The sequence below is a fragment of the Rutidosis leptorrhynchoides genome, chromosome 8 (genome assembly GCF_046630445.1).
Source record: "Rutidosis leptorrhynchoides isolate AG116_Rl617_1_P2 chromosome 8, CSIRO_AGI_Rlap_v1, whole genome shotgun sequence".
NCBI classification, from domain to species: domain Eukaryota; kingdom Viridiplantae; phylum Streptophyta; class Magnoliopsida; order Asterales; family Asteraceae; genus Rutidosis; species Rutidosis leptorrhynchoides.
The window spans coordinates 366,945,462-367,017,550 of record NC_092340.1 but is presented as its reverse complement, the minus strand read 5'-3'; the positions used below and the strand labels follow the sequence as shown (position 1 = coordinate 367,017,550).

Sequence of the window (72,089 nt, the reverse complement as noted above, 5' to 3'; positions counted from 1 at the left end):
TTGTATTTATTTTTAATATTTTACATTTGGTTTTAACTGCGACTAAAGTTTTAAAATCGACAAACCGGTCATTAAACGGTAAAAACCCCCCTTTTTATAATAATAATATTACTTATATATATATATTTGTATTTTTATAAAAGTAAACTAATATAGCGTTAAGCTTTGTTTAAAAAGATTCCCTGTGGAACGAACTGGACTTACTAAAAACTACATTACTGTACGATTAGGTACACTGCCTATAAGTGTTGTAGCAAGGTTTAAGTATATCCATTCTATAAATAAATAAATATCTTGTGTAAAATTGTATCGTATTTAATAGTATTTTCCTGCTAAAATTTAATAGTATTTTATATACACCTCGCACGACATCATAGAGGGACGCTGAAAGCCAAAAAAAAACTTGAGGGACGCTGTTAGCTTTTTGGGGTAAAATGGAGGGACCAACGGCACAATTATTTCTTTGAATAATGATTAAAAATATAATATTATATACAAGTAAAAATTACTTTTCACGTCATTATACATATAGCTTGTACATATGGTTTTATAATTAATATAATTATTTGGATTTTCTAATAAAAAGTTGTATATTATTATTACCCGCGGGTCACGAGTATCCGTGGATCACGGGCATGGGCGAAAAGTTTTTACCCGTGGGCAAATCCTAGTATCCTATGAACTGTTAGCTCTGATACCAACTGTAACACCCCACCAAATTCTCATCCGACGGTGTGTTATCTATAGGTCCCACAGTTAACAATTACGCCCTCTATATGAGACGTTTCAAAAACATTTTGCATTAAATTTTATTTAAAAACAGTTGACCATAAAATGTAAGTCAACAACCCAAAAGAAATACCATTGTGATTGTAACCACAAGCCAATAGTATTTAGTATTTAAATAAAATAAACAAAGACCATTGCGAAATGTCATAATATAACTCTTTAACAAAAATATGTTGACTCTAGTGCACAACCATGCATCATCTAACCTGTGGAAGCATTACCTCTAAGAACCTGAGAATCAAACACGCAAAACGGGTCAACAAATATGTTGAGTGAATCTACAAGTTTAAGTAGTATCAAGAAAAGTAATGTCTGAAAGAAAATAGTATTCAGAAAGTAAGTTATTTGTTTTAGATCACGAGTGGTGTGCAAATTCATGCAACGTATATACAATCCAGAGCACTTGAGATACTCACTAACACTTCGAATAGTTTAGAACTACTCTATCCATTACCCCATAAAATAGTATACACCTGTTCAAGTCTACATGGCGAACTAAATCACACCCTAGAAAATGTCGGGTGAGTTTTGTCAGATTTAACGGATCCGTCCATCTAATTCACATTTACCAAAAGGTAATTAAAGTATTCAAGCAAAGGGATTTTTGAACATAACTCCTATGTATACATTATCTCATGATTTAAAAGTAAAATCATTTGTAAATGGCGTTTATTCTCATCTCAAAGTAAGTAAAACGGGACTGTAGACTCATCTTGAGTGCACTGTAAAAGTTAGTCAAAAGCAGTATGTAGACCGGATGTTTTACAACCGTAAAACACAACCTAATTAATTTATATAGTACAAGTTATAATATACCACACTATGTGATCCCATAGTGTACAAATTATCCTATTGCTCAGACCGACACATTGTATAGTAAAAGTCAACACAAAGTCAATCAATTCATACAAGTCAATAAAAGTCAAACTTGGTCAAGTTAGTCAACTTAAGTCAACTACCTCAGTAGGTAATGTTAATAATATGTTAATACTGTTATAAGGTCAAACCAAAGTGTGACGATCGCTCCAAATCCATATAGACGAACACGTCATTCATCGATTTCATTGCTAGGTATTTGACCTCTATATGATACGTTTTGTAAACATTGCATTCTTTTGAAAAGGCACACCATAAATGAATATTTAAATCAAAGGTTTTCGACATCTGATGATTTCTACTTATAGACAATCATCATAAATAATAGTTTACAATAATACTTCCGTTGACAATGCAGTCAAAATAAGATACATGGTGATGATTTGGTAAATGCAACGTTTCCTTGAAAAATATGTCATGTAAGACTCCATGCACATAGCTTGTCCAACATATAAGCAAACAGCGGAAGACTTCTAGGAAACCTGAGAATAAACATGCTAACAAGTGTCAACACAAAGGTTGGTGAGTTCATAGTTTTATTGTTTCATATAATCTGTATATAAAGGTGGATCACAAGTTTTCAGTTGTTTCATCCAGAAACGTTTATCAAAATATTCTACGAAATTGAGCACCATGGTAACTAAACTTAACGTATATATAATTTGTACCCTTTGTATAATCATCTTAATAATACACGCAAACCAACGTGTACGCTTCTCAAATAGCATACGTCCGTTAAAAGGCTAGTGCTCTAGCTCGGACGGGGATATCAAGCCCTATGGATCCATATACTACTACTCGCGCCCACCAGTTCTTATAACTGGCAGTTACTAGTTACCAAAGCTAAGGGATTTTCAGTTCAAACTCGGTGTAGAATTTAGTATGTACTTGTATCCATTGCGTTTAAAATAAAGTGCATGTATTCTCAGCCCAAAAATATAGATTGCAAAATCAATTAAAAAGGTAGCAAATGAAACTCACGCATATAAATATTGTAAATCAGTTAATAAAGCATTTGCATGTATTCTCAACCCAAAAATGTAGAGAGTAAAAGGGATAATATGAAACTCACGCATATAAATATTGTAAATCAGTTAATAAAGCATTTGCATGTATTCTCAGCCCAAAAATGTAGAGAGTAAAAGGGATCATATGAAAGTCACCTTAGCAGCACATAAAGTTGTTCATCGTAATGTGAGTGAAACTCGGATTATCAAATAATCGTAGATCTCAACATATTAATATTGAGATTCAATATTGTAGGAAAGTACGTAGACACAACGGAGATGATAAACACTAGATTTGACTCACAAGCATACCCCCGATCCATACCCATAACCTCCAAAGCAATAACCCATAATTTCCTTAGCCCTATCCTACTCGGTAACCAGTTTTAAAAACATTTGGGTAGAATCTCGTCGTAGTATTTTATGTATAATACTAAAAATAATAATACTCATGAGATTAATAATAATATTAATCTTAATAATAATAATAATAATAATAATAATAATAATAATAATAATAATAATAATAATAATAATAATAATAATAATAATAATAATAATAATATATCTATATTTATGTGCGTATGAAGATAAATGAATCAGAAAACTGGTACGCTCGCTTTATATACAACTTTGCTGTCCTAAGTCACCATCACCTTTTTATGTCGATAAACATTACGCGTTTCGTGTAGATAGGTATGTGATCCGCGTATGGTGTCTTCTTGAAAGTTGTAGATTTTTGAGTTACGGTCGTCTGGACACCAGAATCACCCTTTTTCGAGTCAGTATGAATTAGTTATGATTTTTCTCGTGCAAGTGCGCAGGTTTAGTGATTTCCATCATTTTAACTTGCAATCTTGAGATGAAATGTTGTAGTCTTTTGGTGCTCATTAGAAATCTTTATTTTATTTTTATTTTTATTTTCATATCACTGAAAATCCATAAAAACACTTTATAATCAAATTCTATTATATCGAAAAACGTGTTCGCACGTTTGAAACAAAATCAATTGAATATTATGCAGTTTAGTTCTCCATTAACTTTTCTCTAACTTTCATTATCTAACACTTTACCATTTTCCAGATACCGTTAAAAATGAATGATTTCTCGAATCAACGTGGACCTCACAACAGAGACTCGTAATAATATTATAATTCTTAAGGGACTCAGTAAATATCTTTTTAATTCAATCGTTTGGCATAATCTTTTAACTCCGTATTTAAATATATCAATCAGATAATCAAACTAATAAGTTTAATGCACAGTATCATTTACATAACACTTTGTTACATTTTCAAGTTATAGTATATGTATCTATTTACATATAATTGTTCGCGAATCGTTGAGAACAACCGAAAGGTATTTGAATAGTTCAAAAATTTTGAGATTCAGTTTTACAGACTTTGCTCATCGTGTCGGAAATGTTAATCATACAAAGATTAAATTTAAATTTAGTCAGAAATTTTCGGGTCATCACAGTACCTACCCGTTAAAGAAATTTCGTCCCGAAATTTGAGTGAGGTCGTCATGACTAACAATAAAAATGTTTTCATAACATATACATGTTGATAAATAGAGTTTTATCACCGTTGAATAATATGGATAAAACAATTCGATTATTCGAAGCGTATGAGAGAAGTTATCGTAATCAAGTGAAATGGAGAATAGAGATGCGTCTTATCTCTTGATGTAGTAACGATTGATTTTCGGATTTTAAGGAATAGAAAATCTTCATAATTTAAATAAGATTTGATTTTTCGGAATTTGCGGAAATTAGGATTTTCTTTGATTAAATGCGTAATCTGCCTCTATTGCTGCGTCAGATATTTTGCTATAAATTGACCTCTTCCGTTTCATTATTTTCACTACTCCTACATCTTCTTCCTCATTTCATACTTTCAAAAGATTGTGAAAAGTTTCATCCAGTTCTGATTCTTGATATACTCCTAACTTTCATATCTGTCATTCTTCTTTTTCATCTACCACCAGAGGAAATTACTTTCTTCTACCATTACCTTGGGGTTATAGTATTTTTCATTCTCCCGTGTCTTTATATTGCTATACGCATTGATATAAACGGTTTGTAATATATGTGTTGTTGTCAGGCTTTATATTTTCCCTTATATTTAGGAGCTCCATGCTTTCGTTTTTCCTTCCCGACTTCAAGTCAAGCGAATAATGGTCTAGAATTCGTAGCTATGAAGTTTCGAATGATCATAACTAATGTTTTAAGAAATTGTAATAACACGATATTGATTGGTTAAATTACCAGAAGTTACGGGAAAAGATAGAACTATTAAGAATATATGTTCTTGATTTGTTTGGAGATTAAGTAAAATGCAAGAGTCGTGTAACATAACACATGATGACGTTATAGTCTGTGAATCATCATGTTCCATTAGAAACTCAGCATGACTTACTGTAATATAATCACGTTGATCAAGTGTCATTATATTATACTAACTCATGCTTCAATTCCCAACATTACTTCAAAACATTTATATTTTAAACTTGAAAGTTTCAGAATTTAGAAACTAAAATAGTTTCTTTTATGGTGTAACACAGATATCGTAAGGAGAAAATTGATTTCTGATAAGAATGATTATGTAATTATCTCCAGAAATATGGAGGATATTTATAGTGAAAGATACGATGATATCTTAGAATTTCTAATATCAGAGGATGATGAAGAATATTGTCCGCAAGAGTTTAGATTCGGAAGCAAGGTATTCGTTAATGGCTTCAGCAAATGCTGAATCATTTGTATTCTTTGAAGGCAGGTTTAGTCTTTGTGATTTGTCCACAGCCTCCTTCATGGTTTTCTCAATCCGTTTTCCAGTTCCAAACCTTCTATTTTTCTCAGCTTTACCACCATACTATTCTTTATCATCAAACTTTTGACTGTTAAGGTTATTTACAGTTTTTGCTGCTTCATCAACATTTTTCCAAAATTCGGAGAACTAGTTTCGTAGTTTGGGGTTTTTTTTTCTTTCCGGAAACTTCACATTCGAAGTATGTAAGTCCATGAGGTAGACGTTATATGTACACATATAACCGTTGGCGTAGACGTGCTGCAAGATTTCAAAATACCGATTGCTAATTTCTGATAGTTGGTATGGCAATTGCCGTTACAAGATGTGGATGAGTACATGATACGGTTTCAATGAGTATAAGGATTTTTCGAAAGGTCAAGGATTAATAAAGTTGTTGGTAAATTTACTGCTAATGTGGTGGAACATGAAAGGTTTCCCAGTAACAAGAACGTATATGTCAAGGTTATAATAAGGTTAATCTGAAAAGTCGAAGTTGACTGGTTGAAAGTGTGGTAAAACTGAATACTTTGAAAAGGGATTGCAATATTATTTTTAGTAATAACAATGCTAAAGGATCTTTCACATTTTTGAAGTCAAAGTATAGCTTTGAAAGATGTAGAGATCTAAGAATGATATCACTTGTTAAATCTTGACTTGGATTCTGATCCGTCAATATCAGAATATGTAATTGAATTTGTATGGAAACGATTGTATATCGATGTGAGCATAGTTAATAAATTTTTTTTTTTTTTTTTGAATCAAAGTTGAAGAATGTACAGTATAACATATTAATTGTGAACTTATATATTTCCCGGGATTTACCTACCCGTTAAAGATTTCACAAGTAATATTTCGTACAAAAGAATTTACATTACAGTCTTTATGAAAATATATATATGTATATTTCTTCAGATGTAATACGGATTTAATGAGTTAATATCATATTAAGCTCATTTGATTTTCGGCTTGACTTAGAAATGATTAATCTCTAAAACATTAAAGATCACATAATCTTTGAGGAGTTTTTCACTAATGAAATTAACACTTCATTATTTATTCTTACTGATATTCCTCGGTGAAGGATGTTGGTGCTCGTGGAATTTTTTTTTGTGAACCTTACAAGGCACAGATGATGTTTTCTGGAAAGTTCCGAGTATATCGAAATTAAAAATGTAAAATCAATTATGTAATTGATTAATATACTTGGTTTATTATGAAATGGAATTCATTGGGTTGAAATAGAGATTGTAGTTAACAATGGTTAAGTTGTTAAGGAAGGATGTGCATCATTGCATATTAATAATATGAACTAACCGAGTAGTACCTACCAGTTAAGATTCACATGTAATAGCTTAGTACGAAAAGATTTATTTTGATTTCAAAATTCATATATATTAAATATACATAAAATTTCTTCAGGGGAAATGATTTAATACTTCATCAGTTATTGTTGCTGGTATTTCTTGGTAACTACGGTGCGTATGACGTTGATGCTCGTGGAACAGATTGTGAAGTTGAGGTTTGCGATGCGGATGTTGTTGGTGGTGGTAATGGTACTGTTAGTGTTGTTGTCGGTGGTACTGTTGATGCCGGTGATGCTGCTGGTGCTTGTAACCTTTGCACCATATTTTCCAAAACCACTACCCGAGCGCGAAGCTCGTTGACTTCTTCTACTACACCGGGATGATTGGCGGTTCGGACGAGCGGATGAATAAGATCCAGAATTTGAGAGAGTATATGATCATGACGAGATATTCTGGAGATGAGAGAGAAAATGGTATTACGAACAGGTTCGCCGGTAAGTGCTTCAGGTTCTTCGTCAAGAGGGCAATGTGGTGGATGGAAGGGATCGCCTTCTTCTTGTCTCCAATAATTAAGTAGGCTACGAACCCATCCCCAATTCATCCAGAATAGATGATGGCTAATTGGTTGATCCATTCCGGTTACACTGTCTTCGGAATTCAGGTGAATATCCATATCGGAATAGCTGTCGGAGTTTAAGGAATTTGAAATAGATATGTGATCCATCTTGTATAATTAGGGAGATGATTTTTGATATAAATTAGATTATAGAATTTAGTTTGGCATTCTTCTATACATAATTTACACACACACACACACACACACACACACATATATATATATATATATATATATATATATATATATATATATATATATATATATATATATATATATATATATATATATAATACCAAATTCCATAAATCACGGAGAAAGTTTCGAAAGATATCAGGAAAAGTTTACATTAACAGATACGCTAAGATATTAATTTTGTCTATACACTATTCATGCAATCAATGCATTAAAACGTGTCTAGACTAGGAATGATAAGCAGGTAATTTCCGACAAGAAATGATAAGCAAAACTTTTGACATGCAGACACGGTCGAAGTCCAGACTTACTAATGCATCTTAACAACTATCAGTTAGACACACTCATGCAAGACCTGGTTCGCTAGAACCAACGCTCTGATACCAACTGTTACGATCGCTCCAAATCCATATGGACGAACACGTCATTCATCGATTTCATTGCGAGGTATTTGACCTCTATATGATACGTTTTGTAAACATTGCATTCTTTTGAAAAGGCACACCATAAATGAATATTTAAATCAAAGGTTTTCGACATCTGATGATTTCTACTTATAGACAATCATCATAAATAATAGTTTACAATAATACTTCCGTTGACAATGCAGTCAAAATAAGATACATGGTGATGATTTGGTAAATGCAACGTTTTCTTGAAAAATATGTCATGTAAGACTCCATGGACATAGCTTGTCCAACATATAAGCAAACAGCGGAAGACTTCTAGGAAACCTGAGAATAAACATGCTAACAAGTATCAACACAAAGGTTGGTGAGTTCATAGTTTTATTGTTTCATATAATCTGTATATAAAGGTGGATCACAAGTTTTCAGTTGTTTCATCCAGAAACGTTTATCAAAATATTCTACGAAATTGAGCACCATGGTAACTAAACTTAACGTATATATAATTTGTACCCTTTGTATAATCATCTTAATAATACACGCAAACCAACGTGTACGCTTCTCAAATAGCATACGTCCGTTAAAAGGCTAGTGCTCTAGCTCGGACGGGGATATCAAGCCCTATGGATCCATATACTACTACTCGCGCCCACCAGTTCTTATAACTGGCAGTTACTAGTTACCAAAGCTAAGGGATTTTCGGTTCAAACTCGGTGTAGAATTTAGTATGTACTTGTATCCATTGCGTTTAAAATAAAGTGCATGTATTCTCAGCCCAAAAATATAGATTGCAAAAGCAATTAAAAAGGTAGCAAATGAAACTCACGCATATAAATATTGTAAATCAGTTAATAAAGCATTTGCATGTATTCTCAACCCAAAAATGTAGAGAGTAAAAGGGATAATATGAAACTCACGCATATAAATATTGTAAATCAGTTAATAAAGCATTTGCATGTATTCTCAGTCCAAAAATGTAGAGAGTAAAAGGGATCATATGAAACTCACCTTAGCAGCACATAAAGTTGTTCATCGTAATGTGAGTGAAACTCGGATTATCAAATAATCGTAGATCTCAACATATCAATATTGAGATTCAATATTGTAGGAAAGTACGTAGACACAACGGAGATGATAAACACTAGATTTGACTTACAAGCATACCCCCGATCCATACCCATAACCTCCAAAGCAATAACCCATAATTTCCTTAGCCCTATCCTACTCGGTAACCAGTTTTAAAAACATTTGGGCAGAATCTCGTCGTAGTATTTTATGTATAATACTAAAAATAATAATACTCATGAGATTAATAATAATAATAATAATAATAATAATAATAATAATAATAATAATAATAATAATAATAATAATATATCTATATTTATGTGCGTATGAAGATAAATGAATCAGAAAACTGGTACGCTCGCTTTATATACAACTTTGCTGTCCTAAGTCACCATCACCTTTTTATGTCGACAAACATTACGCTTTTCGCGTAGATAGGTACGTGATCCGCGTATGGTGTCTTCTTGAAAGTTGTAGATTTTTGAGTTACGGTCGTCTGGACACCAGAATCACCCTTTTTTGAGTCAGTATGAATTAGTTATGATTTTTCTCGTGCAATTGCGCAGGTTTAGTGATTTCCATCATTTTAACTTGCAATCTTGAGATGAAATGTTGTAGTCTTTTGGTGCTCATTAGAAATCTTTATTTTATTTTTATTTTTATTTTCATATCACTGAAAATCCATAAAAATACTTTATAATCAAATTCTATTATATCGAAAAACGTGTTCGCACGTTTGAAACAAAATCAATTGAATATTATGCAGTTTAGTTCTCCATTAACTTTTCTCTAACTTTCATTATCTAACACTTTACCATTTTCCAGATACCGTTAAAAATGAACGATTTCTCGAATCAACGTGGACCTCACAACAGAGACTCGTAATAATATTATAATTCTTAAGGGACTCAGTAAATATCTTTTTAATTCAATCGTTTGGCATAATCTTTTAACTCCGTATTTAAATATATCAATCAGATAATCAAACCAATAAGTTTAATGCACAGTATCATATACATAACACTTTGTTACGTTTTCAAGTTATAGTATATGTATCTATTTACATATAATTGTTCGCGAATCGTTGAGAACAACCGAAAGGTATTTGAATAGTTCAAAAATTTTGAGATTCAGTTTTACAGACTTTGCTCATCGTGTCGGAAATGTTAATCATACAAAGATTAAGTTTAAATTTAGTCAGAAATTTCCAGGTCATCACACAAAGTCAATTCATGAGTTTCACACATCAATCAAACATTCTCACATTTTCAAGTTTAGTCGTCGTATACGTTCATGCATGTCGTGTAAACAAACAAGTATAATTCACAAATGACAAGTCAAGAAAATATGATAAGCTCCAGATCATATAATACATTTAATTAGATTTCTAAAAAGACCAACCACGCAATCATACGATTCCTAGAACTCACGTAGCATGCAAAACATTCCAGTTCAGTTTTCACCTGCACTACATAATTGTAAAATCCACCATTTAATATAGAAAAATGTAAATCATATAGGGCTAGTGAGAGATGGTTAAAAATATCTCATATTTCAATATATCAAATTATCAAAGCATTTGGTTTAGCCATTTGGTACAGTTTTGCAAAACAATACGGACTTCCTGATTTGGACAGAATGCAGACTTACCGTTTTGTAACGCATTAAACACATACCATTTAAGGTCTTTAGGTACAGACATCTAAATGAAACATGTTCTCCAAAAACCAAATAACAACACATCAGAAGGTCAAGTCCTCAACCAATATACATTTCATGCTAGGTCAATTATGGTGCATACGAAACAGATTTAGGTCAATACGGGTAACCAATATTTGAACAAACATAACATAAGCAATACATATACGTTTTACATGATATCTTAGCCTAAATTGAGTTTTTTTCAATTATCTTTTCAATGGTAATCATCTCATAACCTCATTCATTAAGCATCTAGCTCAGAAAATTCGGATTTACACTAAACCTTAGTTAAACTTCAAACAAGCATAACGAGAGCAATTCTTAACGAAATCAAGTGATTTTTGAGAGCAAAGTTATTATTTTTTAGAAAGGATTTCATTTAGATACATACCATTCACAGAAAAATAGTCCATCATATCAGTATCATGCAATAACAATTCGGTTTTCATATAAAACATGTCAATCGGATCAAATTAACGACCAACAACGCATACAAATGTAATAGATCGAGCAATAGACTAACATAGACTATGAAATTCATCAAAAAATGGAGATTAATATATTAGAGTTAGTGATTCATACCTCCAAATAACAAATTGCAAGTATCTAAGTGTAGAGGAGAACAAGAGGATCAACTTCTCTCAAATAAGCACTAGCAAATAATCAATTTTTGAAGGTGATTTGGGGGTGGTGGTGGCCGACGGTCAAGAGAGGAGAGGGAGGAAAAAATAATCGACTGGTTAGGGTTGTGGGGAGGGAATGATACGTACAATTAGTTTTAGGGTATTAATTAGGGCCTAATTTTAATGGGTAGTTAAACTAGAAGTCCAAACAAGTCCAATAATGGGGGGAGGGGTGGTGTTCGGCCGATTGGCCCAAGGGAGAGGTTCCCGGGCTCGTGTTGTCCAATTACGTGTACTCATGGTCTGTTTCAAGTGTCGTTTAAACGTACCAAAGCCCCGGAACGTTTAAGCGCTCACTAAAACGTAACCAAGTAGTCTAATTTATCAAAACAATTAATAAATTAAATATTTTTCAAAGGTAATAATTATTAAAATAATTATTTAAATAAACCTGAGTGTTTCGTTACTCGAAAAGCAGTTTTTGTAATAAATCAAACCGTCTCGTTTTTATCATATGTCATTATTCGAAATATGTTTATTAATTAAAGCTAACCCATAACCGTTCAAGTAACCCTCCAAGGATCAAGATGTATTTAATACATTTAAACACGTATAAAGTCAAGTAGTCACCGTTAAAATAACTAACGGACAATTAACGAAAGTGATGGAAAAAGTAGGGTTGTTACAGAAATGGAGAAGATGATGGAAATCTATCACTAATCTTCAATAATCTTGAGCTAGGACCATGAAATTGAGCTTCATCTTGATATAATCATGGATGGAACCCATTTAGGGTTCCAAAACGGACCCCAAAGTGCAGCTCCAACCAGCTCTCTTTCAAAACCCTATCTCTTTCTCATTTATACTTGAAGCAAACTTGACCCAAATAAGTGTAGGTGCGCCGCAACTACTTGCAGATGCGCCACACCGATGCACTGGAGGGAGGTCCGCCTCACCTTAACACGTGAAAGAGTGGATTCATGTTCTGACCCTTTTTTTGGACATTCTAGTTATATGGTGCGCCGCACCTTGCATTTGGTGCGCCGCACCATTGGCCTGGATGGGGTTTCTCCTTAGTTTTGCACTTACTTAACTTGCAAAATCCGTGTAAGTCATAGATTCAGTTTTACCCACGAAAATAAGTGCATTTCAGCTTTGCTCATTCTAAGGTTCAAGACTTGGTCAATTTTGCACCACATTGGACATTTAGCCTCATTTAGCCTTGAACCATCTTTTAAGCACCAAACCAACACTTCCAATCTCAAATCTCTTCAAAACTAAATGAAAGTAGGGAGATATTGTGAGGATAATAATGTATAGTTCGAGCAATATCAACCACCTTCCATTGGCGATTTTCAAAAGTAACTGCGTTACCTTCCTCATCTAATTGACCGACCGAGATAAGCCTCCTCTTTAACTTAGGAATGAACCTCACGTCTTTCAAAGTCCAGTTAGAACCAAAATTAGTCTTCAAATACAACAACTCATATGCCTTCAATTTCAAGCCTTTGTTGTTTGCCAATCTAACTTTACCTTGATACGACCGAAAATTCTTCATCACGCTTTTAGTGGGAGTAGCGTGAAAAGAAGCTCCCGAATCTAAAATCCAAGATTCCACCGAATTCTCTACACTACACAATAGTGCATCCTCCGTATCTTCCGCGGTCAGGTTAACACCTTTAACCGGAGCATTCTTGCAAGTCCTTTGAAAGTGTCCCTTTTGATTGCAACCCCAACATATAGCTTCACTTTGGTCCTTTGATGGAAATTTTTTCTTAGACTTCTTTCTACCCTTCTTGTATCCACGTTCAAACTTCCTACCACGATTGTCGGTACTCAACAAGGATCCGGATGACGATTCCCCTAAGTTTATCCTACGAATGTCTTCACCGAGTCAAATCTCTAATACCTTCAAACGCTAGCTTAGTAGTTCAGTTCCCGTAGAGCTACTAACCGCGGTCACCGTACCCGACCAACTTTTCGGTAATGATGAAAGCAATATTAGTGCTTTTAGTTCATTATCAAACTTAATCTCTACCGATTCAAGCCTTGATACGATATTAATAATTTCATTGATATGATCCGTTGCACTCGCACCTTCCTTCATCTCCGTATTGAACAATTGTCGCATAAGAAAAACCTTATTAGTGGCGTTAGGTTTTTCATACATGTTGGATAGAGACTTCAAGCAATTAAAAGTCGTCTTCTCATTCATAACGTTCCCAATAACATTTTTAGCAAGAGAAAGACGAACCACACCCAAAGCTTGGCAATGTAAAAGCATCCAGTCGGCATCTTTCGGGTTTAGTCTCCGACATGGGTTGGTGAAGTTTTTTTTTATACAAGTAGTCTTCTATTTGCATCTTCCAAAACCCAAAATCTTTCCCATCAAAATGATCGATTCTAATTTTTCCGTCTTCCGCCATTTTCCCAAACTCGTAACCTTGAGCTCTTGATACCAATTGTTAGGATTTAGGACCCAACAATAAGGGTAATTCCCAAAGATTACCCACCCACAATAGACAAACGAAGACAATAACAAGAAAAATAAGAACACGATGATTTAACGTGGTTATATGTAATCAAATGTTGATTATTTTAATCCACGGACCAAACTAGAGAGATTTTATTGATAGAATTCGTGATAATCCGTATGGGTTACAATAGGGTGTTTATATAGACATTACATAACAAGGAAACAACTTAACGAGCAAGAAAAAACGAGTTTGAAAACTTCTAGTCCCGTTAGACCATAGTCGCGATCGCGACTTCAACCTTTGTTAAATCTCGCGATCGCGAGATGTCCCCCGACAACAATCTCCAGTCGCGAACTTTGGTTTCCCTTTCTCGAACCACACGAAGTCATAATCGCAAATTATTACTCCCAAGCGTGAATTTGCTCGGTCTTATAATTTGTTTGATTGTTCTTCACTTTTATATCCAATAGTAACTTCACAACATAAAAAAGTTAAAAGAGTTGTTGATTACGGAGTAATAATTGAAAGTCAAACCATAAAATATAAAATAAAATTCTTGTGTGCTAAAAACAGAAAACTTTCAAACTTTGGTGTTTACATTGTTAATTAATACAGTAATTTGTTTACCCCAATATGCTACTACCACCAATACTAACCCTCATCTTCCGGCTGACTCATACTTCACTTTACAATCAGTAAAACACCCAATATTTTCTTTTTTGTATCGCTCTCAATCCAAAACCTAAACCCTAGTTTAGCGCCGTAAAAATGGGAGATATACCGACCGGCGCCGGAGACAATCGGAAGCCGACGAAGCTTCCGATTGCCGGCAAACGAAACATCTTAATTACTAGTGCTCTGCCTTACGTCAACAACGTGCCTCACCTCGGAAACATAATTGGATGTAAGTATACTAACTATACTTCAGTTAGATATGTAATTGAATCAATTTGGAATTTAAATTTGTGAATTGTTATTTTGCATGTAGGTGTGTTGAGTGCAGATGTGTTTGCTAGGTATTGTAGGTTGAGAGGATACAACGCTATATACGTATGCGGTACCGATGAATACGGTACGGCGACTGAAACGAAAGCTTTGGAAGAGAATTGTACTCCTAAAGAAATATGTGACAAGTAATTGAGTTTTTAATTGATTAATTTATGAATTAGTCAATTAGATTGATATTTTAGGGTTACAGTATGTGTGTAGATGATTTTAGTTAATGTCGTTTTGTTATATTAGGTATCATGCGATTCATAGAGACGTGTATAATTGGTTTAATATAAGTTTTGATGAATTTGGAAGAACTTCAGCTCCAGAGCAGACTGAAGTTTGCCAAGCGATTTTTAAGAAATTGTTGGAGAATAATTGGCTTTCTGAGAATACAATGCAGCAGGTGTGTGGATATTTTTGGTTTTATGATGAGTTGTTTTATGCTTTTTATGGTATATGGTGAATCATTAATGATTTTGTTTTACAATGCAGCTTTACTGTGATAAATGCAGTAAGTTTCTAGCTGATCGACTTGTTGAGGGCAGCTGCCCGACACCAGGTTGTAATTATGATTCTGCACGAGGTGATCAATGTGAAAAATGTGGAAAGCTGTTAAATCCAACAGAACTTATTAATCCCAGATGCAAGGTAAATATATTGTTTTCTTGTTCTGGTGATTGTAAGATATTTGGTCAGACATGATTAAACTTAGGGTTACTGCAATATATGGTTATCTTGCTTTACTTAAGGCCTAATTTTATCTTTTGACATTGATAAGGATAGGCTGTTCTAGTGAACGATTGAGGGTTCTTTGAAATTGTCTAAGTTTCTTATTCAGATTTTTTACTTAATTCTCATGCTTTTATATAACTCCATATCGTTTGCAATAGGTCTGTGCGAGCAGCCCTAGAATCCGTGATACAGATCACTTGTTTCTTGAACTCCCTTTGTTGGAAGGTAAACTTCGTGAATACATCAGCACCATGTCAGTGGCTGGCTCATGGAGTCAGAATGCAATTCATGCAACAAATGCATGGCTAAAAGAAGGATTGAGACAGCGTTGTATTACCCGAGACTTAAAGTGGGGTGTCCCTGTCCCTCTTGAAAAATTTAAAGACAAGGTAGGGACTTGTCCTACTTTATCCATATTATATTACTTGATAACTTTATTCTTAGCTATCTAATTAGCAGCCTTCAACTTTTGTTTCATAATTTTTTAGCTATCTAATGGTTTTACACATCATCACTAGGTTTTTTATGTATGGTTTGATGCACCTATTGGGTACGTCTCAATTACTAAATCCTACACACCTGAGTGGGAGAAGTGGTGGAAAAATCCTGAAAATGTGGAGCTATTTCAGTTTATGGGCAAGGATAACGTTCCATTTCACACTGTAAGTCCATTCTTTTAAGCTAGGTTCAGTTTCGTACACTATACTTGTGCTGATATTTGCACAGATTCTATGTTAATTTTCATTAACCTTGTCTATTTCACGTTTCATTGAATCATTTATGTAACTCTGAAACAATTATTCCAGGTAATGTTTCCTTCTACACTAATTGGCACTGGTGAGAACTGGACTATGATGAAGACTATTAGTGTTACAGAGTACCTAAACTATGAGGCAGGTTTGTTTGATGCTGACCTGGAACTCATTGTTGGTTATCTTATATGCCTGGAATATGTATAACCCGTTTTGTATCATTTTATGTATATTGAAATACTGTGTGTAGGCAAGTTCTCAAAAAGTAAGGGTGTAGGCGTGTTTGGGAATGATGCAAAGGATACAAACATCCCTGTAGAAGTATGGCGTTATTATTTGTTAACCAATAGACCAGAGGTAGGATATTTGTTTTAATAATGATTACTAATGTGATCCTAATTATCTGCAAATTCCAAATCGTTTGCTTTTTCTTTGTTTTAATATGTTCGAAGGGTTTGTATGTGTAGGTATCAGACACGTTATTTACATGGGCAGATTTGCAAGCGAAGCTAAACAGTGAATTGCTAAATAATTTGGGCAATTTCATCAATCGTGTTTTGAGCTTTATTGCTAAAGATCCAGGATACAATTCTATAGTTCCTGATGCACCAGGTGCAGAATCACATGCCTTAACAAAAGTATTTGGAGACAAAGTTGGTAACTTTGTTGACCAATATGTAGAGGCCATGGAGAAGGCAAGTTAATATATGCTGGAATATGAAATACTTTGGCGTACTTATTTTTTTTTGAAAAAAACTAATTCTGTTTCATATTTGGAACAGGTCAAGCTAAAACAGGGATTGAAAATTGCAATGAGTATCTCTGGTGAGGGAAATGCATACCTACAAGTAAGTCCACTATTTTAGAGCTTAGTGATAAATAAAATTAAAAATAATAAATAAAATACAATAAACAAACCTGCAACTTTTCAATCATTAGCGAACATGATTTTGTAATTTATCGTGCAGGAAAGTCAATTTTGGAAGCTTTACAAGGAAGACCTTCCTTCGTGTTCTATAGTCATGAGAACTTCAGTGGGAGTAGTTTATCTTCTTACGTGTCTATTAGAACCTTTCATGCCATCTTTTTCAGTTGAGGCAAGTAAAAATGCCTTATATTTAGGATGCTTTTGTGATTAAGACATGATGTTTTTTTGTTAAAGTAAAACATTTTTTGTAATTTGTTGTTACAGGTACTCAAGCAGCTTAATTTGCCCCTTCAACTATCACTTTCTGATGATAAAGGGGATGTTGCAAAAGCCAAAACTCCTTGGGAGTTCATTCCCGTTGGTCACAAAATTGGTACCCCTGTGCCATTGTTTAAAGAATTGGTAAATTTTATCTTCTACATTAATTTAAGTTCCAATTTGCTTCTTGTACATGAACAATCGTTTGAACATCGTGTATTCTTGTGTTATCTTTTTTTGGAATGTGCAGAAAGATGACGAAGTTGAGTTTTTTAGGAATAAGTTTGCTGGAAGTCAAGCTGACCGTGCGGACAGGGCTGTAAAGGAAGAAGCTGAAGCGAAGAAAATTACTGAAAAGTTAAAAAACACAAAAATAACTGGTAAAATGTTTTTTAGATTACCTTGAAATAAAATGTTTTTTTCTTTTTCTTGCACTAATATTGCATTTGCAGATAAAAGTGGAAAGAAAGAGAAACCGGCTAAATCCACAGGTGAAGCCAAAACTAAGGCTGCTGTTGAACAGGAACTTACAATTAGTAGACTTGATATTCGTGTTGGAATTATTACTCAAGTTGAGAAACATCCTGATGCTGATTCTTTGTACGTTGAAAAAATCGATGTTGGTGAAGAACAGCCTAGGACTGTTGTTAGTGGGCTTGTTAAATTTATTCCTCTTGAGGAGATGCAGGTTCTTCTTTTTGCCACTTTTACCCTTGCCTTCCACTTAAACATTCATATCCACAGTGTATATATTACATTTACATGTACTATATATATGAAGGAATTTAGAGGAGTTAATTTGCATGGGCTTGTTATAATTTCGTGTTGGTTTTTTATTCTCAGAACCGGAAGGTATGTGTTCTGTGCAATTTAAAGCCAGCAACCATGCGTGGAATCAAATCACAAGCTATGGTTCTTTGTGCATCTACTAGTGATCACACCAAGGTATGCAGTTTACAAACTCTTATAGCCATTTTTACTTGTAATTCTGAGTTTTTGTCTTACTCTATATGATATGATCGATCCAACAATAAGTTTAAACTATTTTAATTTCAGGTTGAATTGGTTGAACCACCTGCATCGGCTGTTATTGGAGAAAGAGTGACATTTTCTGGATTTAGTGGGGAGCCTGATGACATTCTGAACCCGAAAAAGAAGGTTTGGGAGACTCTTCAATTGGATTTACATACAGACAAGGATCTTGTAGCTTGCTTTAAAGATCTGCCATTTAATACTTCTGCTGGTGTTTGCAAGGTTTCATCCATATCTGATGGATCAATTCGATAATAACACTAGCTAGCATCATGTTTGTCACTTTTTTTTTTTTTTTTTTTTTTTTTTTTTTTTTTTTGACATTTTACACACATGATGTTTTTCAATTGAACAGCACTAGTCTGGTGTATTAGCTAATCTGTGCAACAAAATACTACTTTTGACAATTTTACTTATATGAATGTACTTTAAAAACTTATTGATGTGGAATTTAGATATATATATTTTTTCGTTTTGTTGCAATCAGTCATCAGTGCACAATATTGAATGTAGATATTTGGTTATATACAAAGTTAAACTCCATTTTCTAGCTCATTACTCAAAATATAAACAGGCAAACGACTTGATATGTCAAAATTTGTGGTTCAATTTAAAAGCCTGGTTAGGGTAAACCTAGTTTATTGTCCATTTTTTTTTTCCCGCAAATGATTGATATATACCAGCTATATTTAGAAAATTATATATTACTTCAAAACTTATTTTTATCTGTTTGAAAACAATTTGGAGGGACATGGGTTACATGATTCGACCTAAAGATCATGATTACCTTCCCTAATTTTATACTCCTCGTTTCCAAACAATTTCGAGCTAAAATCATGTCGTACATGATTCGACCTAAAGATCATGAATACGATATCCCACTATTATATGGTAAGTAATTTGTAATCAATTGTACTGACGGTAGGGATGAGCAGAAGTACCAATTTACCGATCCCGTACCGGTACCGACCCAGTACCGGTACCGTTTTACCGGACCGAATGGTAAACGGGACCGGTTCCGGTTCCAGTTTTTTTGGCTTTTCGGTTTCGGTACATAAGATGCGGTACCGGTACGGTACCGGGAAATTCCCGTATTGTCCCATATTACTACAAATGAAAATAAGTTAAGTTATTGTTGAAAGCCTAAGGTCAAATAATGTGTAGAATATAATGTATAAAATCTCATATAATATTTGGACTCAGATTTGGCACACTAGTTCACTTGTACCAACTTTAAAATTTTTGGGTAATTCACGCAAGCTCAACCAGACCTGATTTTGGCGTGTACTTGAGTTTCCATATTGACCTGCTAACCGAATCTGTCTGACCGGACCATTTTATTATCTCTCATGTCAACTTATTACATTCATTCGAGTGGTCTCCATATTGAGTTTCCATATTGACCCAGATGTATTGGCTTTATGTGGAAGAGCAATTGGAAACATGCGTTCACATGTGCAGCATCTTCTTTCTCATAAAATGATGTTGTTTTAGTATAAAATGATGCTGTTTTTTGTATGAATGATGTTGTTTGAAGTCCATATTTTTTGCAGTCCAAATTCGGTACTAACAGGTAAAATACTGAAAATTACCGGTACCGAACCGGTACCGGTTTTGTAAAAACGGTACGGTACCGGTATTCGAAATTGGGTAAATTCGGTACCGGTACTTTTCGGTTCCGGTACGGTTCGGTACCGGTTCCGTACCATGCTCATCCCTAACTGACGGTACTGTTGTTTTCAGTAAGGATTTGAATTGAATTATGAACCCTAATTTTTCTTTTTCTTTTGTACTACAGAAGAGTATGATTTGTTGTTTACATTGAAGCTGCATCATAGTGGAGAGTTTACTGAAACTCCAGGGAGGGAATATATCAATGGTAAAGTAACTTACATTGATCTTCTCGATGTAGACATGTTTTCAATCCACGAGCTGGATACACTAATTCAGGATATAGGATATGATGGTTTTCAGGTAATTGTGTATCATTTTCTAAGACCTAATTGTGACCTTGATTTTGGCTTAGAACCACTAGGCTCAGATGATGATGTTCGACACTTTGTTAAATTTGTGAGAGAGTGTAGAAAAAAGCAGAAGGTTGTGAAAATGTCTGTTTATTGTGAACATGGACTTAAACCCAAGGTGAACCCTTTTGTTAGTCCAACTGGTAGAATTAAATTTGTGTTGGATGAACATGAAGTCTTAAAAATTCTCAAGGTGAAAGTTAGTCAACCAATCTTAGAAACTCCAGAGGTAAAAGAAAATAAACCAATCTTAGAAACTCCAGAGGTGAAAGAAAATGAATCAATTTTAGAAAATCCACATATTAATGAAGGTAATGATGAGGAAGATGATGATTATCTTGTAGATGTAGATAATGACATGGAAGATGATGAGGTTGACATGAGAGATTTTTATTTCAATATTGATAAAGATTGTGAATTCATGGGTAATTCAAGTCAAAGACCCAATGAAACAACCAACACTGATGACTTTATGGAGATAGAAGATTTAGATCTTGAACAATTTGATAGTGATGTTGATGAGGATGACATAGATTATATAAGGGAAAAAAATCTTAAAGAGTTGAAAGCAAAAGAGAAGCAAAGATCAGCATGATTAAATCAAGTTAGGTTTTATGTTGACCAAGAGCTTGGTAGTTCAACAGAGGTGAAAGAACTTATTAAATTGTATGCTATTGAAACTAAAAGGAATCTTGTGATTGTAAAAAATGACAAAATAAGGGTTAGGGCAAAGTATGGGGGTTTAATTGGAAAGTTTGTCAATGGTCAATTCATGGGTGGGAAACAAGTGGTAGGTGAGAGTAGTTGTCCCAAAAGGAATCTTGTGATTGTAAAAAATGACAAAAAAAGGTGGGAAACAAAGGGAAAAAGACAAGTCAAGTTACTTCACCCAATAAAGTAAAGAAATCACATCATAGGGAAAAACATATTAAATGCCAGTGGATTTTACATGTTTCTAAAGATTCTAAATCTGAGACTTGGAGAGTTAAAACATATAATGAAGAACATGACTGTTTGGAATCAAGGGTGATTAGGCAGTGTACTTCACAATTTTTGTCAACAAAGTTGGTTGACCAGTTACAAACTAATCCACATATCCCAGTTAAAGAAGTGAAAGCTCAATTGGAGGGTTCTCTTGAAGTGAGAATACATCTACAGAAAGCATTTAGGGCACTACAGAAAGCAAAAAAAACCCTTAGAGGAGACTATATGGAGCAGTATGGGGATCTAAGAGATTATGTAGGTGAACTTAGGAGGGCTAATCCTGGTAGTACTATTAAAATTGAAGTTCAAAACTATGATCCAAAGTTAAGTACCAGGGTGTTCAAAAGATTTTATGTTTGCTTGGGGCCTTGGGGGCATTGAAGAGGGGATTTAAGGCAATTGGAATAGAACTTCTTGGTGTGGATGGAGTATTTATGAAAGTACCTGCTAATGGATTTTTGTTAACAACTGTTGATCTTGATTCTAATAATCAAATATATCCTCTAGCTTATGCAATTGTAGAATCATAATGCTTAAGATCATGGACCTGGTTTCTAGAGTTATTGTCTAGGGATTTGGAACTAGATGAGATGTGTAATTTCACATTCATCAGTGACAGGCAAAAGGTACCATCATTTATGTTTTCTAAAATTTAATTTTTATGTTCAATTATAATGTGCATTACTGTAACAGGTTTTTATATCAGCATTTTGTTAATTTTAATAATGTTTTTGTATTTTGAATGTAATAGGGACTTATAGCAGCAGTTGCTAAAGTTTTTCCTGTGACTGAGCATCGATATTGTTTAAGGCACATTCATGAGAATATGAAAAAGTCTTGGCGTGGGGCTGCTTATAAAAATCACTTATGGGCTTGTGCAACTGCCACAATAGTTCCCAAATTTGAAAAGGCAATGGCTTTGTTCAAGGATTATTCTGAACCAGCTTATGTTTATTTGTCAAAAATCTCACCTGCACAATGGGCAAGAAGTCATTTTACTGGTAAGTTTTCCTTTTGAATATCTTTTAGTTCATTTAATTGCTTTGGGCAGAAAGTCATATTAAATTGAATAAATTTTCCTTTTTAATAACTTTTAGTATGGTGTAATTCATAGGGCGTGCACATTTAGATATTTTGTTGAACAACATTTGTGAAGTTCTGAATAGATGGTTATGTGATGCAAGAGACAAACCAATCATCACTGCTCTGGAATATATTAGACATTATATGATGAAAAGAATTGCAAATGTGAAAGTCAAAATTTCAAAGTGTCAGGGTCCTCTTACACCATATGCAACAAAATTATTTGACAACATTAAGAAACAATCTATGAAATGTGATGTCACATGGAATGGGGATGATAAATATGAGGTGACTGGTTCTCATAGTGACCAAGCTGTTGTGGGTATGACTGCTAGAAATTGTTCTTGTAGGAAATGAGAGTTGACTGACATTTCATGTAAACATGCAGTAGCTGCTTTGTTGAACATGGGAGTTTATAGTCAAGAAGTTGTTCTAGAGTCATGGGTTGATCATGTGTATTTGCTATCCACTTTGGAGAGTACATATTCTCACACTATTACCCCTTTGAGAGGCAAATCAGAGTGGACCAAGTCACCAATACCAACAACTTTATTACCACCAATTAAGATTGCAACTCCAGGTCATCCTAAGAAAAACATGAACAAGTCACTTGAAGAGAAACAAGACATGGTTTCAAATGGTAAGTTAACAAGGAAAGGCAAGAGTATACATTGTTCAAAGTGTGGAGTTTATTGTCATAATATAAGGTCATGCCAAAATGAATATACAGGTTTGAAGAGAAAGGCTAAAGCAAGTGGTAGTGGGGCCAAGAAAAAAGCGAGTGGTAATGGGTCCAAGAAAGCAAGAGGTGGTCTGAGTCTGATTGATGAAGAAGATGTTTGATCAAGAAGATGTAAAATGGTCAAATGTATTTTGGTTGTAATAGATGTTTAGGTCTGTTGGTCTTTTGGTTGTAATGAATGTTTGAACTAGTCTTCAGGTTTTGATGAATGTAAACTGATGCTTTATTTTGTTTAGTTGTCTTTTGGTTAGAAGAAAATATTTGCACTAAACTCATGCTTTGTTTAGATTACATATGGTGTAAAAACTACTGCTTTGTTTCGAGTACATTTGCTCAGGTTTCTTTGTTTATGGTCAGGTTTCTTTGTTACAACATACCTCATATTGAATACAACTAAACAACAACTGAATACAACTGCAATTTTTCATATTGCATGCAAGAGTCAAATTATATTGAATGCAACAACTGCAGTTTTTCATTTAACACATCTAAATAACATTGAATACAACTACAATTTTTCATTTATCTGATTCGATTGCATAACACATTGAATTAACATTGAAAACAAAGACTTAATTTCTACTTCAAAATAAACAATGATTGCAACCCAATGTCCAATTATAATCAACTTCAATCTTCTTGGTTTAGCTTGTTCAACTTGTAGCAAAGCTTCGGGTGACTCACGAACACTTGTAGGTGGATCGATCCAACAAAAAAACCTACAATCAGCATACTATATAAAAAGATTTCGTTAATCAAAGACAAAACACCCAGCAATAATTTGAAATAAATTAGGGTTTTAACAAGAGGTTTCTCACCTTATTTGAACAAGCTAAAAATCGTCTACCTGGGTTCGCTGCTGTTGAGGACCTTCGTGTGACTGCAATTAAACCACAATTGCAATAAACCATCCTTGAAGAATTTGGAATTGAAGCAGATTGAAGATTATAGATATGGAAAAAGAAAACCAACGAAGTAGGTAGCGATAGCCAGTAAAGAAATCAACGAGTTATGGTGTTTATATCTGGAACAAAAAGAATTAAAAGACAAAAATACCCCCACATGTTATGCACGTGTTGAAAGAAAACAGAAAAAGTAAACGGCAAATAGACGGGAGGACGAGGAATGTTGTAATTGAATACCACAAGGACGAGGGTTGTATAATTTTGGCGAAAAGGACGAGGAGCGTATTTTGGGGTAAACCACAGGGACGAGGGGTGTAATTATGACATATATTCTATTGATTTGTATATATAATACTATAGGCCCATATTAATAAAAGATCTAGTTACCATATGAGCTATTACGCGGTGTTGAGGTGTTCCTATATATGTCATTTTGTTACGTAATATCAACATTCACGGTTTTCTTAGTTCTTACTTCAAGTTCCTTCATCATCATGTTTTCTCCATCATCATCATCATCAAAACCTAGTCATAACTCTAACAAAACTCAGGTAAGTGATCGACTTTAATTTAATGTATTGTATGGCTTATAAGGTTGATGATTTATTGTGGTATGGCTTATAAGTGAATAAAGTGATCTACGTAATTCGTTGTGTGGCTTATATTTATATATGTTTATTATTTGGAGGTTTTAATGACTTTGGAAAGAGTATCAAAAGTCCAAAACCTGAATTAACTAAAAGTGTAGACTTAGAGAAGTTACAGTCTAACATGTGGACTGTACCACAAAGTCACAAACATGTATCAACCACCTTTTTATCCATGTATTATGTGTACACAAACGACTCTATTGAGTCCACAATAATCGTCGACACTGACTTTTAGAGCCTAAATTTATTTTTTTATATAAAAAAAAACTTTTTTCTAGGCCGGAGGTCCTCTCGGAAGCAATCTATTTATCCGTCGAATAAAGAGAGGGATGACTTTCTCTATTTTTGAGATTGTTTCACTCTGGGTGGAGAAATGACTTGTCTTTCTTCTCGTATAGGGGAAGGATTGTCTACATCTCACCTCTCTCATACACCACTCATGTGCTATTGGGTTTTGTTATTGTTGTATTATGTGTACACAATTAATGTCTATTACTGAGTATACATCAACCACTATAACATCCCCATTACATCTCCATTAGATTTACCTTGTTTCATGTTAAAAGTTCAAACGACGATCGCCATCAAAATTCGGTAGAAACCAAGTAATTGAAACAATGCAATTTGCTTTTTTCAATATCCATACAACTTCATATAATTGTACTCGTGTTTATATATAATATAATTAATAATTAATTTGCTCTTCAAAAGAATATCAATCTGTTTGTATAATTTCTAAACTATGATCGACATAGTGTTTATAGTAATTATTTGTTTTTGTAATGGGTATTAATCTGCTCTGCAAAAAATTATCAGACTAGACTGCAGTATAACTCGTTCTGTATGTTTTAGGTGTTGTATATGTTGTTAGTTGGTCCCTGATGTACATCTAAACCGAAATCATACCTATGATTTTCCGACAACCTCACAACCTTAAAGTTGATGAGTTACCGCTAGACCAGAAGCCCTTTGGTCAATATGTGTAGATATTATAAGACGTATATTACGGAGTATTATTTTTTAATAAATTTAAATTATCCATAAATATCTTGCCATTCTAACTAATTAGGGTTTACGATTTTTTTTGCCTTAAATTTTGAGTTATTCCTATTCCATGACCTATCGACTCTTATGTCAATTTGAAGTGCATTACAGAATATTAAGAGGGTGTTTGAGACCGTGTTTTTAAAATATATGCATAAAACAATTATGTTTAATTTACTATTTAATTTAACATATGCAGAATAAAATGGTTGAAACTGAACTATTTGAAGATTTGCTTGTTGAAATCTTTGCAAGACTGCCACCCAAATTTATCCTCCGATGTAGATGTCTATCAAAATCATGATATTCTCGTATTGATAGCTCAAACTTCATGCGTAAGCAAGCTATTCAATCAGCTACAAGAGCTAGGCTAAATGTTAATGTCAAACATCAATTTCAGTTCAAGAAAGGTGTTTGTCAAGTCTTGTACAAACAACAGGAATTGGACTCGTGTTATGGCTTTTTTATTGGCGTTGTTGCATGTAATGGAATTATCTGCCTCTATGGCATAACAACAACAGCCATCTTCACGATTACCTTGTGGAACCCTTCAATTAGGCGTAAACTGAATGTTCCAGATGTTCCTTTTAATGTTTATAGGCATTTCTTTGGCGGGTTTGGGTACGACCCAATCGCAGATGATTACAACATTCTTGGGTTAGCTCCGCTAAAAAAAACTTTATATCTTTACTCCACGAAGAAAAACGCTTGGAGTGAGATTGCTTTTCCTGAAGCTCCGCCTTTTCATGTTGTTTCATTAGGCTTTTTTGTCGATGGAAAAATGCATTGGTTGGTGAGGAATAAGTCACCTGATACGAACGATTCTTATATACTCACATTTGATTTAAGTAGTCAAGTTTTTGGCACCATTCCTTGGCATGTTTTTCGCACCATTCGTTTGCAAAATACCACTTGCAGAGCTATCGACTTACGAATCTTTGTAAGTTCTTCAGATTCATATGTTGAAAAATATGACATGGATAGCTATGTGGAGACCCTTGCGCTGTTAGACAACGAGTCTTGTTGGACGAAGAAAAGGACTAATTGTAACAAGTTTAGATACCTTGTTCGTAAGATATGTAATTGGTTTTAGTTTTTATATTTTATAGTTATTTATTTATTTATTCATGGGGTATTGTTTGAAAAAAAAAAAACATTTATGATTTGTAGCTATTAATTGGTTAATTAATAGCTTCGTGTATTTCATGTACGAGCATTGCACACGTTTTTAGCAAACGTGTGCAATGCTCGTAAATGAAATACAACTCAATAGCGTGGATCTCAGACAGAATTCGTAAGCCATCCCTTAATTGGCACAGTTGGTTAGCTAATCCAATATCCTTCGATGACGGCTTGGTAAATAGGACAGGGATTGGCTAATTGGCTAACGTATCGCTTGCTTGGTGACGAACATTCTGATGGAATAAAGTGCTCAATAGCTCATCAGCTCTCGTGAACGTTTAGTGTTTTTGTACAGTGTCATTAAAGAATGTACGCTATTCAAGTGTCCTAATAGTCTTGAAGGTTAGAGGGCTAAATGGGGTGATGTTTTTTTTTTTTCTCTGTAAACAAGAATTTATTAAATGGGGTGATGTTGACAGCTTTGTCGTTGTAGTATCAACACTGTTTGTCGATGTTCTCCCAGATTGATTCTCAAGTCAATCTCCTAATGTTCGTAGGCTGTTGGATGTGTCTCGTGTGGTGATTTACTCTATACATTCTTATTCGTGAATTCTGTACATTTCGTTATTATCAATAAAATATTTTGGCCTTTAAAAAAAAAGCTATTAATTGGTTAATTTCATGATCCGTTACTTGCTGCATTTGAAGTATTTGATTACTACAATTAAAGCTGACCCATAGCAGTAAAAACATGAGATGGTTCCTTACACCAACATAACCTTAACACGTATGTTTCACATCATCATCATCACAAGTTCAAACATAGAACAGAAAATAACCTAAACAAGTTTTTATTAAGAAGAAACTGAAACCCTCAAAGTAAAAATTATGAAATTCATACACAGGGCTTGAACTTAAGTCCTCATTCATTGGGAATCAATATAGGGGAGTGCTATCAGTAATGGCATCATTTACCCTTTTCCCCAATTCATTTTCATCGATCCATATTGAACTCTGTCTACGCAGTAGCTCATTCTTCTCTTTCTTCTTCTCCATGAACTTTTGCTCTCGTTTTTTGTGGTATTCAAGCTTCTCGGCCCTTTCTTTCAACTACAGACACAAATCAAGGTTCATTTATCATATAAATAAATATCCACCAACATATTCGACCAACGATACAAGGAATTTATAACTGAATGTTATTGTAAACGAACTTTGTCTGTAAAGACAAACAAAGTAATAAAATAAAGATGTATTTCGGTCATCCCCTCGGTAAAACACTACCTCTTATTCTTTAACAAAATTAACAAAACCTGGTTTCTGGGATACAGGACTAATGCAAAACCAACTGATTCATTTATGTAATTGAACATATCGCATACAACCTAAAAGAATAGAGCTAAGACTATAATACACTGTTCTAGCATTCAAACTACGATTATATAGAAGCCAAATGACAGACAACTGACAACAACAACAACAACAACAACAAAACCCAATACCACATGAGTGGCGTATGGGGAGGTGAGATGTAGACAATCCTTCCCCTATCCGAGAATAAAAAACAAGTCATTTCTCCACCCAGAGTGAAAACACTCTCAAAAGTAGAGAAAGTCATTCCTCTCTTTATTCGACGGATAAAGAGATTGCTTCCGAGAGGACCTCCGGCCTTTAAGTAGGAAAAAGTTATAAAAAAAAAAAATACTATAATAAAAATAATAATAGATGCCATGCAAATGGTAGAATCAAATTTCCATGGGTTTTAAATTCTGCCTGGAATTTAATTTAGGCTCTAAGAGTCAGTCAAGTCGCCAATAAATCGACGCTTGCTGTTGACTCAATAAGGCCGTAAATGACAGACAACTGAATATCCAATAAAAGCATATAACAGTGAACTTTTAGGTATCTCAAAACTATTGAATCAAAAGATTCAAAAAGTTATATTGTATACAACAGCAATATAACAAACTCACATTGAACTTTAACCTAATCATAGTTTGGTATACATACATCTCTCATTAGAACTATTGCAGCATAGGGGTTACAATAAAAACCTATGTTACACATCCAATACATTACGCGTTTACATACATGTGACCGTCTGAATTGGTTGAAAATTAACACTATTATCGGATAAGTACTAAGTACCCAATTGGGGCGCATTCATTTTGATCAACCTAAGGCCACTTTTCACCAAATTCATGATAATAAATCTAATTCAAAGTAAATTTAACAAAATGGAGATGGCTAACTGTAGCGGTAACCAATGTTTTACGATATACTCAGTATAAATAGAGTAATGTACACAACAATTGTTAAATTTGAAAATTAACATATGAAAATTATACACAATTTAATTCAATTGAAACAAAATCTCCATACCAGAAGTTGCCGAAACTCTTGTTCAGCAACTTGACGTTCAGCGGCTTTAACTTTCTTCTCAGCGGTTTTCGCAGCTTTACGTTCTTCGCTTTCAATCCTCAAGGCTTCTTTTCTCAAATCATCCTTTCTTTTTTTCTCAATCCTTTGAAGTTCCATTTCATGAATGTACTCCTTACGAACAGATTTCACTTTCTTAGCGTACTCGCGACGGAGATAATGGAGCTGCGATTGAGCTTCTTTCGGATCTTTTGGGGCTTTCCAGCTGTTAAGGTAATTGTTTGGGGGAAGGTACTCTTGATTGCGTTGGTGGTCGTTGTGATGTGACGGCGTTACGGTGGTGGATAGAGATCGGGTGAATAAAGTGGTTCGAATTGACGGAGAACGGAGGAGTAGCCGTGAAGTCGTCATTGACGTCGGCGATTGTGAGGGTTTACGAGATGTTTTTAGTGAGTAGAGTTTTGTTATTTACACATAACTTTTAACCTTTTTATTTTGGGCCAACAAATTACAATTGTTAACCAAATTGACTCAAATCTGGTTAAGTGTTTAACTAAATTAAATAATTTTTTTTTTAATTATTTATATTTTGATTTTATGAATTTCAAGTGTGTTTTGAGATTTTTAATCTTGGTGTCACTTAAGTGTACACTAAATAAACATAAACAATTTGAAACATAAAAAAAGATCAATGTTTAGAATTAAGCACGTTGATACATGTTTAATGATTATGTAAATTCACCATCATTTTAAAACAAATAAAATAAATTATTTTGTGTTATTTTAACATTTTCTATAATCATCCTAACAGTGTTGTTAGTGATGTTTGAATTTGATAGTTCTTGCCGGAATATAATAACACCATTCACCGAGCATCGTGTGATACAACATTAAAATAGCAATGATCACCGATAGAGTGAATTTTCCGACTATAGTATTATGTGTTCAAGTCCAATGATAAATATATTTGTAGAAATTGTATATATTCATGGTGAGATGTATAAATTATTGCCTTAAAAAATTACTTGATATAACTTCTCAACAAGGTTGGTTCCGAGAATTTAAATATCTAGAACGATGTGAAAAAGGGTCATTAGACCCTAACGAATAATATAAACTATTTCAAAAATGGTCTTTTCGGCCTTGCTAGAATACTAGTAGACTTTGATTTCTTTTTTTATCTGGAGCATTTGATTGTTGATTTTGAACTTATTGTGCTTTGCATTTGCTTAGGGATGGCAATGGGCGAGAAAAAACCCGTGACCCGCGGGTATCCGATCCGCGATGGGTGGGTAAATTCATTAAATCTTACCCGCGGGCACGGGTACGGGTAAAAATTTATACCCGCCAACAGGTCGCTGGCGGGTCGCGGGTATATACTACCCGTCGCGGGTAAAACTCGACCCGTGAATACATGAAACATTTCTTAATTTACCCGCGAGTTTATACTTACAATTATTAATTTTGAAAGTTAATTTACTTGTAATTGAATAATGATTAATAATTTAATATTATATTCAAGTAAAAAACTTAAATTTCACGTCATTTTATATATAGCTTGTACATATATTTTTATAATTAATAAAATTATTTGGATTTTCTAATAAAAAGTTGTATATATTATTACCTGCGGGTTACTCGCGGGTCACGGACATGGGCAAAACATTTTTACCCGCGGGCGGGTAACGGATCTCAACGTGCAAAAAAGAAACCCGACGGGCGGGTCGCGGGTATATAGAGCCCGTGCCCGTTGCCCGCGGGCGCCATCCCTACATTTGCTGCTTCAGCTGTGTTTTCTTAATTCGCCTGTTTCTCAAATCTCCAATTATGTCTCTATATATAAGAAACATGGGCCCCTAAAAATGTTTGACCCTGAGTAGTCAATCATTTTGTTCTTCTCCAGACCTCTCCTGCTTCTCAAAGCATGCATTTATGGTTTTACGTAAGTGAATATGAAAGTAAAAGTTTTCAAGAGTATTAATTAAAGTATAAAATTCATAATTATTATTAGTTAATATATAATTATATAATAAATAAAATTTCATGATTTCACGATTTGTAAATTTAATTGTAATTTAAAGATTAATTATGTTAGTATATTGTCACGGACTTATCTCGATAAGCTCACGTGCGGCACTTAGTCTCTACTAAGTCAGCCTTTCTCGGACCTTATAACGATTCAAGTAACCAAAAGAGAAAATATTATAGAACAAGTGGAATTGAAGAAAATACTTATATTGCTTGAGAATGCTTTACAAGAGAGAATGTTTGAGATTTGAGGTGTGGTGTGCCAAATGAGACCACCCCTATTTATACTACTCCTAACACAAAATGGATGGCTAAGATTAATCTAAATCAATGGTTAGGATCTAAGTACTAGAAACTTCAAGTATATACATGGAGATAGATATTTCCATGAACATTCCATACCATTCCATGGAAGAACTCATGGGAAAGTTCTAGGGAGCTTCCATGATGTTCTTGGGCCTTCCATGAAATTCTTGGGTTAAAACCCTTAATTGGGTCATAATCTTAGTGGGTTGGGCCACAAACTTATTGGGTTGTGACATTCTCCCCCACCTAAGCTCGCGACGTCCTCGTCGTGTGATCCTCGGGATACTTCTTGATTTTGTCTGTGAACTGCCACAATAAGTCTTCGGCTTCCCAGCTTGCTTCACTATCGGGCAAGTTACGCCACTTAACCAGGTATTCTCTATAGCTCGGCACACCTCGTCTCCGTACCGTTCGATGCAACAAGATATCTTCCACTTCACGATCGAACGAAGTCGCAACTGCCATTGGTGCTCGTTTGGAAACTCCTCGTTCTGGGTCTTCCTCGTCCCCATGATAAGATTTTAGAAAACTTACGTGGAAGACTGGATGAATCTTTAATTTGGGCGGTAGTTGAACTCGATAAGATACGTTCCCAACACGTCCAATTACCGGGAATGGGCCTTCATATCTCCGGATCAATCCTTTGTGCACCTTCCTAAATGTTTTGAATTGTTGAGGTAAAAGCTTCACCATCACTTGGTCCCCAACTTTGAACTCAACATGTCGTCTTTTCTCATCCGCCCATTTCTTCATTTTCTTGACCGCCTTATCTAGTGATGCCCGCGCCAAGTCGGCTTGTTCATGCCACTCCTTCATCGTTCTATAAGCGGCTGGGCTGCTTCCATCATATGAAGCGGCCAAAGCATTCGGGGTCAAAGGTTGGCGTCCTGTCACCAACTCAAAAGGACTCTTCCCCGTGGACTCACTCCTTTGCATGTTATAAGAGAACTGAGCAATATCAAGAAGCTTAGCCCAATCATGTTGATTTGCACTTACATAGTGTCGAAGATAGAGCTCCAATAGTGCATTCACCCTTTCCGTCTGTCCATCCGTTTGGGGATGAAAACTCGTGGAGAAATTCAAGTCTGTCCCCATGATCTTGAACAATTCCGTCCAAAAACGCCCCGTGAACCTCGGATCTCGATCACTTACTATCACATGCGGTATCCCCCAATACTTCACCACATTCTTGAAAAATAGTTTTGCGGTTTCATCCGCGGTAACTTCGGATGATGCTGGTATGAAGGTACCATACTTAGAAAACCGGTCTACCACGACTATAATACTCCCACACCCTTCCGACTTGGGTAAGCAAGTAATGAAGTCCATGGAAACACTCTCCCATGGTCCTTTCGGTGTAGGTAGCGGCTGTAATAGTCCTCCTGGTTGGCGTTGCTCTATCTTGTCTTGTTGGCATATTAGGCATGTCCGCACGTACGTCTCTACGTCGTCTTCCATCCTTGGCCAATAATAAGTGCCTTCTACTAATGCCAGCGTCCTCTTGATACCTGGATGACCAGCCCACTTTGAATCATGACACTCCTTCAAGATTGTCCGTCTAAGATCACCCCACTTAGGCACATATAACCGGTCTCCTTTGGTGAATAATAGATCACCTTTGAGCCAAAACCTTCGCGTTTTCCCATCTCGAGCCAATCCAACAAGGTTTTTGGCTATAGGATCATGCTCTAATCCCTCCTTTATACGATCTTGAAGGAAGAATTGTGGTTTTGTGATCGCTGCAAACTCCGCCTTACGACTTAGGGCATCAGCTACCACATTGGCTTTCCCAGGCTTATACTCCAACACATAGTCAAATTCGGCTAAGAAGTCTTGCCAACGAGCTTGTTTGGGACTCAACTTCTTTTGGGTTTGAAAATAACTCGTTGCCACATTATCCGTCTTGATCACGAACCTTGATCCCAAAAGATAATGCCTCCATTTCCTCAAACAATGAATAATCGCTGTCATCTCTTTCTCTTGCACAGTGTACTTCCTTTCCGCCTCGTTAAGTTTTCGACTTTCGAACGCGATTGGGTGACCTTCTTGCATTAGAACTCCTCCAATAGCAAAGTCCGATGCGTCTGTGTGTAACTCGAACGGAATGGTCACATCCGGAAGTCTCAACACCGGTTCTTCCATGACAGCTCCTTTTAACTCCTCGAATGCTGCTTGACATTTCTCATCCCACAACCAAGCTTTATTCTTCTTTAACAATTCTGTCAATGGAGCCGCTTTCGCCGAGTATCCCTTGATAAAACGACGATAGTAGTTTACTAAACCAAGGAAAGATCGTAAATCAGTCACCTTCGTTGGTGCCTCCCACTCTTGAATTGCCTTGACCTTAGCCCCATCCATAAGTAACTTCCCATTTTTAATTCTATGTCCAAGAAAATCCACCTCCTCTAATCCGAATGAACATTTCTCTAGCTTCACATACAACTCGTTGTCCCTTAGTACTTGAAATACTTGCTTCAAGTGCCTCACATGATCTTCCATGGTGTCGCTATACACGACTATGTCATCCAAGTACACCACGACAAACTTGTCGAGGAACGGGTGGAATAATTTGTTCATCAAAGTACAAAATGTGGCAGGGGCATTGGTTAAACCAAAGGGCATGACTAGGAATTCATAAGCGCCATACCTCGTCACGCATGTGGTTTTAGCCTCATCTCCTTCGGCAATTCGGACTTGATAATATCCCGATCTCAAGTCTAACTTGGAGAAGTATCTCGCCTTCCCAAGTTGATCGAACAAATCAGCAATAAGTGGGATTGGGTATTTGTTCTTAATAGTTACCTTGTTGAGTGCCCGGTAATCTATACACATCCGCAAGGACCCATCCTTCTTTCTTTGAAATAGCACCGGAGCACCATACGGGGATTTTGACGGTCGGATGTATCCCGCATCCAGCAACTCCTTAAGTTGTCTTCGCAACTCCTCCAACTCGGGTGGTGGCATTCGGTATGGGGCTTTGGAAGGTGGTTTTGATCCCGGCTCCAACTCGATCACATGGTCAACCTCCCTCCTAGGTGGTAACTTCTTTGGTAACTCCTTGGGCATGACATCCTTGAACTCATCAAGGACTTTCTCAATTTCCTTGGGTACCTCTAGTTTTCCCTTATCTTCGACCGTCTCTTGCTTTGCTACCGCTAAATAGCATGTCTCATTCTTGTTGTACCCCTTCTTGAATTGCATGGCCGAAAGTGGCTTGGATGCACTCTTGCTTCCACGTTCGGTTGACACCATACAAGTCTTCTCACCATCCAAGATACACAGTGAATTAGCAAACGGCATAGGGAAACCGCGTACCTTATCTAGGAACTCCATCCCAAGTACTAACTTGAAGTCATCCATAGGCACGACTGAGAGATCAATCATTCCTTCCCATTCTCCAATCTTCACATATACGTCTTTAGCCACCCCACTAATCGGTCTGGCACTCGTGTTCACCGTCTTCATCATGCCACTCTCTTTTGTTTCCTTAAGTCCTAGCCTTTTGGCTTCATCGGTGGAGATAAAGTTATGAGTTGCTCCCGTATCCACCAAAGCTCGTACCCGATCTCCACAAATGTTAATATCTACGAATTGGAGTCCTTTAGCCACTACCTTGGGTATCTCCGTCTTGGCCTTGATTGCGTTGAGGATATGCATTGATCCTATGCACCGCTCCTCATCCTGACAACCCGCCTTTTGAGCTTCCATAGCATGAAGGCTAGCTTTCTTCGGACAATCTCGGGCTCTATGTGGTCCATCACATATGAAACATCCATCATTCTTGTAAGAAGTTTTTATGCTCTTGTTATTCCCGGTTGGTGGCTTACGTGTATTATCATTCCTTGATTGGGCGGGCTTATCTCCCCCACCTTTCTCATGGCTCACCTTCTTATCTTTTGACTTGAACGAATCTTTCCTATTAGCATGGTCGACTAGTGCCTCCGCTTGAGCAATTGCGGTGGCAAGGTCTTGGACTCCTCGTCTCTCCAACTCCGTTTTAGCCCAATGTTGCAAACCATCGAGAAAATAGAAGAGAAGAATATCATCGGGAATATCTGGGACCTCCAGGCTAAGGTTCGTGAATTCTTTAATATACTCCCGAATCGTCCCGGAATGATGTAATTTACGTAGACGACTCATCGCATCCTTTTGAGCATTCTTGGGGTAGAATTGATTCTTAAGTTCAGTAAGGAAATCATCCCAAGTATCAATAGTAACCGTACCTTTCTCGATATCTCCATATCGACGACGCCACCATAACGCTGCGGTATCCTTCAGGTAACGGGTTGCCGTCTTGATCTTCATTGCATCATCCACTACGTTGACTCCCTCCAAGTATTGTTCCATCTCCCATATAAAATCATCAACCGCTCGGGCTTCCCGCTTCCCCACGAACGGTGACGGCTTGGGAACGTCCACCTTCAGAGCATTGCATCCAGTGTTGCCACCCCCACTAGCCATGAATCTCAAACAAGAGTTCATGTTGGTTTGTAAATCCACGAGGCGTTGGTGAATAGTGGAGACCTCCCCCTCCATTTCGCCTCGCAACTTCGTAATCTCACCCATGAGCATACCCCTTAAGTCATGGATCTCACGTCGCATGTCAACGTCTAGCACGTTGATTGCACTTTTGCAATCATCTTTCAATTCGTCAAAGTCCCCGTCCAAACCATCCAAATGTTGGTGGACGTCTTCGACCTTTGCTTTCACGTCGTCCATGGATGTCTCTACATCCATGATCCTCTTGTCCAAGTTTGCGACAAAGTCTTTGGACATACCTCGGTTCTTCTTGGCTCCTTGTCGAGTCTCTACCCGACCACGAGTCTCATCACCCATCACACCACTTGTTGCGCTCACATTCTTCTCGGTCTCGGTTGCCATCTCCTTGAATCGACCTTGCTCTTGATACCAAATGTCACGGACTTATCTCGATAAGCTCACGTGCGGCACTTAGTCTCTACTAAGTCAGCCTTTCTCGGACCTTATAACGATTCAAGTAACCAAAAGAGAAAATATTATAGAACAAGTGGAATTGAAGAAAATACTTATATTGCTTGAGAATGCTTTACAAGAGAGAATGTTTGAGATTTGAGGTGTGGTGTGCCAAATGAGACCACCCCTATTTATACTACTCCTAACACAAAATGGATGGCTAAGATTAATCTAAATCAATGGTTAGGATCTAAGTACTAGAAACTTCAAGTATATACATGGAGATAGATATTTCCATGAACATTCCATACCATTCCATGGAAGAACTCATGGGAAAGTTCTAGGGAGCTTCCATGATGTTCTTGGGCCTTCCATGAAATTCTTGGGTTAAAACCCTTAATTGGGTCATAATCTTAGTGGGTTGGGCCACAAACTTATTGGGTTGTGACAATATACTGTTGTAATGTACATTTTCTTTTTTTCTTTAAAAAAAAAAAAAAGTATGTGCTGAAATGGAATAAATTAATCATACTTTTTAATTTATTTAAGGCCCTTAAGTTTCAAGTCTTATATTTCCGCCACCAAGTTCACACACTTATTTCTCTAACCTCTGATCTATCATCATCGAATCCTACTAATTCCCTGAAACTTACATCTCATCATCAATAATCAGATCCGCTATCTCAGTTTTAACGACTAAATTCAAACTTCGATTTCTGTATTAATCAACTCCATCAGTTGCTGTCAATGAAGAGGTAATCATTAATCAACACAATATTACTCGCACTGATCCATATGTTTATCAATTTGGACGTATTATAGGGTTTAAGATCTTAACTCATTGTGTATTTACAGACCTGCAGTACATCATAACCGACATCATCAGCTGAAACAAGTTAAAGGACTGTTTGGAAGACTTGCAATTGCAGCTATTTTACTCATTGCTCCAACTCTATATTTTATTTACTTATTTAACCCTAGCATCAGCAGTAGTAGTAGTAGTTCATCATCAGCATTATCAGACTTGCCATCTGAGGTGACTTCTTTAATTTGATGATGATTTTGTTCTGAATATTACTAGGTTTGCTTAATGTGTTAATTTGCTTAATTTCCAGTACAAATGTTGAAAATATATGATTGTTGGAGGATTTGGTTAGACTGTGAATCAAAATTTTATTGTTATTAGTAATTGGTATTAGTAGATTCAGATGTTATTTAGGCTATTTACTTGTTAAGTGCAATATGCATGATAGTTACCGAGTCGAATATGTTTATATGTCCGTGGGGATGATACATTTTCATGTAGTTTTGATTTCATTTTATATTTTATTATGACAATTGGAGTTGATTAATTATAAAAGAAATTGATTTGTGAATTTGCTTTTGAGGCATTTAAGCGAGTGAACGGTCTCTTAATGCAATTTTACTTGATGTTAACGGATTAATACAAGTAAAACTTTAGGAGTCAAACTTGTTAAGATCCATCAAGTAATAAGGTTATGGGGCTTCTTTACTGTCTATAGGTCAACATATGTCATACCAAATTCTCATTTAAGATTATCACGAGATCAATGCACATGAAGAAAAATCTAGAAGAACTAGTGAAATACTGAAAGTCATGTTTAAACCATGAAATATGGTTGTTAGTTTGATTAAAAAGTCATAAGGGGCCTAGTTTTTGCATGTGGTACCATTTTTATCTAATTTAAAGTTTTGTTTACGTGTCTTGGTGAAGAAAGTTATAGACTTTGTTTTACTTTTAAGCAGGTTGATGTGCAGAAACTTTGGGATTCTGCTGATTCTGGTGGTTGGAGACCATCATCTGTTCCAAGATCTGACTGGCCTCGTATGTACTTTCAATTATTTTGATCTATTTGCAGATTCTTCTTTACTGTTCTTGTATCTTAATAACATTTTAGACTGATTTTTGTTTCTTTTTCCCTGATAATTGTAGCTCCTCCTAGTGAGAGCAATGGGTATCTGCGTGTACGGTGTAATGGGGGTCTGAATCAGCAGAGGACAGCTGTAAGTATCTTACATATCTTCAGTGTTAAAAAGATAAACCATCTTTCTTTTAGTTTCAGTGATTTATCAATTTTTTAAGATTGTGGTATTGTTTGTTGTTGTGTGCATGCCTAAGCTGTCATGAAACTAATGAAAAATTGCACCTTTTGTAGATATGTAATGCGGTTCTTGCTGCACGGATCATGAATGCTACACTTGTGCTGCCAGAATTGGATGCAAATTCCTATTGGCACGATGACAGGTACCTTTATGCAAACTAAAGGATATTTGATGATATTCTGTTACCTATAGTTGGTTTAAAAGATGGCATTTTTTGCAATTTTAGGTTAATAAATAAGCAAGACTTTTGTCTAGTTATCCTAGATATTTATAGAAAAAGGTTAGTAATACTTAAATAGTTAATTGAGAAATCAACTCATAAGTTAACTGAGTAATTTAAATATCATTTGCTTTCATTCTTGTATTAGGTTATATGTAATACATACTTATTTTTGCATATGTTTATAAGGGAATAGTAGAAACTACTGTTTGCTTGGAATGATAGTCATATTTCAGTTTTATGTGGCCTGAATTTATAAAGCTGGAATCTTTGTTCTTTACATTTTGAATGAAGTGGACGATGTGTGCAATTCATAATTCTTGATGATTTTATGATCATTTAAACATCATATTTCACTTCATCTTTTATCATTCACATAAACATTTCCATCACTCTTGCTTGCTCATGCACAGCGGTTTCCAGGGTCTTTATGATGTTCAACATTTTATCAAGACACTTCAAAACGATGTACGCATTGTAGAACGCATTCCAGAAATAAAGAAGAATGGAAAGACAAAGAAGATAAAAGCACTTCAGGTATGTTTCAGACTTTAAAAGGTGAACATCATCATATTCCAAGAGGGCAATTTTAAACCACTAACTTTCAAGTAGGTTGATTTGGGTTATGTTTGATAGATCAAATAACAAAATTGGATCACACGGGTTGTAAGGATCCCTGTGTGTGTTACTACATACAACTTAGTTGAGTGCTTTATTCAAAACAGTAATCCTTTTTTCCTGATCATATTGAACACAAATTAGTTATAAAAAAAAGGGACATAAACTGTTCAGGCTAACACAACCTATTCCTTTTTTTGCTCTTTATACAACATCCACTATTATTTTTTTAATGGTTAGTGTTACAATACATAAGACATACGTATACACATTTAATGTTAGTAGGTAGTCGTTGCAATTAATGTAGTTAGTTGGGACGGTGCAATTAATGTAGTTAGTTGGGTTGCTGCATTTATTGGGCAGTAAGGTCTTGTATCTCGGGTCTATAAATATCCTCGTTGTATCTTGTAAATTTGTATCAATTAAGAGAGATGAAATTACAGAGTTTAGATGTTTGTAGATGTTAAATTACATGGTATCAGAGCGTACCTATGAGTGTTTGAGTCTGGTCTGTAAGTCACCACCACCACCATAACCACCCATTGTCGATATCACTTATGTCTCCAAATTGAACCATTTCGAAGTCACTTTCAGATCTCACCACCCCCGCCAAACGTCCCAGAAGGTCCCGAATTGTATATCTGAAAAATACGAAAAACTTCCGGCCGCCGTAAGCCATCCCACACGCCGCCAGTCGCCGCCCACTCGCCGGCGCGTGAGGGCGCGTGGATAACTCTCCACCGCCGGTTCTCTTTTCCGATCATCAGTCTCGTGATTCCGATCATCTGTCCGGAATATTTCTCTGATTGCTCGTGATTCTCTCTGTCGGTTTTTCTTTTCTTTTTGGTGATTCTCTCTTTCTGTCTGGAGGGTTCTCTCTTTCTGTCTGGATTCTCTCTTTTTGGTGAATATCTCTCTTAATATATTCCACTACTAAGTGTGTACGGTTTATATCCACTACTAAGTGGAAATAGATATTTATTTATTTACCAAATAGCTTAAAGTATATTTATCAGTATCTTTTAATATTTATTTTAAGCTATATTTTAATTTAATTTTATTTCAGGAAAAAAAAATGAGCGATGAAAAGAAAATAGATGGTAATTTAAGCGAGACTATTCCTATTGCAGCCCGTTTGACCGACAATAAATTTAATGGGTCTAACTTTTTTGAATGGAGTAAGACAATCCGTGTATATCTTAGGAGCATGGGAAAAGCTTCTCATCTTACTTCCGAACCTCCTAAAGATGATACACGGGATCTGTGGCTACAAAATGACGCCAGACTCTTTCTTCAAATTATGAATTCCATTGAATCATCGGTTACTTCGTTGGTAAATCATTGTGAGTATGTAAAAGAGCTTATGGAGTATCTCGATTTTCTATATTCTGGAAAGAGCAATATCTCTAGAATATTTAATGTGTGCAAATCTTTTCATCGCGGTGAACAACACGATCGATCTTTAATGGCTTATGTTATGGAATTTAAGAAAACATATGAGGAGTTTAACTCTGTGATGCCTTTGAGTGCTGATATTAAGACTATGCAGACACAACGTGAGCAAGTAGCGGTCATGAGCTTTCTAACTGGTTTACGACCAGAACATGATGCTATTAAGTCCCAGTTTTTGAACGAGTCTACAATTCTCTCTCTTCAAGAAACATTTGCTCGTGTCCTCCGTTACGAGGATGTTAAAACACCTCAAGTTTCTGAGCACAACATTGCTCTTGTCTCTTGTCAGTCGTGGAGGATTTAGAGGAGGAGGGAGGTCTCGTGGAGGCTATCGAGGAAGTTATCGAGGAAGTTCAAGAGGAGGCCATACTGATAGAACAACGGAAGAACCCACTAATTCTGGTGTGGAGTGTTTTTATTGTCATGAACTTGGACATACTAAACGATTTTGCAAGAAATTGCAAACTCAAAATATGAGGAATAATCTCTCAGCACATGCTGCATCTTCAACTATTGCAAATGGTGAATCTGTGAAACCTACTACTTGGAGAGGATGACTTTGAGCAAACTAATGACCGGGGAATTTTTGTTGTAGTTTCAAGTATGTAAAGTCCATCAGATACCCGTCCTTTACCAATAATCTGTTTCGTCGAGAGATCTTGAAAGATACAAGAGTCAGGAAACAGTAAGGCTACACAATTTAAGTCACGAGTAAGTTTGCTGACGGATAGTAGGTTAAATGAGAAATTGGGCAGACACAAAACGGATGATAAAGATATAGATGGGGTTAGGTTGATAGTGCCGGAACCAAGAACAGGGGAGGTGGTACCATTTGCAATTGTGACATACGATGAGTGTGTATTGAAGTCAGAGTAAAGATGGTTATTACCTATCATATGATCCGAGGCACCAGAATCAATGACCCATTTGGAGGCTGATGATAAGAGACACGTGTCATTACCTGTTTCGGCAAAAGCAACGGTTGAAGTGGGTCTTCACGGTAAAGGTTAATCCTGATGGTTCTTTGGCACGGTTGAAAGCTCGTTTAGTTGCTAAGGGATATGCTCAAACATATGGGGTGGATTATTCTGAGACCTTTTCTCCTGTTGCTAAACTCACATCTATCAGATTATTCATTTCTTTAGCTGCTACATATCAATGGACACTTCACCAACTTGATGTGAAAAATGCTTTTTTTACATGGAGATTTGCAAGAAGAAGTCTATATGGAGCAACCACCTGGGTTTGTTGCTCAGGGGGAGTATGGTAAAGTATGCAAATTACGAAAAGCAATTTACGGTTTGAAGCAATCTCCTCGTGCCTGGTTCGGAAAATTCAATGCGGTAGTTAGAAACTTTGGCCTAAGAAGAAGTGCATATGATCACTCCGTATTCTTCGCTTCATCAAACTCTGGGTACATCTTGCTTGTTGTTTATGTGGATGACATTGTAATTACTGGGAGTGATAAAGAAGGAATTCACAAGTTAAAAACATTCTTAAGTACTCAATTTCAAACGAAGGACCTTGGTCCTTTGAAATATTTTCTCGGTATTGAAGTCTCTCGAAATAAAAGAGGTATTTTCTTATCTCAGAGAAAGTATTGCCTTGATGTGCTCAGTGATTCTGGGATGATTAATGCAAAAACTTGTGAAACACCAATGATACCTAGTATAAAGTTAAAAACTGACGAAGGAGAACTTCTTATGAACCCAGAAAAATATAGAAGGATTGTTGGCAAGCTAAATTATCTTACACTCACCCGTCCTGATATTGCTTTCCCGGTGAGTGTTGTTAGTCAGTTCTTGTCATCTCCGAGAACCTCACATTGGGATGCTGTCACTCATATCTTAAAGTACTTAAAAGGTACACCTGGTCGTGGTCTTTTATACCAGAATCATGGTCATCACGCTATTGAGGGATTTTCTGATGCTGATTATAATGGTGATCCTGCAACTAAACGGTCTACAACTGGTTATTGTGTCTTTGTTGGAGGAAATCTTGTATCTTGGAAAAGTAAGAAACAAAATGTGGTATCTCGTTCAAGTGCGGAATCTGAGTATCGAGCCATGGCCCATACAACTTGTGAACTTATTTGGGTTCGTAACCTTCTTAGCGAGATTGGTTTTGCTCAGTCCGAACCAATGAATCTGTGGTGTGATAACAAAGCAGCCATTCATATTGCAAGCAACCCCGTTTTCCATGAAAGGACCAAACATATTGAAGTTGACTGTCATTTTACTCGAGAAAAGTTAGAAGAAGGAATTATTCAAACACCTCATATCAAAAGTAATGAACAGTTGGCTGACTTATTAACCAAAGCATTACCTAGAAATTGTATCCGTCAGTTTTGTGACAAGCTGGGCATGATCATTATCTATGCTCCAGCTTGAGGGGGAGTGTTACAATACATAAGACATACGTATACACATTTAATGTTAGTAGGTAGTCGGTGCAATTAATGTAGTTAGTTGGGACGGTGCAATTAATGTAGTTAGTTGGGTTGCTGCATTTATTGGGCAGTAAGGTCTTGTATCTCGGGTCTATAAATATCCTCGTTGTATCTTGTAAATTTGTATCAATTAAGAGAGATGAAATTACAGAGAGTTTAAATGTTTGTAGATGTTAAATTACAGTTAGCATGCACTTAATGTTTTTACAATAGTAAGTGAACACCAAATTTCATCATTTTGTTTCCTTTTTGTAGCTCCGTCCTCCTAGAGATGCCCCTATAGTTTGGTATACGACGCATGCTTTGGAAAAAATGAAGGAGCATGGTGCTATTTATCTCACCCCTTTCTCTCATAGACTGGCAGAAGAGATTGATAACCCTGAATATCAACGGCTAAGGTGCAGGGTAAATTACCATGCCCTTGTATTTAAGCCACATATCATGGAGCTAAGTCACAAGATAGTTAATAAACTTCGTGCACAAGGCCATTTCATGTCAATACATCTCCGGTTTGAAATGGATATGTTATCTTTTGCAGGGTAAGTTACCTTACATTCTATTTAAGGTGGCAATTTTCACTTATGAATGAGTATATTTGGGTTATGTTAGGTTTAATGTATGTTGCAATCTAATCATTTTATTTAAAGATGTTATTTTAATTATGGGCATTTCTAGCAGCAGGTAGCTTCAAATTTTTACCTGACAGGTAGGTGATGCTATGCATATTAGAAAAGAAAAAAAAAACTTTATCCTCCCATTGTTTTCCCTCGATATTTATATTTTCAATAAAATCTAAATTATCCCTTTAGATTATTATTGAATATATTTGTGTTTGTAATCATATTATCGCATTAATTATCAACTATATATGGAGTGATATATATGTTATATATAAAATTTAAAAAATGACAAAAAGTGTTTGTATGTCAACCCTGCTCAATCTTGGGGGGTTTTGGCCAGTAAAGATGGTTTTAACCCGAAAGTTATTTTACCTAGTACCGGACCCACTCATCTAGCCACCCCCAGTTTGTATATTTATCTTTTTTATTCGCAACATATTTATGGCAATGATCCTTGTATCTCGATGTTTGTGACTTTTTGCAGGTGCTTTGATATATTCTCCCCTGAAGAGCAACAGATTTTGAAGAAGTATCGAAAGGAAAACTTTGCCGAGAAAAAGCTTATTTATAGTGAAAGGAGGGCTATCGGAAAATGTCCATTAACTCCCGAAGAGGTAACGTCTTATTTCTTATTATATAAAGCATATTAATAATTAAAGATGCATCATGCTTGTCATAACCAGTTTTACATTACTAAGCTAACCAGAGGTGTCAAAATGAGTTGGAAACGGGTTCAGGTCAGATGGAATTTTCAGTACAGGTCAAATCGGGCCAAGGATTGGTATAGCCACAACAAATTTGTATCTATATCATGAATCTATAACTAATCGATTATAATCATATTAACTTAATAAGTGATACTGAGTGCCATTTTTAACTCATTTCACCCATTTTATTGATTTAATCGAGCCATCGAGGTTTTAATGTTAACCCATTTGACCCGTAAGAGTTATATAGATCCTAAATTGACTCATTTCTAGGTAGTAGGTTAAACTTGTCACCAGCATCCAAGGCCCAAGAATATGTTTTTAAAGTGAAGTTCACATGATCCTTTTTGTATTTTACAGGTGGGTTTGATCTTATGCGCAATGGGGTTTGACAATTCCACTCGAATATACTTGGCAGCTGGTGAATTATTTGGTGGCGAGCGGTTCATGAAGCCATTCAGATCCATGTTTCCACTGCTCGAAAATCACAGTACTGTAGACGCATCTGATGAGTTAAAAGACAACACTCAGGGTCTGATTGGTTCTGCAGTTGATTACATGGTTTGTCTCTTATCAGACATTTTTATGCCAACATATGATGGACCCAGCAACTTTGCCAATAACCTTCTAGGCCATCGTCTCTACCACGGGTTCCGCACTGCAATTCGACCCGACAGGAAAGGTCTTGCTCCAATCTTTATAGACCGGGAAAAAGGACGCCTTGCTGGGTTCGAAGAGGCAGTTAGACGCGTGATGCTGACTACAAGCTTTGGTGGGCCCCATAGGCGGGTGACACCCGAGTCTTTTTACACGAATTCTTGGTCTGAGTGCTTCTGTCAAACATCGGCATCAAATCCTGCCGATAGATGTCCATCTGATAATGAACATGAAGTGACAAACAACTCCAATGTGAACGCAGAGGATAGCTAACCAGTCATCATCATGATTCTTTTTCTAGTTTAGAGTCTATATATTACCTAAGTTTATAAATATAAAATATTTGTTCTCTTATGTAAAATTGCATGTGCTCATTTGTTGTTGCTAATGGGAATAGTGGTCCTTATTTTTTTAAAATCTATGAAAGCGAAAGGGTCACGAGATTGCAACATTCTACAAATGTATTAGATTTTAGAGCTGCTGAAGCTGGGTATTAAATTATGGTGAACAAAGTAGACAAGACAAACTATTTCCTGCATGCTTACGCTAACTGACATTACATGCTGTAAATTTACACAAAATAAAACAGAGAAAACAATACTTGTATAAAATACAACAAAGAAAAAGTATAAAAAAAGCACTACGTAATCATTGAGTTGAATGAGAATGCAGCTTGTTGGCAACATAGAGCAAATGACTAACATTTGTCGCTGGATAACTTTGGAGTAGCTTTAGATTAGCTGTAAAATCACCAGCGAGTAAACGCCTCCGAACAAGTATCAGCATTGCACAGCAAACCCGAAGCAGAGTCTCCTGCAAACCATATAGTAACGTTAGTACAATAGATAGCGAGTCGATTCATATTAGGTGATTAACGTTGAACGGAACACTTTTAACTTCGTCCAAAATGCAGTCAAATGTTCAAACCTCCTAAATCACAGAAAAGTTAAAAAGATGGACAAAATGTTGGACCCACCCCTACTTGTTTTGCCCTTAACATAATTAAAGATGACAAATTTCAGTATTCGACCCAGACCCATTATCCAACCCATCAGTTTTGTCTCCTCTTATCAAAACCAAAAATGGACAATAAAGAGGTGGTTGACTCACTTGAGGACCCTCAGAACTGCTTAAAATCATATCCCATATCTGAAGACAATCATCGAAGATAAATTCCTGAGTCAATAAGAGTGTAATCCATCTAAATGCATAGAACTGAGGGTTGACCTGTAAGTACAAGGGCATATTTGTCAGATATAGATATTATGTGATCGAGATTAGGATGTAAAAAAGGTTGCAGATGCCAACTGAAAAAGATCCTTAAACTTGGCCATTGAGATTTTTTACTTACTTTTGTTGTGATCTCAAGATGACGCCATAACTCTTCGTCGTGTTGTTTTAAAAGCTGTGACAGCCTTGAAATTGTCGAACGGATGCCAACAATACTATTATCAAGTTGTTGACAGAAATTATCTCGAAAATCACTTAATAACTCCGAAAAGCAGAAGAATGCATCTGCTTCTGCATTAGCCTGTACAAGTTCAAATCAGATATCAGATATAATATAAGTATATAACATCGGTAAAAAAATAGCCAGGCAATTCCACCTTTTCTACCATTTTCATGGCGTCTCAATTTTTATGTATTTATTTATTTATTTATTTATTTATTTATTTATTTATTTATTTTTTTTTTTTTTTTTTTTTTTTTTTTTAAGGCCGGAGGTCCACTCGGAAGCAATCTCTTTATCCGCCGAATAAAGAGAGGGATGACTTCCTCTACTTTTCTGGGTGGAGAAATGACTTGTTGTTATTCTCGGATAAAGGAAGGATTGTCTACATCTCACCTCCCCCATACACCACTCAAGTGGTATTGGGTACTGTTGTTGTTGTTGTTGTAATGACAATCAATGTTTAATTACCATTCAAACTGACGTTTCAATGTTTCATATAAGTATTAGCAATAGCGTTATTTACTTACCGCATAATCGTCATTGGGGTCATTTTTGAACACGTAGAACAAGGGGGCCAAAATTTCATTCATCCCCTGTACATATTTTATCCCTGGGTTCAGCTTTGCAAATATGATCAGTATATTTCTTAAAGAGTCCTGAAAGCAACCATTTGTTGGAGTTAAAGCCCGTATACCTCATGATTGCATCATTTCAATTGTTAAATATATGTAAGGTGTGTATTGAAAAGGAGTGAAAAAATCAATCAGGACAAGTACAATATGGTACCTGATTAGCTTTTGCAAAAGCAGAGTCACCCGAGAAAAAATGTATGTCTGGATGAGTGCGTATCACATCACGCTCTATCTGTTCAATGATCTCAGAATCCTACAAATAGAAAAATTAATAGCTTTAAAAGCATAATAAATCAAAACAAAAGCATGCATGTATATGAAGAAAGTGGCTTTAAAATAAAGTGATCCAACCAAATTCAACAGGGGATTTGTGTCGATAGATGCAAGTTCATCTTGTTCTACCAGATCTAAATATGTGTATAACGGCGCCTAAGAAACTGGGTAAATGGTATAAATTTAAACAAGGGTCCAGAAATTGTTCATCTGTTTTGATATTGTGTATCTGATCTGTACACAATTATATTACATTTACAGAAAGAATATGTTCGTAAACACAAATACACAGATAATATTCGTGTAAGGAATGCAAATCAAACTATAATACTTCAAACTAAACTTATAAATTCAAAATCTTATAGGATAAACGTAAGCCTTGTAGGTTAAAAACACATGTATGCCTATCTGAAAATAGATTTCAGCAATGGACTAGAAGGTAAAAACTAGGAAACATAAATCGTACTTTATAATTTGAAATCATACCTGAAAGAATTGGTTCCAAATACTAGTCTTCCCTAGGCTCAAAGGATGCTCTCCGTGAGTTATTTTTGACCTTGCTAGTAAACATCTGGACTGATTTGTGTGATCACCATTTTTAGCAGATACAGAATCTTCCAACTTCCTTGTGATTTCTGACTGACTAGCACAAAAACAATTAGAATCCAGAAAGTGGTACAAACACATGCAACTTTGGAAACATATAAAGCAGTAGCAAGTCGTTCAAGCTCAATAATCGATCAAACAATAATCATATAACTTGATATAAATATATCTTACGTTCAGTGTGCCTTCAAATATTACAACATACGATATCGTAAATGGATTAAAGATCGATATGTGATGTAAATGAACAAAAAACTTACTGGATTCCTCAAAAGGTCCTCTTTAAAACACTTGTACTGAGACCTATTCTTAGCCAATTCTGATGACCAAAGCCCCTTATCAATTGGAAGATATCCCAGTAACAACTGTATATATTGAAGAACCACAAGTTCGTAAGCATAAATGAAAACAATGATGTAATGCCTATCACATATACACTACCAGTAATCCAACCTACATCGACCACAATACAATCATGAATACGGTGGATAACGGATAATATGATAATGCCTGACAGAGTATCTCTTTTTAACTAACATTTTACATATTCGATGGTTGATTTCGATAGCCAAGCACAAAATAGTAAGTTTCTACAAACCTTCCATACAGTTGAACGGATGCCAGACGTATCCGGAATACCTAATGAAGCAAGCTGCCGCAATTCCCCAATGTTTATAATCTTCCTCGAGAGCTACATCAAACACAAGAAACATGTAAATTTATCAAAACAAACATTGCGTCTGTTAACGATCCTTATTTCTAATTTTTCTATTTTCTTATTTGATTGAAGCATTCAACATGAACAGGCACTCATCTAACCAAAACCTAGCAATTGCTATTTACTTGATTACAGCATTCATTATTCAAATTCCACAAATCAAAAGCACATAACTCTTCTAATTACATAAACTCACAACGACTAACCTCTTGTAATAACTGCGTTTGCCGTGAAAAATCTTCAGCAGAAGAGCTAATTTCATAATCACTACTGCCGCTACAAATCGACGAAACCCTAACTTCCGTCCTTGCAGTCGACGGCAACGGAAACCGAGATTCATTAACAGAAGAATTAGAAGAACTAACAGATGACGATTTAGAAGGATAACTACCGTTGCAATCGTCGTACGACGACGCCGGAGGCGGTGGAGATTGTGAATTTGACTGCGGAGATGTGGTGACTGTAGGAGAAGACCACATAGGGCTATTGAGCCAATCAGGAACTCGTTTATTCACCATGATTGATTAATTTCAGCAAATTATTGTGTGGTTTGTGTGAGTTAGGGTTTGGATGGATAGATACAGAGTGTGAACGTATGTATAGGCGTTTGTTTTGGTGTGTTTGTTGGGAAATGGAATTTGTTATTACAGGTGTGGTGGCACCGGGTGAGTCATCGTCTTCCTTGTGGAACCATCGTAGCGTTTCTAATCGTTGTGCCCCACGTAGCGTGACAATTTGAAACTTCGTTTTTAACGGTCGCGTGGTTAACTTTTTTCATATGTGTAATTTGTATGAAGTTCGGTTTCCTTCATTACCAACAAAACTTTTTTTTTTTTCTTAGCAAAAATAAAACGAAATAATTGAACATTACTCTACATACCGATCCACAAAATTGACTACTATTCACCGATAACGACACATTTTACGCTTTAATGACTTGTATGTTGTGCAGAGGGAAGTTGTCCCCACAAGTAATACTGCACTATTCATCTATAGTAAAAAAAAAAAAATTTAATTGTCCCTCTCATTCTCTCCTACAAATTTTACCAAAGGACTGCATAAGGACGTTGGCCCCTTTTTTTAACTAATTTTCTTCAACAAAAAAAAAAAAAAAAACGATAAAGACTTTTTCCCCTTCTTTTTCCCTACAATTTTTCATACACTTTTGCCAATGTGATGACCCGTCCAAATCCATTTGGACCAATACATCATTCAATGATTTCATAGTGAGGTTTTGACCTCTACATGATACGTTTTGTAAACATTGCATTCTTTTGAAAAGGTACACCATAAATGAATATTTAATTCCAAGGTTTTTGACATCTGATGATTTCTACATATAGACCATCACCGTAAATAATAGTTTATAATAATAACACCGTTGACAATGCAGTCAAAATAAGATACATGGTGATGATTTTGTGAATGCAAAGTTTTCTCGAATAAAGCATGTATGACTCCATGCACATAGCTTGTATAACGTATAAGCAAACAGCGGAAGACTTCTAGGAACTTGAGAATAAACATGCTTAAATGTGTCAACACAAAGGTTGGTGAGTTCATAGTTTTAATGTTGCGCATAATCTGTATATAAAGGTGGACCACAAGATTTCAGTTGTTTCATCCTAAACGTTTATCAAAATATTCTACGAAATTGAGCACCCTGGTAACTAAACTTTAACGTATATATAATAAGTACCCCTGTTTTAACATACATGCAACATGTTGACAATATTTATTGTAATATTTAATGTCGTGTGGTTATTGTCTTGTATCAATCTAGCGGCGTGTGCGTTTTACTCTTATTATTGTAATAGTCTAGATTAGGCTATTTACCACGGTAACTTAGTATTTACCATGTGTTTGTAACTTGAGAGTTTGCTACTATATAAAGCAAGCTCCCCACCATTGTAATGAAGCTAGTCATTAATATCTCTTTACTTTCTCTCACTAGCATCTCACTACAAGAAACACTCTCAAAACCCACTAACACTATCAAGAACAGATCGAACACCCTAATTGTGGACTAACAATTGGTATCAGAGTGGGACTATACACTGGTGTAGTAGATCCTTGTCGCAAGGTGTTTACCCAGTTTTGTTTGGATCTAGACAGCTTACCTATTGTTCTTATAATTGTTAAAAATTTTCAAAGATTTTCGTCTGATGTTTTTTTCTTGAAAACAAAAGTCAGATTTTGTTTCTTAAAACCATAAAATCAAACACAAGACATTTTCATATTTGATTTCATATTATTTGCATATCTATTTTCAGATCTAGAGAATTAAATGTAAATTTAAAAAAAAAAAAAAAAAGAAAACACAGAAAACTGTTTTCAAATCTGCAACTGTCTTCAAATTAAGATACCAAATCATCAATTGATGATTCTCATCCAAAACTGAGAACAAATCTGTTTTCGACTACGTTAAACGAACCTACAGTGATCATTGAATCATCAACAACATCTCAAAATCAGTTCAGATATGAGTTCCTTTTTGTTCATCAAAAACGTAACCCATTTTGGTCCATAGACCATTTTAGTGATCTTGAGATCAAATTGAGCATGGATTTGTGTTCGTTGATGTTTTATTGAGCTATCTGAAACTACAAATCGAATTAAAACAACATCAAATTCATGAATTTTCAGATCTATGGTTTTGTTGCTGAAAAGGTGAAAATTTTAATTGGAACGATTTTGGATGTTTTCGGCCAATCTGATGTTTCGAGTATTCATGAGATGATTCTAAGCATTTTTCATGTTTACATCATCACTTAAAAGTGCTTGCTTTGAAAAATCAATTTTTGGTGTTCATCCTTTTTTTTTTTTTTTTTTTTTTTTTTTTTTTTTTTTGTGAATGAGAACTTGTTGTATTCCCAGCTGAAACCTGCTCGAAATCCTAGTAATTCCTTGGAAATCCATCTTGCTGCTCGAAAATTTCTAATCTGCTCGAAATCCCTGTTGCTCGAAAAAAAAATTAATAAAAAAAATACGGGGAAGAAGAAGTACAGTAACATAAGAAAATCGGGTGGCAATATCGTAATTACTGAGAACTTTTACCAACTTGGCTGAGATTTAAAGATCACAGGGACTCACGTGAATTTTGTTTACTTTGTCCCCTTACACCCAACAAAATACAAGGGATGAACCTAGACTTAGTAATTAACCAAATTCATGTTGACTCCTTATCTCTTTGAACTGTTTGAACCAGGTGACCACTTTGAACCACCCATTAATTTGAACCCTTTATTAAACCATTGAACCACCCTCATGACGTTTAACTCAATGACCTAGTTCCAAGTCCAAACCCATGTTTACCCAAGCCCATTAACATTAAATTAAATTCTAAACCCAACATAATTTATACATTGAACCCAAGGCCAAGTTCTCTTTAACTTAACACAAATACCAATTCCATAAGCCCATCTACATTTATCCTTTAAAACAAATTTTCGGCCATCGTCTTTTAAAGAAAGCTGGCCCATCTGAAGTCAATTGTTAAATCAAAACCTTTTTTTATTACCAACAATTTCTCTTGATAGAAAACATGGTTTTTGTTATAATAATAATAATAATATAGATATGGATAGTCAATTTTGGTGTATACATATAGTCAATTTTGGTACACAAAGTATGTATTTTTATATTGAGATTTTAGGCTATAAATACTCATGAATGCAAGCATTAAAATGGCACCATTTCTCACACTTACAAAGTGTTTCTTTCTTTCTCTCCATTATCATCTTTGTTCTTACACTTCATTATTATTATTCTAAATCAAGAATCAAACCACTAAAGGTAGTTATAAGCCTACTGAATTATAACATCAAGAATCAAACCACTAAAGGTAGTTATAAGCCTACTGAATTATAACATCAAGAATCAAACCACTAAAGGTAGTTATAAGCCTACTGAATTATAACACGTTATCAGCACGATAATCTTAATACTAAATATGGTTGGCTCTGCCACCAAAATGATATATGGTCGGTTATACCACCAAAATGATATATGGTCGGTTATACCACCAAAATGATATATGGTCGGTTATACCACCAGAATGATATAGGTCGGTTATACCACCTGAAAAAATATATGGTCGACACTGTCGCCAAATTTTCATTTATGTTTACTAATATTTATATTTTTGTTATATAACATTTATTTATGATTGCTTACACATGGTCGACACTGTCACCTACTTATCATTTATGTTATATTAAATTTATGTTTAATGTTTATATACTTATGAATATAAATTGACTCTAATTTATCATGATGTTTGTTTTAATTTTTGATAATAGAAAATGTCGAATCTGGAAAAGCTTAAATTTACTCCTTTAGAATCAACTGGAAACAACTACATGCCATGGGTTATAAAAGTAAAAATGCATCTTAAATCAATGGGCATTCTTGAAACCATAAATGAAAACAACACTTGTTCTGAAAAAGAACAAGCTACGGCATGTTGCTTTATTCATCAACATATTGATGAATGCTTACAAAATAATTATGTGACTGTAGAAGATCCCCATGTTTTATGGAAAGGTCTCAAAAGCAGATTCAATAATCAAAGAGAAATTTTACTTCCAGCTGCAATGGAACAATGGAGAACATTAAGGTTCCAAGACTTTAAGAAAGTAAATGAATACAGCTCAGCTCTGTATAATACATGTTCACAACTTAAATTCTGTGGACATGAAATTAGTGATGCAGACATGATGGAGAAAACTTTCTCCACAATGAATGCTGCAAACATCACAGTACAAAGAAATTTGAGAATGCTAAAGTTCAAAACATATCCTGAACTTAATTCATATCTCTTAGTTGCAGAGCAAAATGATGAGCTATTAATGAAAAATCAGCAATCCCGTCCTACTGGTACACTTGCAATCCCTGAAGCAAATACTGCAAATAATTATAAACAGGGACAAGGACGCGGGCAAGGTCGTGGTTATAATAACCATCACCATCATCATGCCAAAAGCCATAACTATGGTAGAAACCATCCTTATGGTAATGGTAATGGGCGTGGACGTGGTCGTGGTCGTGGCCGTGGTGGTCAAAGAAATAGTAATCCACGAAAATATAAATATCAACCACAAAACAAGCCCATTAAACAAGATGTTGAAGAAAATTCTTCTAAAAATTCTGAAGAATCTTGCTACAGATGTGGTAGAATGGGCCACTGGGCTAATACTTGCCGAACATCTAAACATCTTGTTAAGATGTATCAGGATTCGCTGAAAGGTAAAGAAAAGGAAGTAAATTTTGTGGATAATATTGATCCAACAGTCACTGAGAAACCATCTGATTTATATGAAGATTTCTTGAATGTTTAAGTTGTGTGTCTTTTGAAAAATAAACGATTTAATATCGTCTGTCTTTGTCATTATGTTTGCTAAATGTTTCAGTACTATCTATTTGCGTTTAAAATATTGTGTAATATTAATGTACTCACTATTTATTTCTTATATATGAAGTTCAATATGAATTTTGCTGGAATACAACATCAATCAAGTGGTGGAGATCTCTGTATAGCAGACAGTGGAACTACACACACTATACTTAAATCCGAGAAATATTTTATTGATCTAAAACCAACGGAAGGAACTATACATACAATATCAGGACCTGCTAACTTGATAAAAGGGATAGGAAAGGCAAATTTCATACTACCAAATGGTACAAAATTTTTAATAAATGATGCCTTATTTTCTCCCAAGTCAAGCAGAAATTTATTGAGTTTCTCCGACATATACCTTAACGGGTATGATTATCAGTCGGTGACAACAGAAAATGAGAAATATTTAAGTATCACTGACAAGAGTCATGTGGTTGAAAAACTGCCAAGACTTAGTTCTGGATTACATTATACACATATAAATGTACCAGAAATACATATGGTAGTTAACGAAAAATATATTGATCCTGGTGTATTCAGTTTATGGCATAACAGATTAGGCCATCCAGGATCAACAATGATGAAAAGGATTATTGAATGTACTCATGGACATCCACTAAAGGATAGAAAAATCCATCATGATACAATGGTTCCATGTACATCTTGCTCTCTTGGAAAATTGATAACTAGACCCTCACCACTTAAGGTTGAGAAAGAATCACCAATGTTTCTTGAAAGAATTCAAGGTGATATATGTGGACCAATTCATCCACCATGTGGACCATTTAGATATTTCATGGTTCTAATAGACGCATCTAGCAGATGGTCTCATGTTTGTCTGTTATCAAGCCGTAATGTGGCATTTGCAAAATTTCTTGCCCAAATTATTAAATTGAGAGCTCATTTTCCTGATTACACCATTAAAAGGGTGAGACTTGATAATGCTGGTGAATTTACATCTCAAGCATTTAATGACTATTGCATGTCTATAGGAATTGTTGTTGAACATTCTGTTGCTCATGTGCATACACAAAATGGTTTAGCCGAGTCATTGATTAAACGTTTACAGTTAATCGCTAGACCATTGATAATGAGAACAAAACTCCCTGTATCTATATGGGGTCATGCAATTTTACATGCTGCTGCATTGATTCGCATCAGACCAAGTGCAAGTCATAAATATTCCCCCCTACAACTTGCTTTTGGTCAAGAGCCAAATATTTCCCATCTTAGAACATTTGGTTGTGCAGTGTATGTTCCAATTGCGACACCACAACGTACAAAAATGGGTCCTCAAAGGAGGTTGGGAATATATGTTGGATATGAAACATCTTCAATATTAAGGTATATTGAACCTATGACAGGTGACGTTTTTACAGCACGTTTTGCTGATTGTCATTTTAATGAAACATTGTTCCCTAGATTAGGGGGAGAAATGAAAAATAAAGAAAATGATGTTTCATGGTGTGAACCTCAATTAAAGTATCTTGATCCTCGCACAAAAGAATGCGAGACAGAAGTTCAAAAGATAATGCATATACAAGAACTTGCAAATCAATTGCCTGATGCATTTACAGATACAAAAACGGTGACAAAATCATATATACCAGCAGTAAATACTCCAGCTCGAATTGAAATTCCAAAAGCTGGCAATAACGTCACTCATGAATCTTTGCCACGTCAGAAACGTGGAAGACCAATCGGTTCAAAGGATAAAAATCCTCGAAAAAGAAAATCAGCTGATAATGAAGTAAAAGAAAGTGTTCAAGAAGAACCACAAATCAGTACTCCTACTGCAGAGGAGATTGATGATGTCAATACAGAAATTGCAATCAATTATGCATATTCAAAAATATTATGGAACCGAAATGAAATGAAAAATCTTGATGAGAAATTTTCATTTAATGTTGCATATGACATCATGAATAATGATGATGATCCAGAACCAACATCTATGGTTGAATGTCAAAATAGACATGATTGGGCTCAATGGAAAGAAGCAATACGAGCTGAATTAGAATCACTCAATAAAAGAAAAGTTTTCGGATCCATCATTCTCACTCCTAAAGATGTGAAACCTGTAGGATACAGATGGATTTTTGTCCGAAAAAGAAATGAGAAAAATGAAGTTACAAGGTATAAAGCTAGACTTGTAGCTCAAGGTTTTTCTCAAAGACCGGGAATTGATTATGAAGAAACTTATTCTCCTGTTATGGATGCAATTACTTTTAGGTACTTAATCAGTCTGGCAGTTTCTAAAAATTTAGAAATGCATCTCATGGATGTTGTGACTGCTTATCTATATGGATCACTTGATAGTGATATATATATGAAGATACCTGAAGGATTTAAGGTACCAGAAGCTTCAAATGCAAAACCCAAAGAAATGTATTCGATTAAATTACAAAGATCTTTATATGGGTTAAAACAATCGGGACGTATGTGGTATAACCGATTAAGTGATTACTTGATAAGCAAAGGGTATACAAATAATCTTACTTGCCCTTGTGTTTTCATTAAGAAAACAACATCCGGATATGTGATCATAGCTGTTTATGTTGATGATCTTAACATCATAGGTACAAATAAAGAGATCCATGAAGCCATTCAACTTCTAAAGAAAGAATTTGAAATGAAAGATCTCGGAAAAACCAAGTATTGCCTTGGTTTACAAATTGAGCATATGCCTAATGGTTTACTTGTACATCAAACAACATATACTGAAAAGATTTTGAAACGTTTCAATATGGACAAGGCAAAACCATTAAGTACTCCTATGGTTGTTAGATCACTCAATGTTGAAGCTGATCCATTTCGTCCATGTGAAGATCAAGAAGACATTCTTGGACCAGAAGTACCATATCTTAGTGCAATTGGAGCTCTTATGTATCTTACAAATTGTACAAGACCTGACATTTCTTTTGCAGTTAATTTGTTGGCAAGGTTCAGCTCTGCTCCTACCAAAAGACACTGGAATGGGATCAAACACATATTTCGATACCTTCGAGGAACTACTGATTTAGGATTATTTTATTCTAACGAATCAAAACAAGATTTGGTTGGTTATGCAGATGCAGGTTATTTATCTGATCCACATAAAGCTAAATCTCAAACTGGATATGTATTCCTAAATGGAGGTACTGCAATATCATGGCGTTCTCAAAAACAAACACTTGTTGCTACATCATCAAATCATGCCGAAGTGATTGCATTACATGAAGCTACTCGAGAATGTTTTTGGTTGAGATCAATGACACAACTCATTACTGATTCTTGTGGACTAGAACGCGATAAAAGTCCAACAACTATCTATGAAGATAATGCAGCTTGCATAGCACAGATGAAAGAAGGGTATATCAAAAGTGACCGAACAAAACACATACCACCTAGATTCTTCTCATACACTCAAAATCTCATTAAGGACAACCAGATTGAAATGAGATATGTGCAATCTAGCAAAAACTCTGCTGATCTTTTCACGAAAGCACTTCCAACTGCTATTTTCAGAACACACGTTCATAACATTGGCATGAGACATGTTCAAAAGATGTAACAGCTGAAGCGATGTCTACTTGAGGGGGAGTCAACTCCATGCTGCACTCTTTTTCCCTTAGCTAAAGTTTTTTCCCACTGGGTTTTCTTTAGCAAGGTTTTTAACGAGGCAGTAATTTATAGTTGATCTTCAACAAAATAAAATTGCTATCCAAGGGGGAGTGTTATAATAATAATAATAATATAGATATGGATAGTCAATTTTGGTGTATACATATAGTCAATTTTGGTACACAAAGTATGTATTTTTATATTGAGATTTTAGGCTATAAATACTCATGAATGCAAGCATTAAAATGGCACCATTTCTCACACTTACAAAGTGTTTCTTTCTTTCTCTCCATTATCATCTTTGTTCTTACACTTCATTATTATTATTCTAAATCAAGAATCAAACCACTAAAGGTAGTTATAAGCCTACTGAATTATAACATCAAGAATCAAACCACTAAAGGTAGTTATAAGCCTACTGAATTATAACATCAAGAATCAAACCACTAAAGGTAGTTATAAGCCTACTGAATTATAACAGTTTTTTATTTTTAATTTGTTCGTAAACTTTCCAACCGGGACAAAGTTTTAACCGAAATCTTTATTGTTGTCCAAAATTTTCTTGTTTCACCAAATTTCACGAAAATCAACATTTTGTTTTTCAAATTCACATACCTTTAAACATTAGATTTTTTAAATTTGGTGAACCCTTTGTGATTTTGTGCCAAAAGGTCTAGACAAATACATAGGTTGGTAGATTATATTTGAAATCGGATAAAAAAAATGAATGATAATTGCATTTAACTTGGTACTAGATAGGTTAGATTGAAAAGAACAATATCCTTGTTCGAAAGGAGTGTTTGTCCGAAATTTTTTTTTTTTTTTTTTTTTTTGTATTGAAAACTGTGACCAAAAACCTTGTTTGTCTGTAACCCTTGTCCGAGAATTTGAGTGTTCGAAAACTTGGCCAACATCCGTATTTGATCGAAAACTGGTTGATGTGAAACATTGACCGGAAACCTGTGCCCGAAATCTCAACTGAACGAAAAACATTGTTTTTGACCAAAAACCTTCCTGTCTGAAAACATTGGTTTTGACCGAAAACCTTCGTGACTGAAATCCTTGTCTAAATCCTTAGTTGTTCGAAAACTTGGCCAATCTTGTAGTTGCTCGAAATCTATGACTGAGAACCTTGGCCGAGAACCTTTGACCGAAAACCTTTGATACCCTAAATCTTTGAGTGTACGAATTGTGATTGCCCGAAAGCTTTAACCTGATCGAAAAACTTTGATTGAAAACACTAATCAATAGATTTTGACCAACTTCTATTTCGATCCAAACATTTGGTACTCAACAATGTCCAGTGTCTGAAGCGGTTGACTGACCAAAAACCAACGAAACCTTATTCTCAAAATTTGATTCATGTGAATCATATTTTGAGGGGGAGAAAAGTGATATTTCTTAAGTTTATTTGTTGTTTCGTGGTTACTCGTCCAGTTAACATGGAAAATCGTGATGATCACGTGTCCACCGATGTTGAGGAAGAGGTACAATTATACACTGATATTACTCATGAATGTTACAACTCTGTGCAAAATAATTATGTGTTTATATCTGATGTATTGCAAAGTTGTCCTGAAACACCTCTTGATCAAAATGATACAATTTCATGTAGCTCTGCTTGTCATACCCCATTTCCACATGTCCAAATGAAACCGCCCATTAAATCTAAATATGTGCATGTTTATGATGAATGTGTGTTTCCTATACTACCTGATATGTATGTAGACAACTTTGCCAAGATGAATAGAGACCTTAGATCATTTATTAGTCAAATTAGCGAACTCAAAAATGATAAATCTAGGTTGAAATCGGAATTGGAAACAAAAGTATCAAATCATACCTATTTGAAAATAAAACAAGATCTAGCTGACAAAGTAACTGAATTAAGAGAGCTAGAAAGTAGTGTGAAACCCCTACAGATAGAAATGATAGATTTTAAACTGAGGAATGCAGTTCTCACGGAAAAAGTTAACAACGCTGAAAAAGAACTTAAGAAGCTTAATGATTCTAAGAAACTTTTCCTAGAGACTGTAGAATAGAGCACTAGAAAGCCTTTGAGTGACCTGACCGAGAAGACTTCTGAATGCTCTAAGTTAGTCACAGAAAACTTAGACTTGAAAACCCAGCTAAGTTTACTTGAAGAAAAACTTTACAGAACTGACCAAGCTAAAGTAGTCTTAGATGGCCACATTTCTAAACAAGCTCTGTTCTTGAATCGACCCAAAAACTCCTACCAAAAACACCAGGGGTTAGGGTTTGAAAATCCTCAAATACAGTCCAAGATCTCCAAAGCCGAACCTTGTTTATATGATGGTATATACATTAAGATAGGTTTGCCAGAGAGACTCACTTTTGCTAATGAAAGTGAGATTGAGGAGAGAATAGCCAACCGATCAACAAAAATGAAATGTGAGGTGTCGTTAATTTATGACAAAATAAATATAAATTATATGAGAAAAGATGGTTCATATTATAACACACCTCTCGATTTATTCAATGATTTTGAAATTTTGAATGCTCAAAATAGTCCTAAAAGGCGTATAATCTATTTACCAACCTTGGTTTTAGAAAGATACATCATCAGTCTGGAGGATAAACTTGATCAAAACAAAATCAAATATTTTGACAACGAACTCAAATTTCAAATGATCATTAAGGCTTTACAACACCAAATCTTTGTCATTGAATCCCAAAACAACAAACTGGTCTCCAATGTTCATAAACTTGAAAATCAAATTGCAAATCAAGTTGTTAATTTTTGTAAATTGATTTCAAAGAACACTGAATCACGGGACTCAAACCCAAAATCCGTGAATGACTCCATCAATTGTGAAGGTCTAGCACAAGAACTCAAAGACTTTAGTGATTCTCTTTTGACCAAATTTGACATTGTTGAACGTAGGTTAGAATCATCTAGGTCCAAATCTCTAGATCACTTCTTAGAATCTCAACCCAAGATTCCAGAATTTAAGGTAGAACCACAACCCGAGAAAGAACCTATCTCTTTAGGAGCTCAGGATGTTGAGACTGACCTTACTCAATTTGTTAACAAGCTAGAACGAGAAAACATAGATCTTCAGGTTAAATGTGAGACCTACAAGAAAACTCTAGCAACAATTGAGAAGATGCATGTAGTTCCCAAAGTAGAACCCACTTATGATTTTAAAGACTCTGTTGTAGTTTCTATTGATGACTTTGTCTTAGTAATTTAGGAGTTAAAAGCTCACGTGAATCTACTTAAGGAAGAGAATGAGACGTTGCATGACCAATGTGATTCACTGAAAAGTATGGACTTCGTGACCAAGACCATATATTCAAAACCTAGTTCTTAAAAGATCTGTCCTGGTACTGAGACCATACTGACCTCCACTGACACTCCAAAATCAAATGTGTCAGTTGGTTCCCGAGTTACAAAGTCTGAGTTGTCCAATGCTTCAATGTCTACACCCAAGACTAAGAAAAATCATGTGACTCTTGCCAAGACCAATCCCAAACCCATAGTATATCAATCCTCAATGTACTTGAAGACTGCTTCACGTAAAACACCAAAGACCTTGAAGGTTCCAAAACCAAAACACAACGGTCCTCCTAAGTCTATAAAGACAGTGAGGAAATCCCCCATGAATTCAAAAGTTCGCCTGGTTACCCAACCCGAAAGGTCCTCTACCCTCGAACCAAAAGACCAGGGTCCCTCAAAGTCTGTAGAGATCCCAACCAACCACTCTAAACATGTTCAAAATAGGAGTGAAAGACCGATAAAACAAGCGTATGAAACAACCAGAAACCTGCAACAACCGAAAATTCAGCATCAGTTGGATTCTACCACTGATAAGGTGGTGTGCAATGTATCTGGTGGTTTGTCAAAGAATCAAAAGCGAAATAGTCGTAAGCAAGCTCGTTGGGCCAGACAGTCCTACTTTAACATGATCTATGTTGAGACCAAGTCACCTAATGCTTCAAGGTCTACAACCAAGGCTGTTGAAAAGCGGGTTACTTTTTCAAAGAACCCCAAACCAACCAATCAAGGATCTCCAAAGTCAACGACGACTTCAAGAAAAACATCCTTGAAACCTAAAGACCCTCAGGTTTTACAACCCGGAATTTACATTCCCTATAGGAAAAGGAATTACTCCAGTTACGAGACCACAATAAACCGTCCATTTCTGGAAACTGCTTATGGGGAGAATGGGGAGATTAAGGGGTTTTGCGATCAATATGGATGGCTTCCACACAAACCCAAGAAGTCATTCATTGGTCCAAGACAAACCCCTCGTACCAAAATCGATCTTGTTTCTAAACACGCAAGGAATAATTTTGCTAAACAAGTATCAAATAAGAAGTAGACAATCAAACTAGTTTCAACACCAAGATCCACTTCTTCTTCAAAACCTGTTAAGTACTCTTTGTCAGAGCTACTTAAAATGAAGCCGGGATCCGTTTCTCTGGCTAGGTTAAATGATTTTCCATTCTCATTGATTCCACCCGAACTACTTTCAAAGGATACGCCGTGTATCAAACCCAAGTGAAATTCAATGTCCATAAGTCAGATCGACAATGCCTATAAGTGGTATTCAAATTTGACTTTTAAAAAATGATTTGAATTCAAAATGGTTCTTGGACACAACGGTTCAAGACCCGGACTTAACCCGCTGACACCTGACTTGTCACACCCCCAAATAGGGCCAGGGGTATTTGTGACTAATTATATCAAATCATAGTTGTATAAATGAGAACGACTCTATATGAGACGTTTTATTGAGTTTTGCAGCGGAAGATAAATAGATTACATTGTATTTAATAAACAACGCATTAAATGTCTTTAATTGATATGATATGTAATGAAGACTCCAAGCATAGCAAACAATCGTCATCAAATTAGCAAATGCAAGTCCTTCAAATTATCCATGAATGACTCGTTGAAATGTTGCTTTCAATTAGCAAATACACAGCGGAAGCATTATGTAGGACCTGAGAATAAACATGCTAAAGAGTGTCAACCAAAAGGTTGGTGAGTTCATAGGTTTATCATAAATAATGATTTCAATAATAGTGTTAGACCACAAGATTTCAGTTTAAAGTTGATTAATACAAAATATATCAATCAAAAGAGTTGCTGTTTGTAATATCGCGACTAAACAAAAGTTACCCCGTGACACTTGTTATTCATGTCGTTGAATCATTATTATGTAGTCAAAGACCAACGGTCAACTGACTAGAGACGTCACTCTCAGTAGCGCTACTCACAATAACTAAGCTTGCATCTTATACCTCAGCAATTAACGATATTACGGCAGGGATTTAGCATGACAAAGCATGTATATAGCATAAAAGTTTGAGTATTTGTGTCTAAACGTAAAACAATTATAAAAGTTGCGCATGTATTCTCGGTCCAAAAATATATATAAAAAGGGAGCTATGAAAACTCACGATACGATACGATAGTTTGTAGTAAATATGCATAGGATGACACTGAACAAGTACAGAGTTGACATTGGATTCACGAACCTATATCAAGTATATATATCAACACATATACTCGTAATCGAACAAGCTTATATATATATATATATATATATATATATATATATATATATATATATATATATATATATATATATAAATTCATTAGTTATATCCTTTTTATTTTAATAATATATATGTTTCCTATATTTTCATTTTATATCTAAAAATATTAATGTGTTGTGTTATATGTATTAAATATATTTTCTTATATATACACCATTTGTTTGTTAAGAATAGTAATTATAATAATACTAATATAATATTTGTAATGATAATAATAATAATACTCAATAATGATAATAATGTTTATGATTTCATTAATGGTAATAATAATGATATTAATACTTATAACAATAATAATAATGATAGTAGTTTTAATAAAAATGAAAAGTTTAATAGTAACAATAATCAAAATTTAAATTTTTGGTAACAATACTTAATAATGATAATCATATTAATAATAATAATAATAACATTAATAATAATACTTATATAAAATGATACTAGTACTAATAATAATGATAATAATAATAATTTGTATTTTTTTCAAAATAATAATAATAGTAATAATAATTCTAATCATAATAATGATAATAATATTTAAAATGATAATAATAATAATGATAGTTAATAATAATACTAATAATCCTAATGATATTAATAATAATACCTTTAATGATGTTGGTAGTAATAATAATAATAATTGTAATAATAACAACAACAACAACAACAATAATAATAATAATAATAATAATAATAATAATAATAATAATAATAATAATAATAATAATAATAATAAATGAGAAACTACCTTAATGAGCTTTTTTAAAAAAAAAATTGCTATGGACGAGACTCGAACCCGCAACCTCTCGATAACCCTCAACACTCTAAACCATCACGCTATATCAGTTTTTATGATTATAATCTGCACACCTATATATTTATCCTATTTTTCTCTGTGTTCATCTTTTTCACAAAATCAACTAAGCAGAAATCAACAATAGCTTCGAAATGTTTTTATGAATTATAAACGAAACATAAACAATTAAATGTGGGTTGTTTGAATTATAACAGAGAAAAAAATAATTTTTTTTAGAGAATTGGAAACTTAGACTTTGCAGATAGTTTGAGTGGTTGATTACTAACAACACTGCGTTTAAGGATTTTGAAATGGGTTTCGTTTTCGAAGTTTGGCAAAAATATGGAAGAATAGAGATATACGACATATATATATATATATATATATATATATATATATATATATATATATATATATATATATATATATATATATATATATATATATATATATATATATATATATATATATTATAGTTCTATTCAATTTAAATCCAACAGAAAAAGATAACGATGATGAATAAATTGATTGGGACTTTATAATCAATCTGAGGTGATCAATTACTATGGATGTCGACTAGATCACCAGGAAGAAAAAATATAAAACTGAATACCTAATTTTTTTTATAAAAGAATATATAAAAAATAAGAAAAAAAGTCTCACGATAAAAAAAATATAAAAAAATAAATGTCAAATTTACCTAATTCATCCATTATCTGATTTTTATATTTATATTTAATTAATAATAAATATAAATATATTTAAATATAATAATACTTTTAATATTATTAATGATAATAAAAATAATAATAACACTAGTAATAACAAAAATAATGCTAATTATCAAAAATAATGTTGATAATAATAATGATATTTATAATAATTTTAATAGTTTTAGTAATAATGACAATACTAATAATATTAATAATGATATTAGTAAACAAATAATGATATTAATAATACTAACAATAATGATAATAATAATAGAATTAATAATTAATAATAATGATAGTATTAAAATGGTAATGATGATAACATTAATAACAAAGTTAATGATAATTATCAATAATAATGTTGATAATTATAACACCATTATTAATAATAAGTTGTATTAATTTATCAATAATGATATTTATATTAATCTTATCACTTTTAGTAAAAGTGATAATACTAATGATAATAATAATTATTGATAATAATATCATTAATAATATTGAGAGTAATAACACTTGTAAATGATGATAAATAATAATAATAATAATAATAATAATAATAATAATAATATAACAAATTAATATTAATACATAATTATTTACAAATAATGGTTCGTGAATCGTTGGAAATTAGTCGAAGTTAAATGAAATTGTGTTTAAATTTTATCGGAAATTTTCTGGGTTATCACAGTACCTACCCGTTAAAAGAAATTTCGTCCCAAAATTTAGTTGTTGCCACCAGTCGGCGTTGTTTGTAAACAGGTGAGGATATTTTCGTTTTATTTAGTTTTCACATTCCCAGGTATACTCGGGGCCTTGCGTGAATTCCAACGGATAGAATATTGTTTGTTTCTAGCATTTAAATCTTACGATCCATAAATTCTGCGAAGTGCATTTTATTATTAATGCGGAGGTTATCTAAAGGATTTAACAAGGGTGTCATTGATTAGGTTTTCTCAGAAAGAGATGATGATGCTATACAAGCATTTCAATACACATGAAATGTGTTATGAATAATAGTGAGCTTATTTAAAGCTTAAGCGTTTATGCCACAATATTAGGGTAGGCAAAATAGAGAGGAGTTCGTGAAAATCACGGTCATGAAATTTGATAGAAATCGTCATTGTTTACAACAAGAATATTTTAATGATGAATGTGAGTTGAATAATAGAGTTTTATCACTATTGGGTAATATGGATGAAACGATTTTATTATAGGAAGAGTATAAACGAAGCTATCGTAAAAGATTGAAATGAGTAAATTAAATGTTCGCATTAACTTTTGATATGGTTAAAGTTGATTTATGGAATTCAAGGGATTTAAAGAAATCTTCATAATCTTTATAAGATTGGATTCTCCGGTAATTAGGGAAATTATGATTTTCTTTAATTAAATGCGATGAATTGCCTCGATTGCTGTATCTGGAATTTTGCTATAAATTAGCTTCTTCCGTTTCATTATCTTCACCACTTCTATACTTTCTTTCTCAATTCATAATTTCAAAAGATTTGTTAATATGCTCAATCCAGTTCTTGTTCTTGACCTTATATTGGTTATCGCCACAATCTTCCTTCTTTTTCAACTCCCACCAGAGGAGTCTGTTTACTTCTATTATTGTGATGACCCGGAAAATTTCGACTTATTTTGAACCAAATTCTCGATATGATTTAATGTTTCCGACACGATAAGTAAAGTCTGTAAAACTGAATCTCATAATTTTTGAACTATTCAATTACCCATCGACTGTTCTCGACGATTCGCGAACAATTATATGTAAAAAGATACATATATACACTATAACTTGAAAGCGTAACAAAGTACTAATTGTATGATATTGTGCATAAAACTTATTGGTTTAAATATCTATTAGAATATATATGATAAGTTGGAATTGTAATTCTATGAATAACTTACGATGTGTATTTAAAACGTGTTTATGAATATTAACTTGGTTATTAAACGTTTTAATTTAAAACAATATTATTAAATATACTTTGATAGATAACGAGACGATGATTTATAGAAGTAAATGACCAAAACACTCGAATGTATAAGTTATATTTCGAGTGATATAGTTTATGGATAGTTAAGTCTATATTTTGACAAATGTACGAGTCACGAAAGGTAAAGTGTCAGTTTTCTTAGTGTACGAAAGGACGTTCGAAAAACTGGAACTGGAACATAAGTCGAGTGACAACGTACGACTTATCGGAACAAAAATTACAAGTCAACTAGACAAGAGAATATAATATATTATATAATTAATTAATTTAAATTATATATATTATATATATTATATTTAATTATGTCGACAAGCAAAACAACAAAAAAATTGTGAGCTGGATTTTGAGGCCATGCGATCGCATGGGAAATAGGCATAAAACCCATGCGATCGCATGGGGTCAGATTTCAGGAAATGTCTATAAATTGAATTCGTTTTTGCTCGATTACACACACACATATCCTCTCATCCCTCTACTCTCTTATATATATATATATATATATATATATATATATATATATATATATATATATATATATATATTATTAATTAATTAATTTATATTATACATAAAATGTGACAACCCGGAAATTTCCAACCAAATTTAAACTTTAATCTTTATATATTTTCGACACGATAAGCAATATTTGTTAAGTTAAATTTCAAGAATTTTAAACTATGTTCATACATTCATTAAACCTCGACCAAGTTCCATCGATTCACGAACCATTAAACGAATATGATTATATATGTATATGTGTATATATATTATAACTTGAAACGTAAACAAAATATTAGATTAAATACTTTATATGATTGTATCTGTTTCAAAATGTTTATCAATGGAATTAGAAGATAAGATCAAATGATTGAATTATCAGATATATTGAATTATGATTACAAGTCTCTGTTGAAAGGCCCACGTTGATTTGAGAAATCTTTCCATTTTAACAATATTCGGAAAATGGTAAAGTGATTTATAAATAAGAACAAATTGTCAATCATTGAGAACTAGACAAAGGATAGTGGAAGATTGAATCTCATAAAGACTCGATTGATCTATTTAGTTTCAAACGTACAAAAATATTTTCAGTTTAAAAAGAACTTTATTATTAAAACGTATATAACTTTTATAAATATCTAGAACCACTTTTGACAACTCATTACTTAACTAGTATGATAAAGATAACGATATTTATATTTTATTTTATTTAATATATATAACGATATAGTTTTATACTTTTACTATACTTAAACTTTACCTTTACTTTATTTTTACTTTACTTTAACTTTAATAATTCACTTTAATAATTCATACTTTAATAATTCACTTTAATAATTCATACTTTAATAATTCACTTTAATAATTCATACTTTAATAATTCACTTTAATAATTCATACTTTAATAATTTACTTTAATAATTCAAAAATCTATTATAAATAGAATTCAATAGGTTTCATTATTTCATAGAAACTTGAAAATATTTTTCTCTAAACTCTCTCAATCGATTTACATATATATATTTACTCCGTATTATTTCAAGATATTATTAGTATACATAAAATATTACGACGGAGTGCTGTCCGAGTGATTTCGAAATTGTTTTTCGAGTGGGATAGGATTAATGAAATTATGGGTTATAGCTATGGAGGTGATTGAGTATGGTTCATGGGTATGCTCGTGAGGTCAATATAGTGTTTATCATTTCCGTTGCGTCTACGTACCTTTCCTGCAATATTGAATCTCAATATTGATACGTGAGTACTCATAATTTAACTTTTACATACTAATAGTGTATCCCTGACTAGTGCTCGAGTATTTAGGATTATGCATGCTTGTACTTTTGATATTGCCATTAGACAGGTTAGGTTGAATGTTGAATTAGTTACACTTGCGATTGAGATAAGGTATAAGATATGCATGTCCTTGGAAAGCTAGCGAAAAATTAAGAACTTTTCCTTTAGATATCGAATGGTTTCGATGAACGGATTAGAAGTTATAATCAATTGAATTTTCGATATTTTTATTAAAAATGATTATTATTATCGTCGTTTTTATCGTCGTTCTAGTTTTATCTTATTATTATCATTATTATTATCTTTATCAATAAAAGGGATTTATCATTAAAAATTGTTATTTTTTTTTATTATTACTATCGTTATTATCGTTAAAGTTATAATTAGTATTATTATTATTATCCAATTATTATTATTATTATTATTATTATTATTATTATTATTATTATTATTATTATTATTATTATTATTATTGGTATTATTATTATTATTATCATTATTAATATATATATCATTATTTAAAAATGGTTATTGTTATTGTTATTATTATTATTACTATATTATCATTAAGATAATTATTAGTATTATCGTTAATAATGTTATAGTAACTATCATTATTAATATTAGTGTAATTAAAACAAATATTTGTAACACCTAATTATTTTGATTACTATTATTATCATTATTATGAACACGATATAAAAGACGATTAAAAGCTATTAAACGAAACGATTAGGAAATAATGGGTAAGAGTATCATGATGAAATTAAAATATTATAAGATATTGATTTAGATAAAATTATCGTTCTTATTATTTTTATCATTACTATTATTATTAAAAGTATCGTTAGTATTAAAACTATCATTTTAACAAAAATTATCATTTTAATAGAAATGTCATTGTTACTATAAAATATCATTATTATTATTATTTTAAATAGAATTATTATTTTAAAGATAATATTAAAAATTATCGTAAATATTAAAGTTATCATAATTAGAATTATCATTTTATCATAATTAGAATTATCATTTTATCATAACGTCATCTTAGTAATTATAAATATTGATATTTTTATAATAATAATTATTATTACAAAATAATACAACTTTTACTTACTATCATTATAGATATTATTTTATAAAATAAATATGTGATACAAACATATTTTACTACGTGTAATAACTTACTTTAATAATACCTATTATATTATCTTTATGATATTAAATGAACCCTATAAATTTTATTACTTAATATATATATAAGTATATTTTATTATATAAATTTAATATAAAATTTTATTTATTAATAAATAAATTATATTATTTACTATAATAAATCTTTTAAAAATATTTAAAAATATAAAACAACGATATTTAAACTATATATTAATCATGTATAGATTTTTGGAAATTATTTTGAGTCAAATTTACTTTTGTTGACTTTTGCATATTAGTCTCGAGCATTAGGATTGTGGTACACTATGACTTGACCTAATTTGTTAGACAAATATTGACCAACACATAAATATATATAATTAATTTAGGTTCGTGAATCCGAGGCCAACCTTGCACTTGTTCAATGACGTTATATGTATTTTTACTACGAAATACAGTATGGTGAGTTTCATTTGCCTTTTTACCTTTTATATTTTTGGGCTGAGAATACATGCGCAATTTTTATAAATGTTTTACGAAATAGACACAAGTAATCAAAACTACATTATATGGTTGAATTATCGAAGTCGAATATGCCCCTTTTTATTAAGTCTGGTAATCTAAGAATTAGGGAACAGACACCCTAATTGACGTGAATCCGAAAGATAGATCTATTGGGCCTAACAAACCCCATCCAAAGTACCGGATGCTTTAGTACTTCGAAATTTATATCATGTCCGAAGGAGGATCCCGGAATGATAGGGGATATTCTTATATGTATCTAGTTAATGTCGGTTACCAGGTGTTCACCATATGAATGATTATTTTTGTCTCTATGCATGGGACGTATATTTATGAGAACTGGAAATGAAATTCTTGTGGTCTATTAAAATGATGGAAATAAATGATTATGATAAACTAATGAACTCACCAACCTTTTGGTTGACACTTTAAAGCATGTTTATTCTCAGGTGTTAAAGAAATCTTCCGCTGTGCATTTGCTCATTTTAAAGATATTACTTGGAGTCTTTCATAGCATATTTCGAAGAACGTTGCATTCGAGTCATTGAGTTCATCAAAGATTATTATTAAATCAATTTATAGTTGGATAGTGGATATTATGAAATGGTATGCATGCCTGTCAATTTTCGATGTAAAGAAAGATTGTCTTTTAAAAACGAATGCAATGTTTGTAAAATGTATCATATAGAGGTCAAATACCTCGCAATGTAATCAACTATTGTGAATCGTTTATAATGTATATGAACGGGTCCTTTCAGTTGGTATCAGAGCGGTGGTCTTAGCGAACCAGGTCTGCATTAGTGTGTCTAACTAATAAGTCGATAGTATGCATTAGTGAGTCTGGACTTCGACCGTGTCTGCATGTCAAAAGTTTTGCTTATCATTTTGTGTCGAAAATTAACTACTTATCATCCTCAGGAAATTATCTGCTTATCATTTTTAGTCTAAGACACGTCTTGCTGCATTGATTGCATGAATAGTGTATAGGCAAAAATTCATATCTTAGCATATCTGCTAAATCATATCTTATCGTATCTGTTACTTTAACCTTTGTCTGACATATCCCGCAAAGTCCTCCGTAATCTACGGAATCTTTTGATCTATATATATATATATATATATATATATATATATATATATATATATATATATATATAATTAGAATACCATCCGTTAGCCAAAATCATTTCATATCGGAAAAAAAAAAT

General features: G+C 34.1%; 5 protein-coding genes across 5 annotated transcripts; 3 read left to right on the top strand and 2 right to left on the bottom strand.

Annotated features, from left to right (window-relative positions):
• Positions 1-14,554: 14,554 nt before the first annotated feature.
• LOC139861567 (probable methionine--tRNA ligase) lies at positions 14,555-19,054 on the top strand. The gene is made up of 16 exons (XM_071849997.1): positions 14,555-14,780; positions 14,865-15,009; positions 15,119-15,272; positions 15,362-15,517; positions 15,760-15,990; positions 16,120-16,263; positions 16,408-16,498; positions 16,604-16,710; positions 16,821-17,048; positions 17,136-17,201; positions 17,322-17,450; positions 17,546-17,683; positions 17,790-17,919; positions 17,992-18,227; positions 18,383-18,484; positions 18,596-19,054. Exons 1-16 carry the CDS (start codon positions 14,645-14,647, stop codon positions 18,824-18,826), a joined length of 2,424 nt encoding a protein of 807 aa, XP_071706098.1. The 5' UTR covers positions 14,555-14,644; the 3' UTR covers positions 18,827-19,054.
• Positions 19,055-26,334: 7,280 nt separating this feature from the next.
• On the top strand, positions 26,335-27,096 carry LOC139864712 (putative F-box protein At3g16210). The gene has a single exon (XM_071853283.1). The coding sequence runs from the start codon at positions 26,335-26,337 to the stop codon at positions 27,094-27,096; it is 762 nt and encodes a 253-aa protein (XP_071709384.1).
• An 884-nt stretch (positions 27,097-27,980) lies between these two features.
• LOC139864793 (uncharacterized) lies at positions 27,981-29,958 on the bottom strand. Its single transcript, XM_071853364.1, has 2 exons — positions 29,508-29,958; positions 27,981-28,235 (listed from the first exon to the last, which is right to left on the bottom strand). The coding sequence occupies exons 1-2, from the start codon at positions 29,913-29,915 to the stop codon at positions 28,062-28,064; spliced, it is 582 nt and encodes a 193-aa protein (XP_071709465.1). The 5' UTR covers positions 29,916-29,958; the 3' UTR covers positions 27,981-28,061.
• A 7,449-nt stretch (positions 29,959-37,407) lies between these two features.
• Positions 37,408-45,895, top strand: LOC139862805 (O-fucosyltransferase 1-like). Its single transcript, XM_071851437.1, has 9 exons — positions 37,408-37,525; positions 37,626-37,806; positions 38,538-38,616; positions 38,725-38,795; positions 38,948-39,036; positions 39,528-39,651; positions 43,889-44,172; positions 44,738-44,867; positions 45,321-45,895. Exons 1-9 carry the CDS (start codon positions 37,518-37,520, stop codon positions 45,888-45,890), a joined length of 1,536 nt encoding a protein of 511 aa, XP_071707538.1. The 5' UTR covers positions 37,408-37,517; the 3' UTR covers positions 45,891-45,895.
• Positions 45,896-46,123: 228 nt separating this feature from the next.
• On the bottom strand, positions 46,124-49,909 carry LOC139862361 (uncharacterized). The gene is made up of 9 exons (XM_071850955.1): positions 49,506-49,909; positions 49,180-49,272; positions 48,842-48,946; positions 48,462-48,614; positions 47,857-47,955; positions 47,598-47,726; positions 46,969-47,148; positions 46,728-46,844; positions 46,124-46,430 (listed from the first exon to the last, which is right to left on the bottom strand). The coding sequence occupies exons 1-9, from the start codon at positions 49,815-49,817 to the stop codon at positions 46,266-46,268; spliced, it is 1,353 nt and encodes a 450-aa protein (XP_071707056.1). The 5' UTR covers positions 49,818-49,909; the 3' UTR covers positions 46,124-46,265.
• Positions 49,910-72,089: the final 22,180 nt, after the last annotated feature.

Coding starts and splice junctions, on each gene's coding strand:
- LOC139861567 (XM_071849997.1), top strand. CDS start 14,645: ATGGGAGATATACCGACCGGCGCCGGAGACAATCGGAAGCCGACGAAG. Junction 15,991..16,119: donor TTGAAAAATTTAAAGACAAG/GTAGGGACTTGT, acceptor CATCATCACTAG/GTTTTTTATGTATGGTTTGA. Junction 17,451..17,545: donor TGCCATCTTTTTCAGTTGAG/GCAAGTAAAAAT, acceptor TTGTTGTTACAG/GTACTCAAGCAGCTTAATTT.
- LOC139864712 (XM_071853283.1), top strand. CDS start 26,335: ATGCGTAAGCAAGCTATTCAATCAGCTACAAGAGCTAGGCTAAATGTT.
- LOC139864793 (XM_071853364.1), bottom strand. CDS start 29,915: ATGACGACTTCACGGCTACTCCTCCGTTCTCCGTCAATTCGAACCACT. Junction 28,236..29,507: donor AAGAGTTTCGGCAACTTCTG/GTATGGAGATTT, acceptor TTGTGTCTGTAG/TTGAAAGAAAGGGCCGAGAA.
- LOC139862805 (XM_071851437.1), top strand. Junction 39,037..39,527: donor TCCTATTGGCACGATGACAG/GTACCTTTATGC, acceptor GCTCATGCACAG/CGGTTTCCAGGGTCTTTATG. Junction 44,868..45,320: donor GTCCATTAACTCCCGAAGAG/GTAACGTCTTAT, acceptor TGTATTTTACAG/GTGGGTTTGATCTTATGCGC.
- LOC139862361 (XM_071850955.1), bottom strand. CDS start 49,817: ATGGTGAATAAACGAGTTCCTGATTGGCTCAATAGCCCTATGTGGTCT. Junction 48,947..49,179: donor TCCGTTCAACTGTATGGAAG/GTTTGTAGAAAC, acceptor CAATATATACAG/TTGTTACTGGGATATCTTCC. Junction 47,149..47,597: donor ACCCCAATGACGATTATGCG/GTAAGTAAATAA, acceptor GAACTTGTACAG/GCTAATGCAGAAGCAGATGC.